Source organism: Furipterus horrens, unplaced genomic scaffold, assembly GCF_987537825.1.
Source record: "Furipterus horrens unplaced genomic scaffold, mFurHor1.1.pri manual_scaffold_3, whole genome shotgun sequence".
NCBI lineage: Eukaryota > Metazoa > Chordata > Mammalia > Chiroptera > Furipteridae > Furipterus > Furipterus horrens.
In genome coordinates, this window is record NW_028327173.1 from 121,901,355 (window position 1) to 121,973,443 (window position 72,089).

The 72,089-nt window shown below is 39.6% G+C and overlaps 2 pseudogenes; both read left to right on the forward strand.

Annotated features, from left to right (window-relative positions):
• Positions 1-25,864: 25,864 nt before the first annotated feature.
• LOC150015849 (signal recognition particle 9 kDa protein pseudogene) lies at positions 25,865-29,161 on the forward strand (annotated as a pseudogene).
• A 13,153-nt stretch (positions 29,162-42,314) lies between these two features.
• LOC150015850 (heat shock cognate 71 kDa protein pseudogene) lies at positions 42,315-44,262 on the forward strand (annotated as a pseudogene).
• Positions 44,263-72,089: the final 27,827 nt, after the last annotated feature.

The window sequence follows — 72,089 nt, forward strand, 5'->3', positions numbered from 1 at the left end:
CAAGGTGCCTACTTTGAAGGGGACTGAGGCATCGTTGTCCTATGTACAATGTTTCTTGTATCCTCTTCAATAAATGTCCCTATTTTTAAAAATATGCTTTATTGATTATGCTGTTACAGTTGTTCCAATTTCTTTTCCCTTTGTTCCCCTCCACCCAGTGACTCCCCTCCCTTCAGTTGTCCCCCCCTTAGTCCATGTCCATTGGTTATGCATATAGTTCTTCTCAACATCTTCCTATCTACTCCATTCCCTCATGCTATGCTTCTTAATTCTTGTACCATATCCCTCCCTTTCCCCCCTCCCCCTCCCTGCTGACCTCCCCCCATAATGTTACCCATATCTATAATTCTTTTCCCACTCTCGTTGCCTACTTAGTTTGCCTTTGTTTCAGTTCCCTAGCTTCTATTGTTGGTTGTTGTGATACAGTTTTCATTTTAATGTTCATAGTTTTGATCCTCCTTCTCCCAAACACATCTCTTTAACATTTCATATAATAGTAGTTTGGATCTGATAAACTCCTTCAATTTTACTTTGTCCTGGAAGCACTTTCTCTACCCCTCTATTCTTGTTGTTCACTCTCTGCTGAGAGACCGGGAGCCTCCTCCTTCATCCCCACCCACTCTGGGCCTCACAGTCCAAGGCAATGGGGGTCTGCCTTCCCCAGCATTGAAATCGCAAGCTAACAGGTCTGATCTACAGCCAGGGGTATTCCCCAGGCACCTCTTACCTCCCCTTAAATATGGGTGTCTGTGCTTACTGCCATCCTGCCACTGTCAGCACAGCTGCTGCCACCAGCAGAGCTTGATCTCTCAGCCCCGGCATCGCCCCTCCTAGCCATCCGGATGAGCACCACTTCTTTATAACTTCATACATTGGACTTCCATTTATTTTCTGGAACTTCTGGTTATTTCTGGTTTTGCAGTAGTTGTATTCCTTCTTAGTTGTGGAGGGAGATGGAGAGTGTCAGTCTAGGTCTCCCTCTTGGCCGGAAGTCTCCTGTGTATGTTTGCCTCTGCGTCTTAGGTAGAGCTGTCGCTTATGTTATGTTGTAAGGGGTGGAGCCTTAGGGATTCCTCAGTACAGGGTGACCTGTTTCACCATGTTGTGGTGCTGTATGTGGGGGAGGGGTCTGAAAAGGAACAATGCCACTTGCTCGGCACTCGTCCCCCTATCCAGGCAGTTCTCTCTCTTCCGTATGGGACTGGTGCCTCTCTAGCTGTTGTCCTGGCTGTTGTTCCCAGAGTGGATGGGTCTGTGGATATTCTAGAACTGTGGGGGTCCTTTAAACAGTGAACTTTGCTGAGAAACCAGCAGTTTCTGCCTCCACCCCAACCCCCACTGGTTTGCACAGTCAGAAGCAATGAGGCTTGATTTTTCCTGGTGCTGGGATTGTGAGCTGCATGGTCTGGTGAGGAGCTGACAACGCTCCCTAGGTGTCCCTCCTTACTTTTTAAAATGTGTAACTGTGCTTTCCACCGGCCTACCGCTGCCACTGCCACCACCACACTGTGTTCTCTCTGCCCTGCTCTGCCCTTCCTACCTGTCTGGGTGAGTATTTCTTCTTTATATCTTTGTTGGACTTCCATGCAGTTTGATTTTCTGGAACTTCTGATTGTTTCTAGTTTTGAGGTAGTTATATTCCTTCTTAGTTGTGGAGGGAGATGCAGTGTGTCTGTCTATGCCTCCATCTTGTCTGGAAGTCCAATGTCTCTATTTTTCATATTACCTTGCTGGGTACTTTCTCGATAGACCTCATATGTATATATCTCCAAAAAATATATGTATTTTATAAGGTTTTCAAATTTCAAATTGGATCTCAATAGCATCTGTATATACATGTATACATATACACATGCGCTCACATGTATGTATGGACTAGCAAAAATGTTATTTTTTTAAATAGCTAGTACCAGAATTATTCTTAAGAGGCTGATTAATTTCCTCAAAGAGAAATTTACTAATCTCCTTCTGGAGAGATATAAGCCTCTATTCTCAGAGCTGAGTGAGAGAAAAAGATTGGGGTTCTACCGTTCAGTACACAGAGCTTCACTCTGTTCCTCTGATTTATTTACACCTGGCTGCTACCCTTTGCCTGGAGCAGATAGCTCCTCTAGTTCATCCTCTACTAAAGAAAAACTGTCTCCTGCTTATCCTGTTTGTGCTGGAAGGTGGGGATCTGGGACTCTAGCAGAATTTCAATAAAGTCTTCTATTGTTAGCCTTGTGTCACACCTACCTATAAAGCAGTCTTTACTTCTCATTCCTGAATATTTCCAGCTGATCTTCTATCAGCTTTCAAAATTTGTGAGCATTATTTGCTGTAGTTTCCTTTACCAGGCTGCTTAATATTTTGGGTTTGTTAGGGTTAATGTTTTCACTTTTATTTTTTGGGCTTTTGGGAAAAAGTAGACATTGCCCCCAAATGTGTGCAATTTCCTATGTTTAACTTTGTGGGAGGTTAAATATTATCTGACATCTTCGTGGCACAGCTCTGAGACCACTGCATGTGTTAGTCAGAATGGATCTTCACATATCTCAGAAACTTACTATTGAATAGCACCTGCCATATTCCAAGTCTACAGTCCATTATGTCTCTCTATCGGGGATCTTTGTGGCATTATATAGCATAGCAATCTTGGTACGCATGCTGAATACTCCAACAGGCAAAGTAGTATCCTACGTGGAATATTAGATTTGAATAAGACATGCAATTGGTCTTTAAGGAGTCTAGACCCCAGGTACTCTATTGGATGGAGCTAAGAACATGCACAAAAGTGCCAAGTGCTCTATAGTAGGTCCTGAGAAGGTACTCTGAGAATTCAGGGTGGGAGTGGGATTGTGACAGAAAATAGATGACAATTAGAGATCAGATCAGAGAGAGACCTGACCTGGAATAGAAAGACGAATAAGAAGGGCATTCCACGTAAAGGAAAAAATGTCAACACCCCCCCCCCAAAAAAATAAAAAGGAAAAGGATTGGAAACATGAAAACTTGACTAATGTTGAAAAATTCTCAATGTTTAATGTATTATTAGAAAACAAAAACCCCACTCCTAATTAATCCATCATACAATATTTTTTTCTCAATGATTTTTATGTCATGTTTATTGAGAGAACTCTTTTTGATTTATGTAGACATGAATTCTATCATATTTTATTCTTGTGAATTTGTTAAAAGGAAAATATAAACAAAATAAGTTGAGTAAGATATTCCTAATAGTTTTGGAAATGTAGAACCTGAATCACTATTCTGTGTAGAAATGGTGTTGCCCATGTGCTCCTACACTGTGTTATTCTTGTACCTGCAGTGCATCAGTGACGCAACAACAGTTCTTAATGGAGTGCTCCGCTCTTGTCTTTGGAATTTTATTCCAAGCCACTGACTTCTAATCTGCCAGTTTTCACCCTGGTATCATCTTGATATTACTATGAGATATCAACAGGAAGTGCTTCTTGATCCTACCAAAAGGTGTTAACTGAATATTTTCTGGTAACAACCAGGACTCATATTCTTTCTTAAAATGGTCCTTATATAATTTGTTGGCTGAAATGTCAAGGGATCACATGTTGTCTGGTCATGCACTAGGAATGATGACTGAGTTCCTTTATGTGTAGGTGATGATAATTTGCCATGACTGGCCTGTTTGAAAGTGATTATTGATGCGATTGATGTAAAGCACATGAGTCGGTTTTAAAAATGTTAATATTTGAAAAAACTAAACATCTTAGAATTGATAAGATATAGTACTATGACTTGAAGTTAAGAACTTGCCTGTGTAATTGAGTAGTCATCTCTTTCAGCATTCATAAAGGCAGGAATGTGAGTTCACTATTATATGCCCACAGCCTAGCATAAAGCCTGGCTCAGAGAAGATGGGAAAAATATATTTATGGAGTAAGTGAGTAAAGGGTTGGAAAGGACAAGTAGGTCTGTTGTCTAGAGCTACTCTGTACCCTATGGTGGCCTCTAGCCACACATGGCTGTTTAAATTTAAATCAATTAAATAAAACTCAAAATTTAGATCCTCAGTTTAATCAGCAGTATTTCAAGTGCTCAGGAGGCACAAATGGCTAATGGCTATTGTATTGTGTGGTGCAGACACAATATAATTGCTTCATCACTGAAAATTCTTTGGACAGCATTTGTCATAGGAAACATGAATAAGAGTATTAGAAAAGGGTGAAAAGGAATTTTGGATATTGGTGGTTACCTTGGGGACTAGACAACATGATGCTCAAATCATCAATTGGGACATGAAAATACATGCCTGGGATATCCTTAAAATAATGTGACTTTTTTTTTCAACTAAATTAATCAAATTCTGAAGTACTACAATTTTACAATAGTTATCTTCCCAGGCTTTTCTTAGATTCTTCTATCTAGCGATAAACAAAACTCCAACAACAAAAACCTACTATAACTTCTATGTGGTCAGGTAGCATTGTTCGTAAATTGCAGTTGTTCACTTTTTCTTTCCCCTGTGACTTACTGAAAAGCTTTCAATCTGCTTGAGGTAGGGATGCATGTATGGTAAAGTATTTAGAACCTTATGGCTGAGTTAGAGCAAAGAAGGATAGAGTGGAAATTAGAGGATCTGGGAAATTCAGGAACCAAATATATACTTGTATTAGGAAAAGCACTAAATCTGTCCCTCCTGAGGAGGGAAGAACCCAGTTCTCTACTTTCTGTGTCTTTCTGGCCTTTACTCTCATACTACTACCACACTCACAACTCTTCTGACCCCACATCAAGCAATTCTGTGACAGCAGCTGGGTGTCCTACAATTTAACTCAATCCTGACATTATCTTCCCAGAGTGTCAAATTCCACAGGTTAAGGGCTCAGTTCCACAGGACTGCCCCCACTGCAGATACCAGTCACAAGTCCAGGTTGTCACCTGAGCTTCTGACCAATCAGCTATAAATCAGAGGTTCCCATTACACTTCCCTTGAGTTTAATTTGCTGGTGTGGCTCATGGAACTCAGGGAAACACGTTTACTAGTTTATTACAGATTATGATCAAGGATACAGGTGAACAGCCAGATGAAGACATACACAGAGTGAGATTTTAGAAGTGCTTCTGTGGAGTTGGGGTCCATCACTCTCCTAGTGTGGATGTGTTCATTAACCTTCAGGCACCCTAAAACACATGCTGTTGGGATTTTTATGGAAGCTTCTTCACATAGGCATGATCAGTATTTAACTCAATTTCTAGCTTCTTTCCGCTCTCTGGAGAAGTGGAGTGGGAAGTTAAAAATCCCAAGGTTCTAGTCATGGCTTCATCTTTCTGGTGACCAACCCCCATTCAGGAGCAACCCTGGAGCCCACCCAGAGTCATCCCATTCAAATAAAAGATGCTCTTAGTGCTCTTACCACCTAGGAATTCACAAGAGTTTTAGGAACCTGTATTGGGGGAAGGGTCAAAGACAAATATTAAAACAAGTGATGCTTCTAGTGTTCTTATTATTTAGGAAATTTTAAGGGTTTTAAAAGCTCTGTGCAAGAAACTGGGGCAGAAAGCTACATACTTCTCTGTGTGGAATTCAGATTTACTTTAAAATTGAATGTCTCTGTAAGTCATATTTTTGGTGAGTGCTTAGTGAATTTATTATTCAATGGTTTTTGTTTGTGGGTGAAAAACATATTTTTTTTCTAAATTATTTATAAAATTAGAACCCATGCACAGCCCAGCTAACTTCCTACACCATGTACTTTAAAAGACTGTATCTATTGCATTTCATGAAAATGCTCCTCATGACAATTTTCATATAGTTCAACGTACCAAATAAAATGGGACACTTTCTCTCTTTTTAATTCTGTAAGATATAATCAATTATGCTGTTGATAGTTCAGCACTAAATAGTAGGCTTCTTTAAGAGTCTTTACTTGGGTGGAGCATCAGAATGGCCTTGAGATTACCAGCATAGACTTCAGAGCCAAGTGACCTGTACCAGCTCCTGGCTGTAGGAGCTGTATGACTTTGGATAAGTTATATAACCTCTCTCTGTCTCAATTTAATTCTGTGTAAAGTGGGGGTAATAACAATAGTAGTTCTCTTGAATGATTGTTGCAAAAATTAAATAAACATATGTATGCTCATTAAATTCATTAATTCAATATACAATAAACAGATAACTAATGTTTAGAGCAGTACCAGAATCAGGGGAAGCACTATATAAGTATTTGGGATTATTTTATGGTATCCTTTCAAGTACCTTCCACCAGGTTGTGCTCTCAGCCCATTGAGCATAAGTTTCTAATTAATTCTTAAATATGTTTTAGGCATGTTCTTTTTTTATTCCCTTCACATGAACATATCTGGTATGACAGCATGATCTGTACATGGGGATGGCAACAAAGGAAAGTTTTATATTCTAACTACTATTTCGTATACACTTTGTGGAGAATTGAGCATAGAAGGTAGCATCTTTTATTTTGATAGTTTCTGTAAGAGAATATTATGGTTAACAATTTAGCTTCCAGTTGTTTTGGTGGATGGTTTGATGTTTTTAAAGTGAAGTACAGGAAAACTATTCAAGGGCCCACAAAGTGTCCTTGTCAGCGTCTGCCATTCAAAATTCGGGACTGCTGGCATCGCCATGGAAGGACAAAAACTCATCTTTGTATTTGTATGACATGGATAGCCTTTCTAACTTTCTCAGTGAGAATGAGTAGTTCCTTACATCCAGAATATATGGCACTCTGGCTTTATTTTGTGGGTAAAAATGCTAAAAGAAAAAAAAAGGTGGAGACATTCCATTAGAAATGCTGCATCTAATTGTACCATCTCCCTGATTTTGTCTCTCCATTTTATTTAGTGATTATATAATAAAGAGTTATAAAAATATTTAGAATGTCTGGGTAAACTTATCAAACACACATTTCATGAGTTATTTATTAAAACAGAAAGCAGATTGGTGGTTGCAAGGGCTGGGGGTGGAAGAATGTGGGAGTGTGCAGTGAAGAGTAACTGCTGAATAGATATAGGGTTTCATTTTGGATGTTGAAAATGTTTTGTTTTGTTTCTTTGTTTTTTATCCTCACATGAGGACACTTTTTTCATTGCTTTTCTTTTTTTGAGAGAAAGAGGGGGAGAGAGAAAGAGAGAGAGAGAGAGAGACATCGATGTAAGAGAAAAACATTGATTGGTTGCCTCCTGCATGTGCCCTAACTGGGGATCAAACCTACAATGTAGATATGTACCCTGACCAGGCATCGAAACTGCAACCTTTTGGTTTATGTGATGACGCTCTGACCAACTGAGTCACACTGGCCAGAGCTGATGAAGTTGTCTTGAAATTAGATACAGTTGAGGTTGCATACATTGTGAATGTACTAAATGTCACTGAATTGTTCACTGGAACATGACAAATTTTATGACATATGAATTTCATCTCAATAGATATAATCTGGCAAAAAGCCAAAACAAAATAAATACAAGAAAAAACCTTAAGTTCCAGTTTTTCCAAACTATGACCTCACAGAAAGATAGGCCATCTGCTCATAAACAAAATGAAATGAAACGAAACAAAAACAGAAGAATAATTTTGTTCTTTAACATTTAAAATTATTAGGCATGTTTATTACTTTTCAGAAAATAACATGACATTGCCACCTGTGAGACTTCCTGTCAAGTTTTTGCTAACTTAAGGGAGTATCAACAACTCTGTTCTCTTATGTTGCCTGTATGGTGTTCATGCACCAGTATGTTATCTGAATTTAATTAAGAATATTTTTATCTTTGTGAAGATAGATTTGAATGAATTACTGTGTTCTCTTAAACCTTGGTTTGTGGTGACATGGCTTTAATAACTTTCATTATGCATAGTCTTTGGTTTACTATTGCTTCTTCTATCTATCATGTGATGGGTAGGTATTTGTTTAAAATGGAAATGAAACTTGGTATCAATGGCATAGATACCTGTTGGTGTGGTGATCAAACAGGGATTTTTCTGATAGCAGCAGAGAAATTGTGCAGTGACTGCAATGTCTAAGCTAACTTGATGGTGGTGATTGATATTGGCTTATATTAACTCTATGGGGAGATATAATAGTTCACACAAAAGCTTTAGTGACTAATACTAAAAAAGAAAGTTTTAAAGCTCCATGGTGCAGGATCCTTGGGCCCATGAAAAGGTGTTATACAGACTAATGGTTTTTGTCATCTGAAGGTCAGTGCTGAATTTGCAATTTGTTGCCTGTTTCCTTCCAGTTGAGCTTAGAGTATTCTCAGCTTCTGAAAGAGAAACAGATGTTTTACTAAAGCCTTTGGCCTATGGCCACAGTCCGCCTGAGAAAGGCCCTGTGAATATTTGAGTCTTGACCTCTTATTCAAGTCACATAATCTAGGTGTAAATCCATCTCTGTCACCTTCCTGTTGTGTGATTTTTTATGCATTATTATTATTAAAATTTTTTGAATGTATTGGGGTGACATTGGTTAATAAGATTATATGTTTTAAGTGTACAGTTCTGTAATACATCATTTGTTTTTGCATTGTGTGTTTATCTCCAAAGTCTTTGACAAGTTACTCAAACCTAATTCTTAGGTGCTTCAAGTTTAAAATGGGGCTAACAGAAGTACCTGATTTATAGTGATATTGCTCAGATTTCACGCTACAAGTATGGAGTGCTTAACACAGGATCTTACATACAATCACTGCTCACATTATTGTAGTTGTTATTATTATTAGTCTACCTCGAAAGCAGGCCAGTTTTCCAGGCCCGCCCTGTTGGCCTTTTCCTAATTGGTAAGGGATGTGAGCATTTTACCCTTGGCTGTGAAACATTTGGCACTTACCTAGAGGTCTTTCCCCATTTCCAAATTAAGGAATCTTGAAAGGTAAGGCATTGATAACTGAACTCCTAAATTTCTTCTTTATAATGCCATTGCTAACCTAAAGAGAAAATTTATTCTAGGTTTACAACTGAAAATAATATAGGCAGTAATCATATGCCTCAGAAGTTAGTATTACTCTTGTCTGGGAAGAATGGGAGAGAAGCCTTTAAAATTTTTATTTATTTATTTACTTTTAGAGAAAGGGGAAAGGAGGAAGGCAGAGAGAGAGAGAAATACTGATGTGCAAGAGAAACTTTGCTCAGTTAGCTCTTGCAAACCCCCAACTAGGGACCTGGCCCTCAACCCAGGCATGTGCCTTACTTGGAATTGAACCAGAAACCTTTCACTTCAGAGGCCGGTATGCAATCCATTAAGCCACACCAGCCAGGGTGAGAGGGGTGTTTTAAAAGTTTGGTTTCTGGAGTTACAACACTATTTGTTGTTGTTTTTCAGTTTTTTAACAGATGATAGAACTTGCAGTGACCATCTTGTGAACTTGAGGAGGAAAGTCAAATGCCAAGGAAGACAAAGCAAAAATATAGAAGGACCTGTGTCTTCAGTGACACGTAAGCTCATGTCTTCAAGATTTGTGGCATGAAATAAGTAAATTCCTCTCAGGTGAGTTAGGCACATGTTATTTGCAGTTGAATGCAACCTTAACTAATAAATGCTTCAGTTGTCTCCCAGTTGCATTTAATAAGGACATTTGACAGGTATAATGACTTAATTTTATGGAGCAACTCTAATGGTGGACATATTAAAGAGAAATTGTGGGGGGGTGGTTGGTGTGCTTCAACCTTCACAGTATGGCTGACTGCCAAAGGATAGAACAGACCCACTGTCTGACCCCACCTTGTGACTGCCTCTTAATGTAGTTAGTTACATTTCTATGCTGAAGCTAGCTAATGGAACAGGTAATCAGTTGAATTATATGACAAAAAAATACAGTATACCTTTTCACACAAAAATAATCCTCTTGTGTATTTAAACAAACTTTTTAATCGAGATATTTAGCTTGGTCCCTAAAAACTTTAATCCTTTGTATAACATTATACTTGAGTGTTCTCTTCTGTGACATTTATTTTGTGCCAGTGGATCTGTTCCATCAGTTTTTTCTTTATATTTCCTAGTATCAGGTCACCATTTTACTTCAGAAGCACTGTTGTGTTCTATGTGACTTGTACCCCTGGACTGAACAATAACATAGCTTCTTTGGGGGGATATGATAGCTTTGCCTTGAAAATGTATATTACCAAAGCATTTCTCTTCTTTGTTTATAAGGCAACAGAATTTTGCTCAGTCCAACCTGTGTTGGTCCCACTGTTACAGAATGGGGGTCTCCAAAAATCCCCAGAGCCTGTAGGTTGGGGGATGGGGAAAAAAAAACAGCTTTTAAGATGACTTCATATGCCTGTGGCTAGTGGCTAGTGTCTTTGTTACACAAATGGCTTTGGTTCTCCCAAGGCCCCAGGAAGATGGGAGGGATTTTGGACCATGGAATGGTGCAGAAAGCATACAGGGCCTGCGAAGGGTTCTGTAAGTGGTCAGAACTGGTTACCGCGCCCACTGCGTCACAGGATGCAGTCAGGAATTTAAAAATAAGCGTCAGACATTTCTAGGAGAGAACACCATGCAGCTTTGAAAAGGGAAAAATACCATGCAGCTTTAAAAGGGCAAAGAGAGAATCATGCGTGATCCAGTGCAACATGGCACATGTTTGAAAGGGCAAAGAGAGAACCATGCATGATCCAGTGCAACATGGAACATGTTTTTCTGGACTGTTATACGGAGGCTGACGGCATCATACCCCAGGTCCTGAAGGAGACAGCTGACAGATAAGGGATGGGAAACTTCTGGGCATGTTTTTGGCTTCGAGCCTTTTGGGGAGCAAGGGAAGTGCTGGGTCCTGCGGGAGAACAGGGCTCTGAGCTGAAGTGCTCACTGCCCTCCCCAGGTTGGAATACTGTAAATAAAGGCCTGTTTTCCTCAACACTAGTTGTTGGGTTTTACACCAAGGCGCCATGTGAAAGAACCCCCTTTTGCTCTGTAACACCACTTACTCACTATTTTTGGAAATGACCTGTTTCCTGCCAATGGTGCACACTGATCTTAGGCAAGTGAAGCTTTTAGTGTCTGGGAGTATTTAACTCTTTAATCATTTATTCAAATGATTGGAGAGAGTATTGATTGCACCTGGTAGCCTGGAGAAAATTAGAAGTCCATTCTCTTAGAATTGTCTTCTACTCTGCATTTTCAGTGTTTTTATTGTTTGCTATTATATTTCTCATTTTTAAAGTAGACGGTTTTACTATATATTTTATTAGAATAAAATGAGACTCAAGTAACTGAATTTCTAATTATTATTGTGAAGTATTTTTTATTATTTCATAGGATTATCTCTTTTTTCTGGAGTAATTGCCTTAACTTGTTAAAACTATTGATTCTATATTAGTGTTCCTTGTTTGTTATTTAACCTTAAAGTGTGTTCTTTGTTATTCTCTGATAGCAAATTGTTCCCTTTTACAAGTTTTGTTCAGCTTGCCTTTAAATCTTCTTTTTCTTATTAGTGCCTTATGTTCATCAATTTAGTATAGAACTATTGGAAAAAACAAAATGAACTATACTGGGCTTCAATTAGAGTCTGTATTTTAATATGTTATGACTCCTTATTTTGATGAGTTTCTTACACGTGCAACATGGAATTATCATTACACAAATGTACAATATGTAATTTTCATATAATTGATTGAAAAGTTAATTTTATGTCATAAAAAAATCTCATGAAAGTTGCATTTAGTAAATATTAAGGTTCTTATTGAATAAATCTCTTTCACATGATAACAAAGCTATAATGTTGTATATTTGTCATTTTAAAACTGTCCCAGAAACAAACAAATTGTTGGTTTTCCTTGAGTGTTCTGTATTAAGGTCATTTCAGGGTTGCTGTTAAAGTCTTCATCATTTCACGTTGTGTTATTCTAGTTTTAATCTTCTTCCTCGGACATCACAGTGGATGAGCCTCTAAGTGCTAAGAGAGAATTAATAATTTATAGTTGTTCAACACATTTTAAACATTGATACTTTTCAGATAATAATACCCATCCCATAGAGTTATTCCAATAATTAAATGAGGTGACAGATATAAATACATTTAAAATAGTCTCTGGCACATAAAAAGCAGTAAATAAACATTAGCTGTTTATTTTTTATGTTGTTAAAATGATGTGATGAGACATTGGTCAGGTATTTTCATCTTACTAGTTTATATATTGTTGCCTCTTAATTCAATTATAGACAAAAAAAATTTTTTTTGAATCTTTATGGGCACTTTATTCAGATGGTCGATCTGAGAAGATGGCAGCTTTGTACCCTAATGGACCATCTTAAATTCTGTTATAAACGGACACTTTTTATAAGGAGAAGAAAAGTGTAGGCAAGGATTTGGAAAAGATAATGGGATAAAAGCTGCAGCATTCTTCCATCTGTGCCCTGGGCCATGGTCTTTGTGTCCTGCCTGGTGGTCACCTCACCCTGGAGGGTAAGGGCTCAGATACCATCCTGATTGCTTGCAGTCCTTCTGAGGCACAGAGGTGGAACTGCTTATGGTTACCTGGAGTCAAGGTGGGTCATACCTCCAGTTCCTGAAACAATAGCTTTTTATATACATTGATTGCTAAGTTTATTAGCTATTGCCTGAAACTAATTTTCCAACATTTGAGTCCCTCATCATTCCCCCACTGTTCATTTAAACTATCTTATTTCTATGAGATCAGTTTCATATGGAAGTACCCATTTTGTTGTTAAGCAAATATCTTAGCATTAGGAATATATTTAATTGCACATCCACACAAGGGGGCACATTGTATGCAACAACACGCTATGATAAAGTACAAAACATATTTTAGCACATTTGACAAAAGGTGCACACTCTAAAACTGGGGCTACATTAGTGACTTTTAAGGAAAACATTTCCCTCTCTTTTAGAGTTACCACAGATCCCTAATTATAAATATCAGTGTAGGTTATTTTCTTACTGATATGTTTATATAAAGTATAATTTTGAAGGGGGAGTGCAAACATCTATAATACATGTAGTGAAAATTTGTTCAACATAAGTTCCTCCTGCAAGACAAAAGTCAGAGATGTTTAGAAGATTTTGCTAAATATACCCAAATATTTTCATCTCATTTGAAAGGAACGAGTTTTCCATGACATGGGTTAAGCAAAAAGTAATGAAAAGAATATGTCATTGTTTTTGAAAGATGACTTTCAGGTCTTCTTGAGGCTCAGTGGTCCATTGTTCCTCCGGTTCATTCTTTAGTGTGATGAATCCAAGGTTTTATTTCTGCCAACTTCACCATGGTGGGGGTGGTGAGGAATAGTCCCAAGGTTTAGTTCACTATTCTTCTAGTTGGATTTCTGGAAGTCCTGTCTTCCAGGTCTTGAGTAGCACCTTATCTCCAGGTTTAAAGAAATGTAGTGAACCTGTAGGACAGAGGCCTCTAATACAAACAAGGTCATTAATTACAGCTGAGATCTGACTCAACTATTGCACATTTTCATCACCTTCACCTCTTTATCTATATACATATATCCCACCCCAATCATAGCCTGAAATGGTCACCTGTACACAATTCCATAAAAGCTCAATTGAGTCCCACTTTGGGGAACCACCCTTATCCTGAGCAGGATAATAAAGTTTGATCCCAATAGAGATGAGTTTCTTGGCACAGCTTGGCTCTATTTTTCTTCAATGTGTGACTCATCTTCTCTACCTTCCAAGAAGCCTGAGGTCTCCATGCCCTGTGGAGTCTCCACTCGATTCCTAAAAATTACTAACCTTCTCTGTAATTTCTGAAACACAAGCAGGTCCATTATCATTCTGTATGCTGCCAGAGAGGCCAAAGTGAAGGGTTATTTTCTTCAATAAGTCTTTCATTACCTCCAAAGATTTCTCAGTTCTAGTAGGATAGGCTTCTACCTATCCTGAAAAGTTGTCAACAAAGACTAGCAAATAGGTCCATCCTCAGACCCTTGACACGTGGGTAAAGTCTATTTGCCAGTCCTCAAGTGGACACTGCCCTTGGTATTGTTTTCCTCCTTTGTTTTGATGGGGGGCTCTGTTTTGGTGTTGTTCTTCTGGCACACAACACATCTAGCAGCTATTTTTAATATGGTCTAGAAATTCTAGGACTCGTGAGCCACAGACTAACATATGTGGTAAACAAGGCCTTTACATAGTGAGTGGCTTCATGCATGTGCTTCATGACTGGCTCTACTAAATGTTCAGGAAGCAGTATAACTCTTCTTATTTCTTCTTCATCCACTATTAGCTCCTTCTTCATCAAAAGCCCAGCTCTCAGCTTCTTCTAAATCTGCAGTCAAATATTTAGGGTTAAATTGTGACAAGCCTAGAACAGGTAGCAAAAACATTATAAACGTTCCTTTAGCAGTCTTTTTTCCCCCTACTTGATCAGCCAGATTCTTTCCCATAGACACTTCATGTCCTCTTTCTGATGCTCAGGGCAGGGCATAACTGCCACCTGGAAAGGTACCGGAACAGCCTCTAATAATTTTAAATTTCTGTTGCATGATTAATCTCCTTTTTATTTGAGTTTGACAGTTCTTTTTCCTTCCAGATGGAACCATATGATTGCAAAATTAGAAAAGCTTACCTAATATGCACATCTAGTTTCTTCCATGCGACAATTCCAATGCCCTTGTCAATGCAATCAGTTCAGCTTTCTGAGCAGAGATTCCTGGCAGCAAGGCCTTGGCCTCTACTACTCCTTCAAGAGTCACAACTGCATACCCAGCCTTTTTGTTTCCTTTATCCATATAACTGCTTCCATCTGCACATAGAGTCCAGTCTGCCTCTTCTAGAGGATGGTCCTGTAAATCAATTCTACTAGAATAAGCTTCATCAATTATCTCAGTACAGTTATGTATTAATGTAGCCAAGTCAGGCTCCAGGAGAACAGAGGCAGGATTTAACTTACAGTTTTGAGGGAGATGTTGGGATTGTCAAGAAGAATGGCTTGGTACCTGCCAATTCTTCCAGCAGTGAGCCACAAATTTCCTTTTTGCTCCAGCAGGCTTGACACTTGGTGGGGTACATAAATGGTAATAGGCTGTCCCAAGGAAGATTTTCAGCTTCCTGTAAGAGCTTGCAGTTTGCTGGCACAGCTATTAAGCTGGCTGACCATCCCTGGACAGTGTGATCTAGTTTCCTTGACAAGTAAGCAATGTGTTGTGAAATGTCACTATGCATTTGTGTGAGAACTGCTAAGACAATGTCCTGCGTTTCATGAAGGTATAGCTGAGAGGGCTTTAGTAGGTTTGGAAGCCCCAAGGCTGTTGTAGAAGCCAAGTGCACCTTCAGGGACTCCAAAGCCTGGGTGCACTCCTTTGTCCATTCTAAAGCGATATACCCTGGTCCTTTCAGAGTTTTCCCAGTTTATTAGATCTGATTTATAAAACAGAGTATGTGCCCAATAAGCCAATGGGCTGCCCTCTAGCCCTACTCCCACTGGAAGTTTTTTTTTAAAGTATATTTTATTGATTATATTGTTACAATAGTTCCAATTTTCTCCCCTTTGCTCACCTCTGCCCAATACCCTCATTCCCCAGCAATCCCACCCCCCACCCCCCAGTATATGCCCATGGGTCATGCATACAAGTTCTATGGCTTCACCCTTTCCTATATTCATCTTCTTCTTTTTAAAAATAATTAATTAATTAATTATAACAATAAAAAAATAACATTCCCCTCCTCTCAGACTTAAGACCCTTTATAATCTTATAAAGGACAATGGGCGAAGGTCTTGAGCTCCTCTAGCTGCTCAAGTTGGGCATTGTCATCATCCTACCTACCCTTTGGTCCAGAAATCCCTAATAAGAGTGGGGGTGTGGACGGGAGGGTGGCCTTCCCACATGGGGAAGGATCCTGCAGACTCCAGGTCAGTTGGCTGTCCCCGGACAATGGTGTGCTTGATTTAACAGGCTGGCATCCTTGTTGTATTCTGGGGGCAACAGATTTGGCAAGAGGGGTAAAAGACACCATTCAATCCATAACCAGTAGATGACAAAAGGCAGATATTAATTTTTCAATGTCCCACATTAGGGAAAAGAAGGGCTTCTTTGGAGGAAGGTGTGCCAGGCACGTCACACCTGTCCAAAACCCTTTTGCCCATTATACTTAGTTTGGGCTGAGGGAAGTAGTTTAGGTTTCCCCCCTCTCGGACCTCTGGGTCTTTTCTGCCCAACCCATTAGGATAGAAAAGAGAAACCAGTTTTAAAGTGAAGCCCACAGACCACCCCATTCTTCACCAAACAAGCCACTTAGTTCAGCCAAACCATTGAGTCTCAGGAGGCAGCGATGCAGACAGAATTAAGTGAGGACTATACATAGAGACAATCACTCAGGTAATGAGATCATAGGCTGATGCGCTTTGAAAACAGAAAACACATGTTAATTTATGTAACATAACCCACAAACCAGTCTCTAAATCTGTAAAACTGTCTTATTAGAAAGATATCCAGTTGCAAGGCATTTGACATTCTTCTTGCCTGTAAATTAAGCATCTTTGATGATGCCACAGACATGATTTAACTTTCAAGTGAAAACAAATGTTGAATGAAAAACTTTACAGACACTTAGCTGCACTACTTTATAGCCTACCACTGAGCATTGTGATTTTCCTTGAATCATAAATTTTCTCGTTAAGATTCCCCTCTTTGTCATTAAAGGGACCCCATTAAGTCCATTTTTAATTTATCCTGTTCATTTGCTTAAACACAACAAGAGCAGCAAATGATAACTTATGACCTTTAGTTCTGCTTTGCTGAAACTTACCCAAGGAACATTTAGGGTGACCTTCAGTCTGCCCTTCAGGGCACAGAAGCTGAGCCACATACCTGCCATTCAGGCTTGCCTGTAAACACCTGTCTTTTCTAAGTCCTTCAGGTTTTCCATTGTGCCTTAAGGTCCCTTCTAGGCATCTTTCAGGAAAGCAACCTTCATTCCTTCCCTGGAAATATTGCCATGGACCACACAACCAACCAAGGTACCAGGCCTTTTTTATTGTGGGCTTTTATTACCTTTGAAAGTCAGTCCTAGTTCCTCAGGGCTTTTTGGTAACAACCAGAGCCCAAGCATGTCTCCTTTAGGTATGACATTTCAGTGAAAGTCTTGGTCAACAAAACCTCTATTAACAACTGGTCTTATTAGTTTTATGCAAAGAACCTTATGTCATTACTTACTTCTTTAGAATGCCAAACTCCGGAGGGATCAGATAGGGAGAAAAATATACAGTGTGAAGATAAATCCTTGTCCTTCCCGATTTACTAAAATTGCATTTCCATTCTTTATATTTTCTTTTTTTCCTCACAAAAAATTTTTTTTTGTTTTTCTATTACATTTGTCCCACTTTTTTCCCTATTGCTTCCCCGCACCTTGCCCACCCCTTCTCCCACAGTCAGTCTCCACCCAGTTGTCCATGTTCGTGGGTCATTTATACATGTTCTTTGACTAGACCCTTCCCCTTCTTACCCTCTTCTCTTCCTCCCCCCTCATCCCTTGTCACTGTTAGTCTATTCCTTGTTTACATACCTCTGGTTCAATTTTGCTAATTTGTTTGTGTTGTTCATTAGTCTCCTGTAATAGGTGTTAGCATAAGGTATTTTTTTCATTGCCTGACTTATTTCACTAAGCATAATTCTGTCTAGTTCCATCCATGTTGTTGTAAATGGTAGAAGTTCCTTCTTTCTTTCTGCTACATAGTACTCCATTGTGTAAATGTACCACAGTTTTTTGATCCACTCATCTACAGATGGGCACTTGGACTGTTTCCAGCACTTAGCTATTATAAACAGTGCTTCTATGAACATAGGGGTGCATAAGTTCTGATGAATTGGAGTTTCAGGATATTTTGGATATAATCCTAGTAATGGAATTGCTGGTTCAAAAGGCAGTTCCATTTTTAGTTTTTTGAGGAAATTCCATATTGTTTTCCATAGTGGCTGCATCAGTCTGCATTCCCACCAGCAGTGCACCAGGGTTCCCTTTTCTCTGCATCCTCACCAGCAAAAGTTGTTTGTTGACTTGTTGATGATGGCCATTCTGACTGGCGTGAGGTGTTTACTCATTGTAGTTTTTATTTGCATCTCTCTGGTGGCTAGCGATGTTGAGTATTCTTTCATATGCCTATGGACCCTCCATATATCCTCTTTGGAGAAGTTTTTGTTCAGGTCCTTTGCCCATTTTTGAATTGGGTTGTCTGTCTTCTTGGTGTTGAGTCATATAAGTTCTTTATATATTTTGGAGATCAATCTCTTGTCTGAGGTATCATTGGCATATATATTTTTCCATATGGATGAATCCATTTTCATCTTGCTGATGTTTTCTTTTGCTGAGCAGAAACTCTTTAGTTTGATGTAGTCCCATTTGTCTATTCTTTTCTTTATTTCCCTTGCCTTAGGAGATATGTCAGTGAAAATGTTGCTGCATGGGATATCTGAAATTTTTCTGCCTATGTTTTCCTCTAGGATTTTTATGGTGCCATGACTTACGTTTCAGTCTTTGATCCATCTTGAGTTTATTCTGGTGTACGGTGTAAGTTGGTGGTCTAGTTTGATTTTTTTCCCAGTTCTCCCAACACCATTTGTTGAAGAGGCTCTTCTCACTCCTTTTTATGTTCCTTCCCCCTTTGTCAAATATTAGTTGACCATATAGACCTCGATTTATTTCTGGGCTCTCTATTCTGTTCCATTGATCTATATGTCTGTTCTTATGCCAGTACCAGACTATTTTGATTACCGTTGCCTTGTAGTATAGTTTGATATCAGGTATTGTGATTTCTCCTACTGTGTTCAACTTCCTCAAGATTGCTGTGGCTATTCGGGCTCTTTTTTGGTTTCATATAAATTTTTGAAGTGTTTTTTCTAGTTTTGTGAAATATGTTATTGGTATTTTAATAGGGTTTGCATTGAATCTATAAATTGCTTTGTGTAGTATAGACATTTTAATGATGTTGATTTTTCCCATCCGTGAATATGGTATATGCTTCCATTTATTTGTATCTTCCTTAATTTTTTTCTTCAGTGTTTTGTAGTTTTCTGAGTACAGGTCTCTATCTCTTTGATTAATTTTATTCCTAGGTACTTTATTTTTCTTGTTGCTATGGTAAATGGAATTTTTTAAAAATTTCTATCTCTGATATTTTATTATTGGTGTACAAAAATGCCTTTGATTTCTGAATATTGACTTTGTACCCTGCTATTTTGCCAAATTAACTAATTATGTTGAGTAGTTTTTTTGTGGAGTCTGTAGGGTTTTCTATGGACACTATCATGTCACCTGCAAATAATGACAGTTTCACTTTCTCTTTTCCAATTTTGATGCCTTTTATTTCTTTTTCTTGTCTGATTCCTATGGCTAGAACTTTCAAGACTATGTTGAATAGGAGTGTAGAGAGTGGACATCCTTGTCTTGTTCCTGACCTCAGGGGGAATGCTCTCAGTTTTTGCCCATTGAGTATGATGTTGGCTTCAAGTTTCTCATATATGGCCTTTATTATGTTGAGGTATGCTTTCTCTATTCCCATTTTGCTGAGAATTTTCATCATAAATGGATGTCGTACTTTATCAAATGCTTTTTTCTGCATCTATTGATATCATCATGTGGGTTTTGTCTTTCATTTTGTTTATGTGGTGTATCACATTTATTGATTTGTAAGTATTAAACCATCCTTGCATCCCTGGGATGAATCCCACTTGACCGTGGTGTATGATCTTTCCAATGTTGCTGGATCTGGTTTGCCAATATTTTGTTGAGGATTTTAGCATCTATGTCATCAGTGATATAGGCCTGTAGTTTTCTTTCTTTGTTGTGTCTTGACCTAGTTTTGGAATTAGAGTAATACTGGCTTCATAGAACGAGTTTGGAAGTCTTCTCTCTTCTTGGATTTTTTGGAATAGTCTGAGAAGGATAGGAGTTAGTTCTTTCCTAAATGTTTTGTAAAATACACCTGTGAAGCCATCCAGTCCAGGGCTTTTGTGTGCTGGGAGTTTTTTGATTACTGCTACAATTTCACTAGTTGTTATTGGTCTGTTTGGAAGCTTTTGCAAAAGGTATTGCCCTGCCCTGGTAGGGGCTTTTCCTCCACTGAATTTGGTTCCCTGAATGGTTCAAGACCAGTTCAGGCTCACTTTCCCCAGTTCCCTCAGCCACATAATGAGGAAGGTCACCCATGGCTGGAGGGGCTGTGGGAATCCTGACCATGCTCACAGTAGCCATAATGTTACTGAGTGAAATGAGTTCTTTCACGTGGCGCCTAGGTGTAAAACCCAACAATTAATGTTGAGGAAAACAGGTCTTTATTTACAATTTTCCAACCCGGAGAGGGCTGTGAGCATTGCTGTTCTAGAGCTCCATTCTCCCATGGGACCCAGCACTTCCCTTGCTCCCCAAAAGACTATACAGTAGTCCCTCTCTATGTCATGGTTCACTTATCATGGCCTCACTGTATCGTGGGATTTAAAAATATATATTTAATTATTTATCAGGGATCTGCTATTTTGCAGGATTTTGCGGTACTGTATATGTTGTTAAAGTTATGTAGGTTTAAGAGTGTAAAATATGTTTAAGAATTTAAGTTGTGTTTATAAAAGTGTGGAAAAGGTTAATAAAGGAGTGGGAAAGGTTAATAAAGGACTGGGAATGGTTTATAAGTGTGTGGGAAGGGTTTGTACATGCTTAAAATACACCTAAATACTAAAATAAATGTGAGGTTCCTACTTTGCGAATTTTCAACTATCGCAGTGCGGTCTAGAACATAATACCTGTGATAAGTGAGGGAATACTGTAAACCAAAACAAGCCTAATAGTTCCCCATCTCTTATCTGTCAGCTCTCTCCTTCAGGACCTGGAGTACAATGTCATCAGCCTCCATATAACAGTCCAGGAAAACATGTGCAGTTTTGCACTGGATCACAAGTGGTTCTGCACCCTTTCGAAACTGCATGATGCTCTCCTTTCCCTTCAAAGCCACATGGTTCTCCCTTGCCTTTCAAAGCTGCATGGTTCTCTCTAGATTTTTCTATTTGGTTCTTGTCATCTTTCCCAGAAAGATCATACTATGTATCTATTTTATTTTCTAAATCTTGTAACAGCCCCAAATAATAAAGTTCTGACCTAACAGAAGAGATGTAACAACACTGTAGAGACTAATCCTGCATACCTCAGAGAATGAATTCCTGAGATTAAACATCGTTAGCAAAGCTAATTAATTCAGGCAAAGATGAGCAGCTGAAGAGTGTTTCCTTTGTGAAAGTTTAAACAGCCACAATAATAATTTATTTGCAGAGCATAACTACGAACTCTATGATCTAACCCATCATTCTAAATAGACTGCAGTGCATCTTTGAACAACAGGAGGTAGTTAAAAACTGCTGAAAGGTAGACACTGGCAGACTGACTCACCAGGCACAAAACTTTGAGTGGGTAGGGTGACAATTTTCATAGCAAATGCAAAACTATGTCTCCAGTTGAAAATTTCAAAAAGCAGCAAAGAATAGTACCATTCTTGGATGTAATGCTGGCAGTATAATATCTGCTTTTAAGAAGCCAGTCCACTATGCATGAGTGCTCTGTTATCATAAGTATTGTTTGAGATGTGGACAAAATGGAATGCTTCATTGAAAAGCAGACAAGAGAACTGAAGTCCTATCAGTCAAAGAAGAGTAGGAGGAATCTGGGTTGTTCACCTCTGAGAACAGATTTATGGGAGTCACAATAATTGACTTAGAAGAGATGAAGAATGAGACTTGCCCTATCTCTTTGGGTCAAAGTCAGGCAAATGGACAGAAGTGACAAAGAGGCAGATTTTGGTTATTTAATTCCATGTAAAGAAAGCTAAATCAGCACTAATAATGTAAATGGCTTTAAATATTTTTTGAACAAAGCCACAGAAGTTGTGATATATGTGTGCATATTTAATATTTATTCTTTTAAAGTGGTAATATAATTAGGTTCTAAGGCATTTGTGGGTTTGTAAATTATGGCCCTTTTTTTTCTTAATTTGAAAATTAATCAATTTTTTTTCATTTGAATGTGACCTCTTATTTTCCCGAACATGTACATTAAATCAGATCCTTTCATTCCTTCCTTCCCTCCCTCCTTCCCTCCTGATCATAGCTTTGGAGGGATTGGGAGATTCTTTCCCTCCTTCCTTCCTTTCTTACCTCCCTTAATTAGTTTTTAAATCCTCACCTAAGGACATGCTTATTGATTTTAGAGAGAGGGGAAGGGAGGGAAAGAGACAGGGAGAGAAACATTGATGCAAGAGAGGAACACCAATCGACTGCCTCTTACACATGTCCTGACTGGGGACTGAACTTGCAACCCAAGCATGTGTCCTGACTGGGAATGAACCTGTGAACTTTTGGTTTCCAGGATGATGGTACAACCAACCAAGCCACACTGGCCAGGGCTTGGGAGTACTTAATTTAACAATGACTCCAGTGACCTTGAAACTAATGCAACTGACAGATATGTTGCCTGACTCCTGAAAATAATGCAGAAATATTACCCATCCTAATAGAACTTAGTGTGTCCACCCTGGAGTAGAATGGGGTAATCTGCTGTCAGCACTTCCTGAGCACGCAAGGCTTTAAAATAAAAAAGACTATTTACCAATGTTTCTCATTAGTAGTATGTCCTAGGAGGACTAAAGAAAGAGTTATGCCTCATACTGTACCTATGTGCTTAGGGAAGTCCATCATCTAGCACAATGTCCTATAGACAGTAAACACTCAAAAATATTTAGTGATGAAAGGGAGGGGGAAAAAGAAAATGGTGATTATGTTGGCCATGAAAACAGTGGGTGAAGGTGATGATTATATGATAGGGATGGTAATAATACCTTTATTTTTGAAAAGTTAATGAATCAATTTTTATGTCTCATGGTAGAATTAGGAAACTGCTGAAAAGCATAATTCTGGAACAGATTTTCAGTTTCCTTTCAAGCAATAAATTATTTATGATAAAGCTCAATTCTAGGTCTTATCTGGTAAAGTCAGTTTCACCCTCTTTTCTGTGAATCGTGTACCCTTGTCAAAAGGGCTTGGGCATCCAAACATGGGTAGGGCCCAGAAGTGCTGCAGATATCCTGACTTTGAAGTTCAAAATTGAAGGACTCCAAATTATGGATTCCAATTATACCAGTTGTGAAGATGATTTCTTTGTATACTTTGCTCTGAGAGATACAAGTTTCTCTGCTGGAGCTGAGACACTGCAAACTGTTTTCTCCATCCTGTAGTTGATCCATAAAGAACACGGTGGAGCTTGGGCATCTGTGAACCTTTGTGGTACTCCAACTTATTTCACAATAATATAAAATCTCATCATTTAATTCCATTATTTTTGAAAGTTATATGGTAAAGTAGTAATGTGAAATTAAAAAATATCATTTTAGATGAGTATATTAAAATTGCAGTATCTTTAATGCATTCTAAATGTAATACATCTAAATGTAATGATCTAAAATATTTAGATGTGCTTAGTAAGAAATATACACTGTTTACTTAAATGGATAAGTTAGAGTAAGGTTTTTCAAGAAATAAATTCAAAATGACATTATCCTGTGTTTGATTTTTAAAATAAAACAGATATTTAGATGTAGGTTAATTTTAAAAATGTTGAAAAGTTTTAAACTTCCCTAAGAGTTGTAAGAATGGGATAAGGAACTCTTCCTATCTTGACCATCCAAATAACAAGCCTATCATATTATTTGGAGGCATCTAAAATATCAGTAGATGAAAATGTGTGTGTGTGTGTGTGTGTGTGTTTTAAAAATCTGATGTTTGCAGTCCTTACATTTTGTGCTTTAAATGAAAAGCAATTGCTTTACTTGTACCTCTTTATGCATTTTTTCCCATGTGATTAGATAACATTTTTCTGCCTGCTATTTTGTGAGGTCTTCTCTTGTAATGCTTTACAGGTATAAATGACCTTTATTTCCAATTAATTAAAAAGCCAAAGTTAATGTAATTGTTAGTCTATTTCATCTTCTTAACTTTATTTTTAAAGTACTGGAGACATATTGAGGTGCTATACAAAACTTTTTATTAGATGAACACAATTTAGAATGTTGGAAAAGATCCTTTTTGAGGTGAGATTTGAGAATTATTAGTTTTATACTCCTCCTTAAATTGGGTGTTAATGTTGATGTTCCTTTAACTGCCTGAGTATAATCACCAGTCCATTACAGGTGTAAATTAAGTAGTTGACTATTAAAAGTCAAAGTAACTCTACAGCTGTTTAGTGACCACATGCATTCTGGCAGCTGGCCATAGTCAGCTGTGTAGGAAATTGGATTATGGGTGTGCTCTTTCTTCTCCATTACAGTTTACCGCGATTACTTGAATCATACCTGGAAGCTCTCAAAATGCTGTTTTAAAGGGGAAATATTAATTACTTTATTACTTTATATATTTATTTATAGACATTGAAGCAAGTCATTATTGCTTTCAATGAAATAAACACTATGAATCCCTTTTGGAGTCTGAGAAAAGTGTAAGTATGTAAAACACAGAGCTTTGCTCACAACTTTAGGAGGTTTATACACTTCAGGTTATGCTCTTTCCTTAACTGTTGGTTTTTATGGTTTGTAACTGAAGTTAGAAACTGGCAAAAAATGATGAATTACAAACCAGTAAAAAATCAGGGATTCACTTTCATTTTTAATTCTCTTTAGGCGATGAGATTTATGGGAACACATTTACTTGAAAACAGCTTACTTTTGATCACCTTCAAGATGTAAACATTTTGATTAAAATGTTGTTTCAACAAATACTATTTTTAAAAAATGATTTCAAATTGGGCTTCAGTTTTTCTGTTATACAGCAAGCTGTGTAAGTCTGAGAGAGGGCCAAAATTTTGGGCTTTAGGGGCAGCCAGGATCTGAATGAATGGAGAACGTGCCTCAGTCCTGGGATTTGTCATGGCGATCATCCTGGCTCTTAACAATAGGCTGATTTAATGATTATCCGATTTTATGAAAGTGACTTTCAAATTCTACCTGCTGAACTGATCACTTTGAGATGTACTCAGCAATAGGAGGAAAGTCAGATTTCAGATTTTGTCCAGAGTGGCTGGTAGGTTTCTGCTTGTGAGCAGAAACTGGTTCCATTTAGTAGTGCTAGCCCCATTGGAAACCTCAGGAAAGAGACTGATCTCAGCTTAAAAATCAACCAAGCCAATTACTGAGTTCAAAGAAAGTGAGACAAAAATTAATTATAAATTGTCTTACAGATTAATAATTAATTATAAAGAATAAAATAAACATAAAAAATAATTATTTATTTTTCATCACCATTTATCCCCCCATAACTTGTTCTACCTCCATCCACCTCCCTACCCCCACAATCCCCACAATTTTGTTCATGTCCATGAGTTTTTTCTGTTTTCTTTCCTTTTTTGCTCAGTTCCTCCCCTTTCCGCTCCCCTCCCCAGGGCTGTCAGCCTGCTCTCTATGAATCTGTCTGTATTTTGCTTGTTGGTTCAGTTTGTTCATTAGATTCCATATATGAGTAAAATCGTATAATATTTGGCTTTCTCTGACTGGCCTATTTCACTTAGCATAATGCTCTCCAAGTCCATCCATGGTGTTACAAAGGGTAAAATTTTCTTCTTTTTTATGGCTAAGTAAAACTTCATTGTATAAATGTACCATAGCTGTTTTATCCACCCATCCACTGATGGACACTTGGGCTGCTGAAAATAAACTTTAATTAAAAAGCCATATTATTTATTATTTTGTAGTTCAATAAATTTTTAAAATGTAAAATTAGCTTATTAAATAATTAAAGTCAGTAATAGATCTATAATAATATTATGTGCCAAATATTCTAGATTTTTTGCATATATCTTATTTAATTTTTACATCTTTTCAGGAAATCATTGGCTTTACCATTTTATAGATGAAGAAACTGGGGCTAATAAATTAAAACCATACAGCTATGAGGTGATGAAGCAGGAATTTGAACTCAAGACATGCTGGTATGCTGGTGTGAATCTAAATCCAAGTACTTTTTACTCTCTTTGCTGTCACCCTGTAGGGCCTGAATGGTAAATTCTTGGTACTTGTATTAGAATTAGTCATAATTAGTATTGTTTGCATTGTATTTGTTAGCTTACAAATCTTAGTGACATAACAACACAATAGAACTTTAGTTCTTGTTCATATAAATCTCAAAGGAGAAGGTGCCTTAGGCTGCAGTCGTCAGAACCGCATTGATGGTGGCTCTGCCACCTTCAACATGTGGCTGGTTCTAAGGTTATTGGAATTTCTGACAGTTGGGCTGCCAGATTTAGCAAATAAAAATACTGGACACTGTTAAAGGAGGTCATTGAGAGGATATGATCACTAGGTGACCCATGAGCTGGACCCAGGCATAGAGGGCTCCTCACCACCTCCCCTGTTCTGGGAATGTACTGTTCTGCCCACCGTTCTCACAGTGGGTGCTGTCTTCGCGGACGTTTCCTTGAGAGAGCAATGCGTTGTTGAGAATATCTGGACAGCATACATGACTGAACCCAGTTAAAGCCTCTTGATCACCTTTAAGATTCTGGTGGCCAGGTGCAGAGATCTATTTGTCTTGTATGCTAAAGGCAAACCAGATAAGTTGCCTTGATTATTAAACCTACCACTACCAATTTGGAGTGTCTGTCTCTTTCTTCAATTTCTCCTTGCTCTCCGTGTATAGGGGCCAGTTTGTGGACCAATACACAGCAGTTAATTTAGAATTTCAGACAAACTTCTAAATATAAGCATGGCCCATGCAATATGAATATTTGGGACATTCATATTTTTGATGTATTTTATTTTCTAAATCTGGCAACCTGAATGTCAATGCCCCTGATAAGTATTAAGTATGTCCCAAATATTGCAGGGGATTTACTTACACTAAAACATTATTTGTTGTTTTTCTGAAATTCAAGTTTAACTAGATGTCCTGCATTTTATCTGGCAACCTCAGTTGACATCAAATGGAAGCTGGGATGGCAGCTGAGCAGGGCAGATTTCTGGGGAGGTTTTCATGGCCAGATCTGACATCAGTTCTCACCATATTTCCTTGGCAATATCATGTCTGTATTATAGCCTCACTTAAAGGTAAGGAGGGTTAAAAATGTCCTTGAGTAGACAGCCATCATCATCAATGTTTTGCATGGAACAATGGCAGCTAACCATCTCTGCCTCAGCACATGAGCAGGCATAACATGCCAGTTTGCAGGTGGACCTGTGTCTGCACAGAAGCAACATAGTAATTGAGCATTTTGTCCTGATAAACCTAGACTTAAACTACAGGCCTGTTTCTAACTAGCTGTGTGTGCTGAGCAAGTTACTTTACCTCTCCGAGCCTCTGTTTTCTCATTGATCAAATGGAGATAATATAGAAATCCTTAGTTTCTATGAGGATTAATTCAGATCATCCATGTGCAGTACTTTGCTCAGTGTCTGAGAGCACATCATGTTAGCTACTTCTTCTATGAATCATAGAAGTATTTTTCAGTATATTTATTTTGTCTTTTTCTGCTCCTAATGTTTTCTCACAGCTAAAAGAAGCTAAAAATTACTTTTAAAACTGACACTCCAGAACTGGTAAGGCCTGGTTTTTAGGTGCTTGTTTTGTGAATTGTGGCTGGAAACTTATAATTAAAAATATGTAATAGTAGTAAAAATTACTATGCTTTGTATTGGTAATAAAGATATAAAGAAGCTGAATATTTGCTTGGGTAAAAATACCTTTTCAAGGCAGAAACCTATTGAAATACATAGTAAATAATGAGTATGCATTACTTATCAGATGTAAATATTTACCTAGACAGTCTGTTCACACACACAAATTATTACTCTGACTTCTCTTTGCACTGCCTTATAACTTTTTCTGAGCATGTTTAGTGCTTGGAACTAAAATTATGTCATTCTTCAGAATGATGGGTGTTATGAAAACTTATCTGTCAAGTAGCCAGCTGTGTTACGGCAGGTCATTCAGACTCTTTCTCCTCTCACTTTAATTTACTTTCAAAGAGAGATGGCTGGCAAGGTTTAAGGAAGCATGATAAAGACTAATTAAAGAGTTGTTCCTCAAATCTCCTTGAAATTAGAGGTTGATTCACTGAAATAATTCATATTTCATGACCCCAAATAAGCAAAACTTTGAATCTTAGCAAGAAAATTGAAGAACTATATGGATTACTCAATTATTTGCTGTGGAATTGTGCAACTGAATTTAGAATATAATGGAATTCATGTTTCCAATTAAACTGACTGAGGACAGCTTCACATCATAGAATTAAATTAGACTCCCTCTAATTAGTTTGGATAGTAATATTTTTTGTACTTAATCACAACTTTTAGTCAAGAATTCTGAAATTATACCATCCTAAATCTTTGGAGGTAGCTTTTGAGAGGAAGAAGTTTACAGGGGCAACGACACAAGAGATGATCTATAGAATATTTTTTGAAATTGTTGGGGAGGTATTGGAGCTACTTTGTAACTGCTATGTTTAGATTTTTACCAGATTTTATTGGCGCTACCTTGTCACATTTTTCCAGGGTCCAGAAACAAGAGGGAACACGGCCCAAAGGGGATCCAAAGAAGTATGAACCAGGCAGAGCTGAATGGTGCAACTGCAAGGATCCCCGGGACTGAATTCACGGTGCCTCTTACTGTCTAGGATATTTACGTGACACCTCTTTCCTTTCCATGAGATGGACCAGAAAATTGATGCTACAGAAAGCCAAAAGAAGTAGTCAAGAGATGAGAGGCCTACTCAAAATTGAAGCAAGGGTATTTTGCACAAATTACCCGGTTGATTGCATCAGACTTTCATTTAATTTTTCAGAATCTAATTTGTGACCTTTTTAAAATTGAAATCTTAGGGTGGTGGTGGGAAGTAGGTAGGTAGGTAGGTAGGTAGGTAGGTAGGTGAGCCAGGTTGGGCCACCTCCAGACCCGCCTGGCCTCTCCCTTCCACTCTGCTGAGGGGAGGGCCCACGATTCCACAGTACCAGAGCCGGGAGGAGTTCAGTCTCAAGTGGAGAAGCTCTATCTTGCCAACCCTATGAAGGCACGTATGGTCCTCAAATATAGACATTCTAATAGAAGTTTGTGTAGTAAAGTAACAGATGATTTAGTTTGTTTGGTGTATAGAACAGACAAGGCTCAAGATGTAATGATTTGAGAAATTCCGTGGTCAACTGATGCAACGTATGGTAGCCAAGTAACCCCGCAATGCTGCTATGGAAATGGACCACTAGTTTGCAGTGAAGATGTTTGACATATTCTTTTTTTAAAATTATTTTTATTTTTTAATTACAATTGACATACATTATTATATTAGTTTCAGGTATATACCTAGTTGATTAGACATTACATAACTTACTAAGTGATCATTCTGATAAATCTCACACTCATCTGACACCATACAAAGTTATTACAATATTATTGATTATATTCCCTATGATGCACTTTACATCCCCATGACTTTTTGGTAACTACCAATTTATACTTCTTAATCCCTTCACCTTTGTCATCCATCTCTTCAACCCCTCTCCCATCTGACAACTGCCAAAATGTTTTTTTTATCTATGAATCTGTTTCTACTCTGTGTGTTCATTTATTTTGATTTTTAGATCAGTTGTTGATAAAGACATGTATTTATTGCTATTTTCTTGTTCAAATTTTTGATTTTTTTCCCCTATTCTTCTTAAGAAGACTCTTTAACATTTCATATAATACTTGTTTGGTGGTGATGAACTCCTTTGCCTTTTATCTATCCTTTGAAAAGCTCTTTATCTATCCTTTGATTCTAAATGATAGCTTTGCTGGGTAGAGTAGTCATGGTTGTAGGTCCTTGCTTTTCATCACTTTGAATATTTCTTGACAATCCTTTCTGTCCTGCAAAGTTTCTGCTGAGAAATCAGCTGACAGTCTTATGGGAACTCCTTTTAGGTAACTAACTGCTTTTCCCTTGTTGCTTTTAAAATTCTCTCTTTGTCTTCAATCTTTGGCATTTTAATTATGATGTGTCTAGGTGTGGACCTCTGTGAGTTCACCTTGTTTGGGACTCTGTGCATCCTAGACTTGTATCTATTTTCTTCACCAGGTTAGTAAGTTTTCTGTCATTTTTTCAAATAGATTTCCAATTTCTTACTCTCTTTTTTTCTTTCTGGCACTCCTATTATGCAAATGTTGGTACACTTGAAGTTGTCCCCGAGGCTCCTTACACTATCCTCATTTTTTTTTTCCTGGTGCTGTTCTGATTGGGTGTTCTTTTGTTTCTTTATATTCCAAATTATTAATTTGATTCTCAGCTCCATCTATTCTACTGTTGATTCCCTATAAATTATTTTTCACTTCAGTTAGTGTAGTGGTTCTCAACCTGTGGGTCACGACCCCTTTGGGGGTTGAACGACCCTTTCACAGGGGTTGCCTAAGACCATCAGAAAACACATAAATAATTACATATTGTTTTTGTGATTAATCACTATGCTTTAATTATGTTCAATTTGTAACAATGAAAATACATCCTGCATATCAGATATTTACATTAAGATTCATAACAGTAACAAAATTAGTTATGAAGTAGCAACAAAAATAATTTTATGGTTGGGGGTCACCACAACATGAGGAACTCTATTAAAGGGTCACAGCATTAGGAAGGTTGAAAACCACTGAGTTAGTGTATCCTTTATTTCTGACTGATCTTTTTTTATGCTGTTGAGGTTCTCACTAATTTCATTGAGCATCCTTATAACTGGTGTTTTGAACTCTGAAATCCAGTAGATTGCTTGTCTCCATTTTGTTTAGTTCCTCTGCTGGAGTTTCATTATATTACTTCATTTGGAATATTTCTTTGTTTCCTCATTTAGCAGCCTCCTTGTGTTTGTTTATGTATTAAGTAGAACTGCTGCATCTCCCAGGGTTGCTGGAGTGGCCTTTATGTAGTAGGTGTTCTGTAACATCCAGTGAGTGGTACAACCTCCCTGATCACCCATGCTGGGTACTCAAAGTGAGCCTCCCCCACAATGTGGCTGCGTATACCCTCCTTTTGTAGTTGAGCCTTGATTTATGTTTGCACATGGATAGAGGGATTTACCTTCAGGCCAATGAAGGTCTGTAAGGTCTGGTTGTGACCACTGACCTTTGACCATCATGGATGACCAGCTGTGCAGGGGCACACCCTATAAAGAAGGATGTACTTCCACAGGGTTCTGGTACCCTCTGAGTCTGCTTCTTGACTGTGTCTCTTGTGGACATGATTGTGTGGTTCTTTGACATGGTCTGAAGCTGTCCACTGGATGTGCTGGCTCTGGGGCCTCCAGGAGCTACAGACCAAGGGCATCCACTACCTGTGTTCTTCTCAGGACCACCTGGAATAAACTACAAAATGATCTTCAGGTTGCTGCTACTTGTGCTTGCCTTGGATGTACCTAGGCAAGGTCAACTTGTGAACCAAGGCTGGCTATTGCTCGTTCTCAGCCTGGGGCCTCTTAATGAGACATATGGGGTATGCCGAGGCCAGATGATGTTTATTTGAGAGATTTTAGGAAAATCTGAAGCTTGAGTCTGGACAGGTTATTTGTGTGGAAAAGCCACTGGATACAGCTTGGGTGGACCTGAAAGTTGGGTGGGACAGAGCCTCAAGGAATCACCAGGGTGGGCCAAAAAGGGTGGGCTAGGTTGATGGAGTCTCAGATATGGTGCTTGCATACCAGCTTTGTGTGGGGGAAGGCTCACCAAAGGAACAATGGCCTCTGCTGATACTTATGTCTGAGATAACACTGCCCTCCCCAGCTCTTGCTCTGGTGCCAGACAAGTCAGTACTTCCCCCTAAGTCTCTGGTACCTTTTAAGCTTATACTCCAGCACTGGAACTCAGAGGGAGTGAGCTGAGTAAGTCTGTACATGAGCCCTTTAAAAGGAACTGCCTGGGACTCCAGTAGTCTTCTGTCTCCCTCAGCCTCAATCCTGTGGTTTTACAGCCAGAAGTTATGAAGACTCCTCTTTCTGGTACTGCAATCCTGAGCTGGGGGTCCTGTTGTGCGGTTGGGAACCCTTGCTCATCAATGGGGACATCTACTGCTAATATTTTTTTCCAACTTTTATCTGCCACCCATGGGTGTGGGACCATCCTGTTCTATGTATCCACCCCTCCTACCGGTCTTGCTTTGGCTTCTTCTTTAATTTACTAGTTGTAGGACTTCTGTTCAGCCAGATTTTTGGTGGTTCTGGATGATGGTTATTTTGTAGTTTAGTTGTAATTTTGATATAATTGTGGGAGGAGGTGAGTACCACATTTACATATGCTGCTATCTTGATTGGGAGTCTTTTGCTATGTTTTTAGGAAGTAAATATCTTTTGAATTTGAGAAGTGTTGGGGCAGAAAATACTTTATGTAACTAAGTGAGCTATTCATAAGCTGATAGATTATTTTTTGTACTTTGATTTTTAATGTTTACTTTAGAGCGCTAGGAATATAAATGCTTTTGGTTAGAAGCCTTTATTTATTTTTGGAAACTGAATAAGAAATGTGACTATCTCAGATACTTTCTGCAGATTATTTGATGCTGGAAAAAATACATAATTATTTCTTTTGGTAAGTTCGTATCAATAATTTTAAAAAATGAGATGTCAAGAAAAGCTTATGCTTCCTTAAGTTTAGTTTATTTATCTTTAAAAGAAATTAAATGTAACCATTTTTTTCTGGATTGATATGATTTCTTTTGGTGCATAAAACTTGTGCAGTGATGACCAATAAATATAAAATATGGTAGCTTGAATTAACTGTGCATAGCCCTATACCTGATTATGTACAACAGTGTAATCTCAATTTTATCTAAAAATACTTATGAAAACAAATATGCTTTATCTCAGACTTTCTAAATTTAAACTGTATTTTTGAATATAAGGAATTTGTAGTATTATTAGCTTATTGAACAGACTATGAATGTAACTTTCAGTGATGAAAACACATGAACTGAATGATCACTGATCGATTGAAGCCACTATATTACAGAACACTTGTCACATATTTCCCAAGTATAGTATCTTAGAAGGGCTAAGGGTTATGTGAACTTTGAACTTTTGCATACCTCTTTGACACCCCTGTCCATTTCTCTCTGTACTTAACCAACGTGTTAAGCATGACTGTCACAACTGTTATGTTTCCTATTAAACCAGTAGTATGATGTTGTTTAATATTAACTTATATTTGTCACTTGAATTTTACCACCTAAATGTAATGTTCATATGTCAATTCCTATATTAAAATAGTTTTTGGTTAAAAAAATAAAATTGAAAACAGACATGATATATGACTTCTCATGTATATTCTGAAGTATGTTTAATGGTAGAACATGATAATGATTAAGTATTTGATCTCCTGAAAATTTCATTATGGTTGTGAAGTTGCACAAATATCTTAGTGTAGTGATAGGTGTACGTGGGGGAAAAAACTCTTCTCAGATTATTTATTTTCTATATTCACTCTCCCCATCTCAGGAACCAGTCAACATTTATAGATCAATTTTTTATGGTGTGGAGAAGCCCTTATAATTTCCATTTTTATAAGCTTCAACTCTGTCTCCCCTTGATACCTGTTATCTTTTAGACTGAGAAGAGAAAGGTGTTATTAAAATATCATTGAGGTTTGCTTGTAGCACTTTAGAAAGTGGTGAGATGTGGAGATGATGAGGTGATTGGAGCATCCTCAGGGAGATATTTAGATGAAATATCTGAGAAAGGATCCAAATCAAGGAAAAATTGTGACAGAAATTATTCTTTGATTTCCATTTAGCTTAAATCTGAGGACAAACTTAGTGAGAGCAGGTCGCTTACTTTGCAGTTAAAGATCTGAGTAGAACTGGAACTTAAATATTCTCAGCAGTGACATTTTCATCGATGACTTTAAGAATTTATTGAAAACCTGCAGGGCACATAAGAATAAAACTATGAAAAAGGGCAAGGGAATGTACCTGTGGGACAGAGTGAAGTATATTTGGAGGATGGGAACAGCTTGGAGGTGTGGGATCAGGAGTTCTCAGAAGAGTGGCAATGATCCATATAGATCTATGTGGAATAAAAAAAGATTGTAAAAATTAATCAGGAAGCCTTCTTTGTTCCTATTGCCCTAAATGAGTTTTATATTTCATATATATTTGAACAATAAGTAACCATATTGATAAAGGAGGAGTCGTAACTAATAAATTTACTTAGTCTTTTCTATTTTGTTGCTATTGAAAAGTTGAATTAAAGCATAGATTCTGGGTACACCATTTTAGTATGATTAAAAACATTCATTACATTTCTCTTCTAAAAGTGGCTTCCCTAAAGCATAAAAAAAAGTTAAAAATGCATTTAATATTAAAGTCTGATTCTTTTTTTAAATTGGAAAACATGAAAGCACATTAAATTTTTTCCAATGGTCAGTTATTAGAGTAGTAATAAATGTGCTGATAATAAATGTCTAGAGGACACATGATCATATCTTATATTTTATTTCTTTTCTGATAAAAATAACATTTGCTGATAACCTGATCTTGATTGCAATAGAAAGTTTATAGAAAGTAAAATCCATGGACATTGACATTGACTTGACCTCAAAGTAATAACTCCACAGTTCTACATTTCATGAAAGGGAGAAAAAACTTTTAAATGTATGATTACTTAGACTTTGTCCCTGAGTTATTGGTTTCACCTGTATGTTTGCGTGTCTGTGTGTCTTTTTGTACCATTTTATTTCTTGGCATTACCTTTACCAGAAATCATTTAGGCAAAGAAAAACAACATTTAATTAGTCAAATTCCTCTTAGGTTTTAAAAGCTCTGGTTCAAGTTTTAAGATGGGTAAATGTTGAAACTATTAGCTAAAATAAATTTTTGACCTACTCTTAGTCTATTTGGCTATCATTAACATGATATCCTTATTATCATTGTCAGAACATGGCAGCAACTGGTCTGCCCGCCTGGACTTTTGACGTATGAAAATGAACCATATGCAAATTAAACTGGACCTAGCCTCTTTCATAGGAAATAAAAATGGACTTTGCTTGTTCCCAGAAGAAATGCTGAGGGATTTAGCACCACATATTGACTGACCTGGTGGGGGAAAAGCAGGGAGATGTAAATAGCCTGCTGAAAGTGTTGATGGGTAAACTCACCCTAACCGAAATGTACTTTTGGAAAGGTGCGGAGAAGGCACTTGCAAGCTCAAGCAAGGAGACTGCAGTGGGCTTTCAAGGTGGACTGGGAGTCTCCTTTTCCTCTTTCTTTGCTACTATGGGCCCTTGAATTGGTCTGGGAGTTTTCCTCTTACCTCTAACCCCTTTCCTTCTCTTCCTTCAATAAACCTGGTGTAAAATCTTGGATTGTTCTCTGGATGATATCTTGGAGCAAAGGCAGCCTGACAATCAGTAAACATTTTTAGAATATTATTACATGGTATTGTATAGGGCAATTTTTTAGTAACAAAACTGAGGAAGGTATGGCTACAGTCCTAACTACAATTTAGTTAGGTATAGATGTTCACTGTTGGATTTACAGAGACCTTTAGTTAGATATAAGCTCATAACAAACAAAACCCTGAAATTAGTTGGTTAACACAATACTAATTTTTCTCTCATTCACTTGAAGTCTAAAATACTTCCTGTGATAGACTAACATCCTCAAGCCCTTTGAAATGAAGGCAAAAAATAATGAATAAATGATAAAAAATACATTCATGTTTCTAATGATAAAATAACTTAACTGATATAAGCCAGAAAGCCTGTGGTGGAAGAGAACAAATTGAAATAATTAAGTTCATGATCTTTATGAAAAATAAGGTTGCCTTAATTTTTCAGCACTACTGATGAGCTATGTTGAGCCATGAGCATCAGCCTTGCATACTGCTGTATTCAGTGTGGAGGAAGTTAACACCAGAGGGAACATTTCAGTAGATGCTGTGAGCCATGAAGTATTACTTTGCCACGTTTCACCAGATGAGTTCTGAATACCAGATGGTGCTACCTCATTCGTATTTTTACAAATATACAATTCTTTTCTTTTTTTAAAAGAATAAATGGGGATCATTTGGTTCCAGAAAAATATAAAATTTATTTTATTTTGCTGCAGTCTTGCTTCAACATGCTATCTCATATAAGACTTATTAACAACATACATATATAAAGATTTTTAATAGTACTTTGTTAAAAATAGCCCTATTTTTCATGTTATAAAGTAATATATATTTATACTAAAACATTTAGAATATATAGAAAGATAAATAGATCATCATACTGATTTAGAAAATGTTAACTCTTTGATGCATATCTTCCTATAAATATATAGATGCATCCTTTGCAAGAGCTCAACTTTTAAAATATTTTTACTAGGTCTGAATAGAGGGAGGAAGCCTCAGTCCTTCTGGTTGGAATAGGACTCCGGGCACTCCTTTATAAAGGCCAGCTCGGATGGCAGAAACACACAGAGGCAGATGGTGCAGGGTTAGCTTTTCCCTGAGGTGCGGTTTGCATGAAATGGCCCTGTGTAGAAATGGCTGTGAGGCTTGTGTTTTTGTTTGTTTGTTTTTGTTGTTGTTTTTTTAACTTGAACCCAGACAACCACCAAGTAGCCCTTCTCTTTAGGCATCATCTTTCTCAGATTCCACAATGGTCAGCTCACACTGTCACTTAAAATCACAGCAAACGCAAGGAAGTTATCTGTTCCTGATGAACCTCATTTTCATATGTAAAATGGGAATGGCCTGACCTACTGATTTGGTACTGTTCATGCAAAATCCTACATGAAAGACTTTGAAATCTGTAGGGTCTACAAGAAATGCATTCATCAACAGAGGCAAAATGTAGCCAACATGACGACCTATTTGATTATAAGAGAGTAGGGTTTTCTCTCTCCACCTAATGTTTGTCTTCCTATCTCTACCCAATTATTAACAGATACTTATGAGAAGTGCCTAATGTGTGCCAGATGCAGTATTAGGTGCTGAGAATTCAGTGAAAACCAGTGAGATGATATACATGGTGGGGCAGGGAGGGGGGAGACACTCGATGAATGTTTAAATAAATAAATGAGCAATTTCAGAGGATGAGAAGGACTAAGACCATAATGATGATTACAAAAGAACTTTCCGAGGAGGTAGCATGAGGGTTGCAATCTGAATGATCACACACAGTTTCCAGTACAGAAGAAACACAGTGGGAAGTGTATACCAGAAAGAGACAACAGAAACAACAGCAAGTTTCTAAGACCAAAATGATCTTGGCATGTTCAAGACATAGAAATAAGGCCCCTACAGAAGTGGTATAATGACTGACGAGGAGGGTTTTACAAGGTAGCTGGGCAGGCAGAAAAGGGTCTTGGAGATTGTGGTGAGGAATTTAGATTTTATTTTGAATTCAGTGGAAAGCCATTGGATAATTTTAAGTAGGAGTGTGACTTAATCTGACCTGTGTGTCGGAATCTTTCTTTGGTTATACCAAGTAAAGAGGAAGAGTCTTTGTGAACATTTTAACACTGATTTACTTTTTGTGATTGTTGTTAAGAGAGACAGGCAATATTTAGCTTTAGAAAGGTTTTCCACAGTGGAGACACACAACCCTCTCAAAGTCAACATGTTTAAAATTGAGATTTCTCTCAGGCAGTCTTCCTTTTTTCAAAAATGGTCACTACATGCTCCTATTTTCAGAATAGAAACCATGAAGTCATCCTTGACTCATCAAGGATGAGTCAAGCAAAGCCTGAGCCCATTTCTCACCTTCTTCACTGCCACTACCATGGCCCAAGTCCTACTCAGCTCCTGGCCGGACCATTGCTGGGCCTCCTAACCATCTCCCCAGTCCAGGCCAAAAGTCTACCAAGTTCTACCCATATCCTCCTACAGGGATTGTGATAACTTCTATCTTTTAAGTCCCACAGCAAACGTCACTTTCTTGAGGATGTTTTCCCTGACCTTGCTCAACAGGTAAAATACTCCATCCCTTTCTTATATACTCTTATAATAACACACTCCTTTACCTGAGTGATTGTCTGTATGCATAAGCCTCACTTAATCCTCTCTGCAGCGCTGCCTCCTGAGACTCAACGGTTTGGCTGAACTAAGTGGCTGGGTTGGTGAAGAATGGGGTGGTCTGTGGGCTTCACTTTAAAACTGGTTTTCTCTTTTCTATTCTAATGGCTTGAACAGAAAAGGCCCAGAGGTCTGAGAGGGGGAAAACCTAAATTATTTCTCTCAGCCCAAACTAAGTATAATCGGCAAAAGGGTTTTAGACAGGTGAGATGTGCCTAGCACACCTTCCTCCAAAGAAGCCCTTTTTTTCTTTTTCTTTTTTTTTTTCTTTCTCCTAATATGGAACATTGAAAAATTAATCCCTGCCTTTTGTCATCTAGTAGTTATGGATTGAATGATGTCTTTTAACCCTTTTCGCCAAATCTGTTGCCCCCAGAACACAACAAGGATGCCAGCCTGTTAAACCAAGCACGCCGTTGACCGGAGACAGCCAACTGACCTGGAGTCTGCACGATCCTTCCCCATGTGGGAAGGCCACCCTCCCTTCCATACCCCCACTCTTATTAGGGTTTTCTGGACCCAAGGATAGGTAGGACAACGACCATGTCCAGCTTGAAGCAGCTAGAGGAGCACGAGACCTTCGCCCATTGTCCTTTACAAGATTACAAAGGGTCTTAATATCTGAGAGGGGGGGATAGTTATTTTTTACGAACCAGGGGTATGGACTTGGGGGGGGATTGCTGGGGGAGGGAGATGCTGGGTGGAGGGGAGTAAAGGGGAGAAAATTGGAACTGTTGTAACAATATAATCAATAAAATACATTTAAAAAAAAGAGGTAAGCAGAAAAAAAAATAACACACTCTTTTCCTTAAAAGTGTCTATAGTAGCTGTGACTTTACATGTATTAGTTTGATTCTTTATTTTTTAACTCACTCACTAAACTGGACAAGGACCAGTATCTCCAGACCCCAGTATCCAGCACAGTGCCACATCCCTTTAAGATGCTCAGTAAGTTAAATAAGTAAATGGAGGAATAAGTATTAACATAAATAAATAAACCAAAATCACAATTAGGGTTTCCAAGGGTCTCAATCACCTTTTAAAAGAATATCATCATCTTCCCATATCCAGAGCTTTTTAATCTTATTATTTCTTGGTTCCCAATCTGATGACACGTCCCCCAAATACTGATGGTGCATAATTCACATGTGATTTTCAGCTTCCAATGAGTTTTCACTTTCATTTCTACATTTCATTCAATTTAATGATGAAGAATCTGGAGCTCAAAATGCCACATAGTTAACAAGACACAAAGTTAAGGCTGAAATTCTAACCACACCAAAGCTCCCACAAAATATAAAAAGGGAAAGGTGAGGAACTGGAAATTGGGTCCAATTCCAAAGGCCCAGGGGAAAATGTATCTAAAAATAGAGGTATTTCTCCAACTTCAAACATAAACAAACATTTAATTTATTAAATGAGTTATTTTATTAAAAGTGAGTGAGATTTGGGCCACATTCAATCTTACCAGGGAATATAGCTGATATGAAAGTATAAAAACTCAGTCATTCCAATTCATCACTTAGACAGCAATCTTTGCCAATTTCTTCTTTATATATCAGTTTTGTGCTTATTTGTTATAATGTGTAAGCAGCAACTTAACAGAGATTCTCCTATTCTCTATTTGTCTACAATGCAATTTAGCACACCATTTGGTGGATATCAGTGTTTCCTATGTATGCATTTAGCCTCAAGGCTAAAATAGAAATAGATAGGAACTATATCTGAGAACACCTCCATGCCCTGTCCTAAGGATCACCCGAGCCAACCACTTCTTTTTACCGAATTCATGGGCACCAGTCAATCTCAGAAGAGATGACTGAGAAGCTGAGCAGAGATTTTGAGAGTGTTGAGACAGAAAGACAAAAAATTGGGTTCCTGAGGACACCAAGGAAGGGCAACCTGGGAAATTCCCCATGGTTTGGCTTGGGTACCCGAAAAAGAGTAATACACCATGAATAAATAAATCTTTACAATAGCAGAAGTCCTGCTTCAGATCATCCATTCTCAAATTTAGGTTAAGGTTAAGCACTCTTCCTCCAGTGCTTTACAAGTCTGACTGTACTAAGGGAAAGCCCTCCCTGAGAATGACACCAGCCCAGAGGGAATCAAACAAAGCCAGCAGGTCAGGAGAAGTGGTTCCTGCTGATGTCATAGAGCACCCAGGCTGTCAGCTGCCTGACAGCTGAGACTTCTGCTTGCTTCACCCTTTGCTGTCCAGCATGCCCAGTTCCTCCCTGTGGTCCATGTTGACCCATGGGCCTTTTCCCTGTAAAACCACATTCCTAACCTTTGGGAGTTCTCGTAGTAAAGCCCAAGTATGTACTACATCAGTACACGCTTCTCAAACACAGTATGCTCAACCCCAATACTGTGCAGAGAGGATGAGAAACTAAGTATCCAAAACATTTTTCTCAATCAAATCATCAAGTTTATTACAAAATTTGGAAAAACCAAGTACTTTATTAAGAACCCCACAAATATGGGAGCAAAGGAGAGCAGAAGAGGGAGAAGGGCCCCAGCAGAAAACAGTCCACGGAGATGCGGGATCCGTTCCGGTGTGAAACCCATGCGGAGAACGCTGCGACAGCTTGCACACACTCCATCGTCCACCTGACAGGGTCCTGTCACCTGCACACACGGTGTGTACTTCTGGCACCGTTGGCACCCACAGCTGTCTGTGTCAACCTCTGGTGCTACAGGCTGTCCACAACTTTAAAAATTACGTTGGCGTGACTCTTGTACTTTTGTGACGTTTCCTGTGAGTGGACAGCCCACGGCACGCGTATTTTAAGAAGAACCTGAAGGTTCTGCGAGCCACACCCTGCCAGCCCTGGCTGGGGCCAGAGGGAGAGCCTGGGGTCCCACCTTCAGGCTGTGCAGCCTGGATGCAGTTGTCATTGGTGGATCCTTCTGGGGCTCTTCCAGCATTTCTGGTGCTGCGGTGGCTGGGAGTGGTAGGGGAGCCACCAGGGTCGCACTGGAGGGCTGAGCTGGGTGTGGCCATCCCGGCCTGGGGGCTGGGTAGGAAAGTGCTGGTCCAGTACGCCAGGCTGGATTCTTGTGGCCTAGTGGTCGTCCACGACCCTTGACTGCTTGAGGGAAGGGCAGGCTCTTCCGGACTCTCTCCGATGTTGGAGACAGGGATGGGGCAGGGTCTCACCCGGATGGTGCAGCCTTTCATCTTGGTGGTCACTGTTTTGAGGATCAGGTATGTTCCCATGACCCGGTCGTATTTCTTCTGGGTCAACGACTCCTGAATCTGGTGCTTTGTAAACCCCATGTCATTCATGATGTCTGCCACCTGGGGGTCAAGGTCGCCCCAGGGCAGCTCGCTGTATGGCCTCAGTTCCTCCCCCTGGCCCATGGTGACCCATGGGTCTTATAGTATGTCTTCCAGGGTTGGCCTTTCCCTGGGGCTGAGGGTCAGTAATTTTTGTAAAAGATTTTGACCTTCTTCGGATAGGGAGCATGGTACTCGGAACTTCCCAGTCAGGATCTTTTTCTTCACCTCCCCAAGTGTGTCCCCCTCAAATGGCAAATTCCCCACCAGCATCCTATACAAAACTACCCCCAGGCTCCAGACATCGACCTTCAGGCCATCATAGGCATGACCCTGCATGATCTCTGGGGCCATATAGCCTGGGGTGCCACAAATCGTTGTCAGCTTATAGTTCGTAAAGTTCCTGGCAAAGCCAAAGTCTGCTATTTTGAGGTTTTTCTCACCATCTAGCAGTATGTTTTCTGGCTTCAGGTCCCGGTGGACAACTTTCTTCTGGTGGCAGTTAACTGAACTGCCGATAGTAGCTGCTGGAACATGAGTTGCGCTGCTGCCTCGGTCCTGGGGCCACAATTTTCTAGGTAGTCTTGTAAGCTCCCTCTGCTCACATGCTCCATGAACATATAACATTTCTCCTCAGTGCCAATCACCTCAAATAACTGTGAGATATTTGGGTGATGTAGACAATGAACTTCTTGAAAATATTCAGTTACCTTGCTCTTGCTAATGGCTTTGACAGCCACCTCTGTCCCTGTTGGCAAGTGCAGGGCCAACCACCCCGTGGAATAGGAGCCCTTGCCAATGGTGTGCAGGAGCCTGTAATTGTCAATCAAGGGCTCCCGAAGGCCAGCAGTGGCCGCAAGGTTATTAGCCACGGTAACTTCAAAATAAGAACAAAAACAAAACAAAAACTAAAAAGAAAAAAATGAAAAAGATAAAATAAGTAAATAAAAACTAAAACAAAAAGAAAAACAAATGAGAGAAATTAAAAAAAGGAAAAATATCATTGAACACGGGGGATTTTTACTGGTCTGTGTCTTTGCGAGTGGCGCGCACCCGCAAGCAACCATGTCTAAGGGACCTGCAGTTGGCATTGATCTTGGCACCACCTACTCTTGTGTGGGTGTTTTCCAGCATGGAAAAGTGGAAATAATTGCCAACGATCAGGGAAACCGGACCACCCCAAATTATGTCGCCTTTACTGATACCGAACAATTGATTGGCGATGAGGCAAAGAATCAGGTTGCAATGAATCCTACCAACACGGTTTTTTATGCCAAACGTTTAATTGGATGTAGATTTGATGATGCTGTTGTTCAATCTGATATGAAGCATTGGCCTTTCATGGTGGTGAATGATACTGGCAGGCCCAAGGTCCAAATAGAATATAACGGAGAGACAAAAATTTATATCCAGAGGTGGTGTCATCTATGGTTTTGACAAAGATGAAGGAAATCGCAGAAGCCTACCTTGGAAAGACTGTAACCAATGTTGTAGTCACAGTACCTGCTTACTTCAATGATTCTCAGCATCAGGCTACCAAAGATGCTGGAACTATTGCTGGTCTCAATGTACTTAGAATCATCAGTGAGCCAACTGCCGCTGCTATTGCTTATGGCTTAGACAAAAAGGTTGGAGCTGAAAGAAACGTGCTGATCTTTAACCTGGGAGGTGGCACTTTCAATGTGTCAATTCTCACAATTGAAGATGGAATCTTCGAGGTCAAATCTACAGCTGGTGACACGCACTTAGGCGGAGAAGACTTTGACAACCGAATGGTCAACCATTTCATTGCAGAGTTCAAGCGCAAGCACAAGAAAGACATCAGTGAGAATAAGAGGGCTGTCCGTCGCCTTCGTACTGCTTATGAACGTGCTAAGCATACGCTCTCCTCCAGCACCCAGGCCAGTATTGAGACTGATTGACTCTATGAAGGAATCGACTTCTATACCTCCATCACCCGCGCCTGATTTGAAGAGTTGAATGCTGACCTCTTCCATGGCACCCTGGACCCTGTAGAGAAAGCTCTTCAGGATGCCAAGCTTGACAAGTCCCAGATACATGATATTGTCCTGGTGGGGGGTTCTATCCATATCCCCAAGATTCAGAAACTCCTGCAGGATTTCTTCAATGGAAAAGAGCTGAATAAGAGCATCAACCCTGATGAGGCTGTTGCTTACGGTGCAGCGGTCCAAGCAGCCATCCTCTCTGGAGACAAATCTGAGAATGTCCAAGACTTGCTGCTGTTGGATGTCACTCCTCTTTCCCTTGGCATTGAGATTGCTGGTGGAGTCATGACTTCCTCATCAAGTGCAATACTACCATTCCTACCAAGCAGACACAGACCTTCACCACCTACTCTGACAACCAGCCCGGTGTGCTCATCTAGGTTTATGAAGGTGAGCATGCCATGACAAAGGATAACAACTTGCTTGGGAAGTTTGAACTCACAGGCGTACCTCCTGCACCTCGTGGTGTTCCTCAGATTGAAGTCACTTTTGATATCGATGCCAATGGTATCCTTAATGTCTCTGCTGTGGATAAGAGTACAGGAAAAGAAAACAAGATCACCATCACTAACGACAAGGGTCATCTGAGCAAGGAAGACATTGAGCGCATGGTCCAGGAAGCTGAGAAGTACAAAGCTGAAGATGAGAAGCAGCAAGACAAGGTGTCTTCCAAGAACTCGCTCGAATCTTATGCATTCAACATGAAAGCAACGGTTGAAGATGAAAAACTGCAAGGCAAGATCAATGATGAGGACAAACAGAAGATTCTTGACAAGTGCAATGAAATCATCAACTGGCTTGATAAGAATCAGACTAAAGAAAAGGAAGAAGTTGAACATCAGCAGAAAGAGCTGGAAAAAGTCTGCAACCCTATCATCACTAAGCTGTACCAGAGCACAGGAGGCATGCCGGGAGGAATGCCCGGGGGCTTCCCTGGTGGTGGAGCCCCTCCATCTGGGGGTGCCTCCTCTGGGCCCACCATTGAAGAGGTGGATTAAGCCAACTTCTTGCATAGATAAATTTAGCATTGTTCCACACAAAATATTGAAGGACTCAAATTTGTAGCAAATTCCATGGCAGTTTTAAAAGTTGAGCTGCTGTATAATAAAACAGAGCATTCTCAATACTTGAATATGGACTATGTACACAGGGAAAGGAAATAACGCACTTTATAAGTACTTTATCTTAAAGTGGAAAATGCGATGTCTTAAATAAAAACTTATTTAAAATTGGTACCATAAAAAAAAGGGAAAATAAAGGAAAAGAAACAAAATGCAAAAAGTGGCAAAAAAAAAAAAATACAGTAAGAAAAAGCAAACACTCACAAAGTAATGGCAAGAACAAAGTTTGCAAGTCCAAGTCCAACAGGTCACCACAATCAGCTTCCTGGGCTCTAACGAACAAAATCTCAGCCCCGCCAGGGCTGTATATATAGGATGGACTTTGCTGTTGCATCACACTGGCACTTATGAGGTCAGAGCAAGGCGTGGACCAGGCGTGGCTGGGGATAAACTACAGTGGTTTTCTCACTTTCTGGTCTCACAATCCTCTGGCTGTGGAACTTAAAAAAGGGACACTCTCCCACCCAATGAGCTTCTCGTTTATATGGGATATTTAAGATTGATATTTACTTTATTAGAAATAAAAATCTGTAGTTGCCAAAAGAAAAGAAAGAAAAAAAAAAAAGAGAAGTCTTAGTTTCATGCTCCAGGTCATAGTTCAAATATCAACTGCTGAGAGAAAAACTTCCCTGACCCACCCATTCCTACCTGCTTCACCCAGCCCACCACATTTGTCATCCTCACAGCACTGACCACAGGCAGCTGGTTCTTGTTCACTGTCCACCCTCGCCATGAAGGCAGGAGCATGCCTGTAGTCTTCCCTGTGTCTAGCATGGTGAGTGGCAACAATAAGTGTTTAATAAATAGAAGAGTTTGGGGTAACAGAAGACTATATGGCCACCAACTACTTATTTAATCAAAGTGATTCATTAAAAAAAATCTTTAAAAATAAATTCTTACTTGTACCCAAGATGCTATATTAAACAAAAGTTTTTAGACTTTATAATCTTCTTATCAAACACTTATATCCATCTTACAATAGGATACTCCTGGGCATGCAATTGCTCATGCTAGAGATCTGGTAGTCATTTCTGGTACCTCCCTGTCCCTCACCTCCCACATTCAATCTGTTACTGGTCCCATTAATTCTACCCATCCTTATCCACTTTTCTTCATATCCACTGCCACCACCTGATTACTGGCTCAAGCACAACATTTCTTTCTGCCTACAATGCTTTTCTTTCTCCATATCCCTACAGCTTACATTCCCAAGACTACTTTCTTGCTCATAATGACTTAATAACTACTTGCTCTTCAGATTTCATTTTTTGGTATCATTTTTTCTCTAGGAAAACTTTTCTGGTAAATCCATTTAGACTGGACTTGGTATTCCTTTTGTGTGCTTTCTTAGCACCATATACGTATCTCTGTCATACCAGTTATCACCATGATGCTGCATCCTGTTTACTCGTCTGTATTCCTCATTGTGTTCCCAGTGCTTAGCAAGTGCCTGCTCTCGCAGGTGACTGATACACATTGTTGAATGGATGAATGGACATAGTAGGAAATAAGGTTAAATGAGTAAATGAAATCTGTTTCGGCCTCTGAGAGCCATATTGATTTTTGAGAGAAGGAGTAATGCAGAAATCCTTGACTTTAGACCTTGTAGTGTTAGTGAACACAGATTGAAAATAAATGAGATAAACTAAAGAGTACTGCCAGGAGACTGTTGCTTGAGCTAATGTTGAAGTAATGAGAATATGACTCTTGTTACTGGGACTAGGAAGGTATAAATATGAGGACCTCAAGTAAATAAGCAAATCTGGGTCATGCTGGGGTTAAGTAATACAAATATTATTTAATATAATATAATATAATATAATATAATATAATATAAAGTCAGGGGTCCCTCCCAAATAGTTTAGAGAGGCAATTTCAAGAGAAGAAATGATGGTCACAGGCTGTAAAGACACTTTGAGCAAAAAAGATGAAAGATCACTAAAGCTAGCTCCTTTCTGTCCCACCATTAGCAATGGATGCACTTAGCTGAACTCTTTCTGACGTGGTTACACAAACTTCTCCCCAGGGGGAGGGGATCTCATGGCCCCTCTGGCCAGTGTTTCTATTTTCCCAAGAGCTGCTCCCTGGTTTTCTTAGTTTGCATTTTAGCACACACTAGTTGCAGCAGTAATATAAGAAATTGCACATAACACAATCTGTCATCCAAAATGTTGAAAAACAGAGCCAGGAGGTTAATTTCTGGTGTTTGCAAATACTGAGGAAACACTTCAAAAACAACATATGTATTTGTATGTAGGTCATGCAATAGATCATAATTATAAACAATAACATTTTCAAATAGAAAGAAAATGGCAACATGGAATCATAATTAATTAGCAAGTATTTAAAGTCTGCTTATAGTTAATATATTACTATATTTAAGTAATACATTACAAATTCATGTAATATATTGAGTGTAAAATTATATATTCAATATGTTGGTATATTATGTGTGCGGTATGTACATTCAAGAAGTATAAAAAATAGTTTGTGCTCCCAGGGCACTTATGCTTTGGGTGAGGAGATAAGCTCTAGATAAATATAACTACAAGAGTAACTAATTTAATGTAAAGGTAAATTGTTACTTGAGGATCTGGGTTTTACGTAACAAGTCAACACAAGGAGAATTAAACAACTAAGGGGAATTTATTAAAGGGAGACGGGAGCATATCACAAGAGCAGGAATGCAGCAGCAACTAAAAAGGAGCTACAAAGACTGGAAGACTGGAAAGCCAGCACTTCCCTTCTCTGCCCCCCCCCCCACCTGACTCATTTTCTGAGGTCCTCCAGCGCACCCAGATGGGCAGGTTGCTGACTGGCTACTTGATCCTACTTCCAAATTTTTCAGTTGAAGAAATCTGATTATGTTAATTGGGTTGAGCATCCATTCTTCATCCAATCACTTTTGATTTGCACAATTGTGTGACAGAAATAGAGTTGTCAGGGCTCAGAGAAGCCATTTTCAGAGAAGGTCTGAATTATAGTGTAAATATTTTGTGTAGGAGTATACCTATCCAGTAGGTGTGGCTGAACCATTAGATTCAAATTGGATTACAGTTTTTGGTGTAAAAATAGTGAAGACTTGTGATAAAAATCTATGATTTGGTCAGAATTTCTATTTGATGCTCTAGATGTTTTTCTATTGAATAGATGTTTTCACATACATTCATCATGGCTATGCTTCTTTGGAATGGTACATAAGCTACAATGATTCTTTAGTATTAGATTTAAAAATGGAAAGGATAAACTAAAATCAAAGAATTTTTTGAAACTTCCAACAGAGAATTAAAAAAATAGAAATTACTTTTATGCCTACATGTTTAGAAATAAAGTCAAGCTACTTTTTCTCCCCTTTAAATGAAATTTCAAATTAGTGGAAAGCTGTTTTCTACAGGACTTGAATAAAACTGGAGAATGTAATAAAATATAATATTTTATATTACTGAAGTACAAGGATGTATGTTTTATACAAAATGCTTGTTTCTGGGTAGAATGCTCATTTACACATTTATTTTTGGCCTGGCCATTGATGCTCCAGAGGCTATGACTTCATACTAGGATGAAGAGAGAAGTGGAATTACAGTGAGATTTCTAGAGTAAGGGAGCATTTATTTCCTACAATGGCTGTCAGGTGACTGAAGCTGGTGGGTCCTGAGCTGGGATTTTGCTATAAAACTAAGAGCTCAGTTTACTATGGCCTCAATGGCTCACTTTTTGTGGGCTGATATGGATATAAGTTGTGTGGCATGTAACTTGCTCACTTTTCAGATCATGGGAAGACTCAAGGGAGCCGGAAGAGCAATTGATATTCAGGCTCCATGTGAAAATCAATGCCTAGAGAGGGGGTTGGGATGGACAGAGGAGGGCAAAAGAAGAAAAGATGGGACAGCTGTTATAGAATAAAATTAAAAATAAAGAAAATCAATGCCTGGAGCCTGAGCCATGCTGCTGGGCGCCTCTCTGGTGTCACTGGGCTACTCGCTGATAGCATCATTTATTCATCCACACGTTATATTTTACTAAGAATCTAGCCACGGCTCAATATGTATGTGTCAGGTAAGGTGGATGGTGCATTGATTTAGGATTCTGAGTGTAAGTTCAGTCACAAAAAAAGCTACTTAAAACAGGTAAAAAGTAAATCATAAGCTCATGAAAAGGCTTCTAAATCTCAAAAATTTGTTATTATGTTGTCTAAATTTTAGAGTTTAGATCCAAAACTAACTTGTCTTGGTCATCTCGCACAAAGGCTTTGCCTCAGTTGACTGCTCTGAAAAACAAGTTAAACTTATTTTATTCTTAAAACATTTGTGCTTGAATTATAATTCACCCCATGTACTGAACATGTACTATGTGTAAAACATTTTTGTTATATTCTCTAAGGAAAAAACAATTCACTTAATATAAGGTAATTGTCTTCTCTCAGAGTTTGTGACCTAATTGGGAAATTGAGATGTATAAAAATACAATACCTGGAAGAATGAGATAAATGCACATACAGTTGACCCTTGAACAACATGATTTTGAACTGCAGTAGGTCCATTTATACATGGATTTTTTTCAATAAATACTATAAGTGTGTTTCTCTTCCTTTTGGTTTTCTTAATAATACTTTCTCTTCTCTAGCTTACTTTATTGTAAGAATACAGTGTATACTACATATGACATATAAAATGTGTGTTAATTAATTGTTTATGTTAGCAGTAAGGCTTCTGGTCAACAGTAGGCTCTTAGTTACATATTGGGAGAATCAAAGGCAATATATGAATTTTTGATTGCATTAGAGGTCAGCACCTCTAAGCCCTGAGTTGTTCAAGAGTCAGCTGTATAACAAAATTAAATCTAGCTATGTGAGTTTATAGTTTCATATAATAAAGCTGTTCCAAATGCCATTTCTGGAATGGTTTAAAAATTTCCTGGTTATTTTAGATGTAAGCTCCAAGGAGAGCCTGTGTGTGTACACATGAGCATGTGTTTACACTGGTGTGCAGCTGCAAGCTCACTGCTGTGTCCACTTGCCTGGCTGGATGTGATAAAGTCAGAAGATCTAAATTTCCTTCTCTCTCTTTACCTTTCTGTGTGATATTGGGCTGATTATAAAATATCTCTGGGCATTGTCAATTGCGGATACAGCTACCTCTCCTGGGTAAAGTATTGTTCTCTAGCTTAAATGAGTGGTCAGAAAAAGTATTTTGGAAACAAGCTACACACACTAAGTCTAAAAAATTACTCTCCTTTGGATTAAGGTACCTTTTTAATTTGTATGTGAACATTTAAATGTTATAATGACTAGTTGCTTTATGAAGATAAAAATGTTATAGTTTGCTTTGTACAGATTAAAAAGCCATAAGTGTGTTTAATTGCTTTTAATGCTCTATGGCATGTTCATTTTTATTCTTAATAGCTCCAAATGGCTTAAAATTAATTTGCATACTTACCCAATGTCATACTGTAGCTCTTTGATAACTTGCAAAAACTCTTTTACAAAGCTTATTATGCACAAAGATTTTCTTCATGTGCATATAACTAATTACCAGTTTGATCCGACTTTTATAATCATTATACTCCACTTCATCCCCAAAGGATAATCATATATAGCTCGCCCATAATAGCTAAAACATTAGACTGAATTGAAATAAAATTAATTTTTATAAATGAAAAGATTTATAAAATCTTGGTCAAGGACGACTACTCCTTAGTAAATCCTCATTTAATGCCTGGATTTAACTTAACACCAAGTTCTCCTGCGAAATGAAGACGCACTACCTGATGCATGGTTCCCTTTGTGCTGCAACCTGACTCTGGGATTTTGGGGAGATGAGCTGACTGATCAGGGTTTTAGTAGACTTCATTGTAGGGCTTCATTTTAAAGTTGCTACGTAGGTATTGTTTGTTAGACTGTCTAGGGAAACAAAATTATTTCTCTTCTTTAAGAAGCCACAGAGACTTTAAAGGAAGCTTGGTTACAAAATGCAGAAATCAAGGGTCAACTGGGAGAGGTAATCAGTAGGTGATTTGGAGCTGGCTGGGAGAGAAGTTTCCTTCTGGGTCTCAGTCTTGACTAGGGAGATAGAATGCAGACAGCCAAAAGAGAACTATTGAATCTGTCAACCTCTGGGATAAATTAAAAGCATTTTTTCTTAGTAAGAGCTATTAATTTAGTAAAGGAGCAATTAGATGGTACCAGCAAGATATGAAGAATGCAACTCCTGTCTTTAATCTGTAAATCAAACTAGAATAGGAGAAAAGAGATGGCAGCCTAAGCAGTTAGGAATTGTTCAGGAGCGACTCTCTAGGGTAAAAAATATATATATACTTATCTGCTTTTGAGGAAGAGGTTTTCAAGTTTTTTTTAGCGCCAAACTGTTTTTCCAAGTGAAATCTTACATAACTTGTCATGTTTCCTCTGCTTCCCCTTCATTTATGAAATAGGTAAAAGTGGAGTGGCTGCAGATTGAAGGAGAGACGGGAGCCAAGCCTCACTTGATCGTCCTCCCCACTGTGACCCCTCAGGTGACCTGTTGAAGCTTGAGTGTCCACAGACCACAGTTTGAAAATTGCTACTTCAAGTTATAAAAGAAAATGAATATTCAGACTAGCAGAATTACTCAATATATAGCGTTGGTCAGTTCACTTAATGTTCGTGGATTTCAATTTATTTATCTGTAAACTGAGAATAATAATATTTCAAATGGTTATTGTAAGGATTAAGTTAAATGAGCTAATGGATGTAAAATGCTTAATAACATGTTTGACACATTGTAATTATTCAATAAATGGTAGCATCTATGATTCAGTTCAACTTCATCTATCCAAATGCTCCTTTTCCTCCCAGTTGGAATAAACCATTATGTGTCAGTTATTAAACTATTGTCACACCATCAGCTTTCTCATTATTCTAGACCCTACTCTGAGGTGCCGAGGCCCGGACTCTAATAAACCACATTTTTACTTGGTCAGCAGTCTCCATAATGAGCTCTACCAACAGGGGGCGCCAGGGAACCTGCACAGCTAGCGGAGGGAGAAAGGACTTGGTTCCTTTCAGTCAGGTTCGTGTAGGCACCCTAATTTTGTGGGGGTCACCCTTGTTTCACTTTACCCTGGCAGAAGCAGTTGAGTCTATAGAAACAGTCAAATCCAGTTTGCCGTTCATTAACACTGGCAGGATCGCTTTGTCCAACCGTTGGACACACCAGCATGAAGCAAGAAGCACCCATTCCTCTGCGGTCTGGCTTCCAGGCACACCAGGGCTCTCCTCCAAGCTTCTAAATTTTTATAATACCAACCCCTTCCTTTTGTTTCCCAACTCTGGGGCATGAGTGGCTTTCTACAGTTGTTCCTTCTGTGGTACCTTGGAATTCTCCATCTTTTCATCTATTCAATATATAGTTAACAATGATCTATATTAAATTCTCTCTATTAAGAATAACTAATGGAGTTTCTATGCCCTAACTGGACCCTGACAGATTCTGATACCTATTTCTTACTCAAATTTGCTTTTTTGTCCCAAATGCCTTCCTTCAAAGTTAACTGATGCATGATAAGAATCTGTAAAGGTTAATAATCAGAAGAGATGCATTTGGGAACTGGGAAAGCAGGTCCTATTTCTTTTAGCTTATACTAATTTTTATAATTAGCTTTTCACTTTTTCCATCAATGGAATTGGGTCACAATCCATGCCTCTCTAAATGTCAAATAGATACTTAATATATACATGAACATATACATTAGATAATATGTCTGTAAGTTATTGAGTTAAAAAAATTAGTACCAAATATTATACTAAATTTAACATGTTTTAAAGACTCCCCTACTCAATCTAATTATAACAGATGGGCTCAAAGCAGCATCTATAAAAGAAGCTTAAGCTATGTTGAAAATTTTAATTACTTAACATAAAAAATTGTGTTTCACCAAATAATATTAATTTAAAAGTCAGAAGAGTTTAAATTATAGTTATTAAATAATTATTTAACATAATTATATTTTTTGAGAAGGCATTCCAGTTTTTCATAACTGTGTTTGAAAAAAAAGAGTCTTGGTATAAAAAAATGATAAAGGAACTCAATTTTACTGCCATAGAATTTGGGGTGCATGAAGAGTTATTTTATTTATAATATTGAATGGGTGAGGAAACAGGTCAAGCAATGAATTTTAAATTATTTCAGTTTTTGTGCCGGATCAATGTTTGCTATCACTGAAGTTTTTCTTGAGTAATTTTAGTTTTGAGAAAATTAGAATTTATTTATTGTAATATAGAATTGAAAATAGAAACAACTAGAAGACATGCTGAGTAATAAACTAAACTATGGATTTCTCATTCCAATGTTTAAAAGACAACACTTTTGAAGAAAAAAGTGAACTATGGTTAACCCAATTTCTTATCTGGGTGGATATGAATGATATCTATAGTGTAGCAAGAAAAAGTTGATACCCATAATATGCATAGACAGAATCAAAGAACTCAATAAAACTCCAATGAAATGTTAGGTAATTCTACCTTTTAGATATACTTAGGAATTAAAATACCATCAAATAAATTCAATTCTGCGTGCAGTGAACCAGTTATTCCTATTGGAGAAACAAATAAACAACTATATAAGTATCTTCTTCAAGCAAATGGACGTTGTATTTTGATGATTTAATCAGCTGTCTCTTCAATTAGAGATGTCATGGAGTATAATTATAAGGAAATTCTATAAAAATAATAAAAATACATTTGCAACAAACTCAAGCAGTTACTTTCAGATAATAAGATGTTTACTGGAATTTTTTAGTGTAGACTCCATCTGAATTCTCATTCCTTGGCCTCTTGAGGTTTTCAAAAGTATGAGGATTTCATGCTGGCTGGGTAGCTCTGTTGGTTAGAGCATTGTTTCCATATGCCAAGATTGTGGGTTCAATCCCTGATCAGGTCACATACAAGAAGCAACCAATGAATGCATCAATAAGTGGAACAAAAATCAGTTTCTCTCTCTCTCTCTCTCTCAAATTAATTTAAAAAGTATAAGGATTTCTAATTATATATATATTATATATATTATATTATATTATAATATATATATTCCCCACCACATATTTAGCTCTAAAGAAATGCCAGACATCTGACAAACTTTTATGAGATTTACTGTGTCCTGGAAACTGTCTTAGGTCCTGGGATGGGATTGGGGTGAGAAGATAGAGGAGGAGATACAGAGATGAATGACACCCTGATCAGATTGCATTTGCACTGAAATGTGGGAATCCTGAAATTTCACAGCTTGCCATTGTTCTTAGGGGAAAAGTGAAAAATTGAGACAACTTTAGTAGGGGTTTATTATTTTCTATGTTGGCCACATTCTGGCTATAGTCCTACTGATTTTGTATCAGTCAATCAGGGTACTCCCAGAAGACATACTTAGAACAGTGTGTATGAACTTATCTATATGCTATAACACAACAGTAGCAAAGAGAAGATCACCAATTCTCCTCTCCTTTTGGACTAAACCTTATGGAAACTGTTGATGCCATCCATGAGATCTGCAACCTGGTAGATGTGGAGCAGGTCTTATTGAAGTAGGCAGTTAGATAGGCATGATAAGAATGGAAACAATGGGTCAGGTGCAGAGTGTACCCATGGTGGTGCAGAGAGTTACCAGACTGGAGAGCCCCAGCTACCTAGGAACAGGCAAAACTACATGTCCTTGCATGACCATTCCCTTAAGCATAATCCCCAGAGATGACATTTGTCTCATGTGTGTTTCAGCTCTAGGCCCAGAAAAGCAGCTAAATCATATGGAGTAGTGCCATGGCCAACATCAGAGTCAGCTGCAATGACTAATGACCCCCTCCTCTAGTGCTGACCAAACTCCTATTTAGGGGATATTATAGAAGAGAGGTTTAGAAATAGTTTGAATAGGAGAGGTTTACTATATCTCTAATCAAGACTTGGACTTCATTGAGTTTCCCATTCTCCTCTTCCAAGCACACACTCATGTTAACTCCTAACTAGTTCTTCTAACCTCAAGGCCATTGCATCTCATCTGTGGGGTAGAATGGGGTGGGATTAGCTTTTATCCATTTGCTTCTCTTTAAGGCACAGAGGAAGGAGTCTAATTGCTCAAGGAGAAAGTTTAGTTATCAAAACTTTACTTTTTGTCAGGTTTTGGTCACCATTTCAATATTATCAGATTCACAGAACATCAACATCTTTTATTTCTTCCTCAAAACAAGTGATATTAATAGTACATGGTGAGAAGGTTTCCAAAACATAAACTGACACTTTGTTTTTCCTTCCTCACCTCCAAGAGGAGATCATCATTTAGTAGCACTTTTAAGAAAAATTTAAGAGACTGAAGCACACCTGCTATGGTCTGAATGTGTTCTTCCCTCAATTCATATGTTGAAACTCTAACTGCCAAAGGTGATATTATTAGTAGGTAGTGCCTTTAAGAGGTGATTAGGTCATGAGAGTGGAGCCCTTATGAATGAGATTAGTGCTTTTATACAAGAGACTCAGAGAGCACCCTTGACCCTTTCGCCATGTGAGCGCACCACTAGAAGTCTGCATCCCCTAAAGATAGCCCTGACCTGACCATGCTGGCACCTTGATGTCAGATTTCTAACCTCCAGAACTGTGAGCAATAAATTTTCCTTGTTTATAAGCTGGGGTAGTTTGTTACAGAAGCCTGAATGGACTAAAATAACATCTTTATTATAAGAGTAATTAGAGAATATTCTAGAATATATACCTTTATTAAAGTCTTTATTTCTCAGTATTGTAGAATCTATTGCTTACCTTTTTCTCTATAGACTTTAAGAATCATGATGGCAGAGACTATGTCCTGTTTATCTACATATTCCCAGTTCCTGGAACATATAACACATGGTGGGGCTCAATAAATATTTGGTGGGCCAATATTTGTTGAATGAAGGAGTGGATATTTAAAAAAAATTATGTTGCTATAATGGAATTCCATCACATAATTTTTGTATGATATCCAATTTAAAACAAGTCACTTTTTGTCTGAAAGATCTGATAACATTTTGTAATCTTTTTATTAAATCAGATATGCTAGCATTTCCTTTCAAATATATCATCTTATCATTCATGTAGTGCGGTTGTCTCTCTCTAGGTAATGAGCTCCGAACTCTAAGGGACAAAAGTGCCACATAATTAAAATGTATTATACTCAAGGCAAAGTTTCCTTTCAGGTGAAGATTATACTGCATTTTTAAAAATTAAGTGAAAGTTAACATTGCATTCACAGGGGACATTTTTGTTCCCATTACAAGTCTTTGACTTTTATTTATTAGCGATCTATTTTTTCTGTAACATAAAGATGATGCCCCTTCTAAGTGACTAATTGGGGAAAAGTATATAATGAGGCACACATAAAACCAGTTTATACAGATGGAGTAAGTGATGTAGTTATTATAGTAACATTCTCATCAAAATCCCTTTCAACATAAAGACCTGAAGTGATTTATTAGTATTGATGATACTTACTCATAACCTGCTAATAAACAGAGTGGGGAGTCATCACTGCAAATGTGTGAACTTTGTAAGAGAATTATATTTAAATGGCCACCGATGTTTACTATATTTAGAGAAGTTTGCTCATAAGATTGGGACGAATTTTCTGTAAATTGTAAAATAATAAACTTTTTCTGGTGATTGCAATAGGTAAATCAAGTTAATTGAATCAGATACTTGGTACTTAATGTCATCAATTAATTTTCTGTGTAAACAATTATTAGGTTTAAAAGTTAGTCCCCAAGTTATAAAATGATACTCATTAAAAAATATTTCTTTAAGTGAGGAGAGCTTAAGAAACATTTTGACAATATGGAGCATAACAACATCTGCATCATGGGAATATCAGAAGGAGAAGAGAGTGAGTAAGAGATGAAGAACCTATTTAAAAAAATAATGACTGAAAAATTTCCTAATCTGGTGAAGGAAAAAGAACACACAAGTCTAGAAAGCTCAGAGACTCTCAAACAAGTTGGACCCAAAGAGGCGTACACTGAGATACATCATAATTAAAATGACAAGGCTTAAAGACAATAAAGAATACTTAAAGTCACAAGAGAAAAGCAGGTAGCTACATAAAAGGGAGCACCAATTAGACTGTCATCTCATTTCTCAATAGAAACATTTCAGGCCAGAAGGGAGTGGCATGAAATATCCAAGGTGATGAAAAGTAAGGACCTACAACCAAGGCTACTTTATTCAGCAAGGCTATCATTTAAAATGGAACAAGTAATAAGGATTTATCCAGGCAAGAAAAAGCTAAAGGAATTTGTGAACACAAAGTCATTACTGCAACAAATGTTAAAAGGTTTGCTTTAAGAAGAAGAAGAAGAAGAAAAGAGAAGGAAAAATAAAAAAAACAGAGGAAAATAGTCTAACAACAAACTGGCCCTAAATACATATCTCTTAATAGTCACCTTAAATGTAAATGGCTTAAATGCTCCAAATGAAAGACATAGAGTAGCTGAGTGGATAAGAAAACAAGACTCATATATGTTGTCTCCAAGATACCCACCTCAGATCAAAATATATACACAGACTAAAAGTAAAAGGATAGAAAAAAGATATTTCATGCAGATTGAAAAGGAAACGAAGCTGGCATAGCAATACTTATATCTGAGAAAAATAGACTTTAAAACTAAGGCAAAAAAGGACACTAAGTAATGATAAAAGAAACAATTCAAAAAGAGGATATAACCCTAGTAAACATTTATGCACCCAAGATAGTAACACCTAAATATGCAAAGTAAATCTTGATGGACATAAAAGGAGACATAGACAGAAATACAGTCATAGTCTATCCTTTGGCTTCAATGGATAGCTCTTTCAGACAGAAAATCAACAAGGAGGCAGCAGCCTTAAGCTACACAATAGGTCAAATGGATTTAAATGATATCTTCAGAGCATTTTACCCCAGATCAACAGAATATACATACTTTTCAAGTGCACATGGAATTTTTTCTAGAATAAGACCACGTGTTAGAACACAAAACAAATCTCAATAAACTTAAGAAGTTTGAAATCATATCAAGTATCTTCTCTGACCACAATTCTGTGAAATAAGAAATCAATCACAAGAACACTGAAATACATGCAAAGACATGGAAGCTAAATAACATGATATTAAACAATGAATGGGTCAACAATGAGGTCAAGGAAGAAATCAAAAGATACCTTGAAACAAATGAAAATGAGGACACAAAAATCCAAAATCCGTGGGACACTGGGAAAGCAATACTAAAGGGAAATTCAAGAAAAAGCTGAAAAAAACAGTCTAACGTCACACTTAAAGGAACTAGAAAAAGAACAGCAAACAAAGTCCAAAGTGAGCAGAAGGAAGAAAATAATAAAGATCAGAGCAGAAATAAGTGGCATAGAGTCTAAAAAGTGATACAAAATGTGAATAAACCCAAGAGCTGGCTCTTTGAAAGTATAAAAAAGATTGAAAAACTTTTAACCAGACTTATTAAAAAAGAAGAGTACGTAAATAAATAAAATAAGAAATGAAAGAGGAGACATAACAACTGACACCAAAGATATACAAAGAATTGTAAGAAAATATTACAAACAACTACATGCCAACAATTGGACAACCTGGACAAAACAGGTAAAGTTCTAGAAATGTACATTTATTCTTCCAAAACTAAATCAGGAAGAATAAGATAATCTGAATACACAGATTACACCTACTGAAATTGAAGCACTAATAAAAAAACTCCCAACAAACAAAAACCCTGGACTGGATAGTTTCACAGGTGAGTATTACAAAACATTCCAAGAAGAACTAATACCTCTCCTCAAACGATTTCAAAAAATTCAAGAGGAAGGAAGACTCTCAAGCTTATTTAGGCCAGCATCATCTTAATTCCCAAACCAGATAAAGACACTACAGAGAAAGAAAATTATAGGCCAATATTCCTGATAAACATAGTTGCTAAAATCCTCAACAAAATATTAGCAAGCCAAATAAAACAATGCATCAAAAAGGTCATACACCATGATCAAGTGAGATTTATTCTGGTAATGCAAGGTTGATACAACATTCACAAATCAATAAATGTGATTAGGATAAAAACCGCATGATCACAAATATTTCAAAAATCTATATGGAACCACAAAAGACCTCACAAAGCAACAGTGATCCTGAGAAAGCAGAGTAAAGTTGGAGGAATCATGTTGCATAATATAATACTATAAGGCCATAGTAATCAATAAGCATGGTACAGGAATAAAAACAGACACATTGATCAATGTAATAGAATAGGGAGCCCAGAAATAAACCCACACCTTTATAGTCAATTATTATTTGACAGAGGAAGTAGGCTCACACAATGGTCTAAAGATACTTTATTCAATAAATGGTATTGGGAAAATTGAACAGATATGTGCAGAAAAATGAAACTAGAGCACCTTCTCACACAACACAGAAGAATGAATTCAAAATGGATTAAAGTCTTAAATGTTAGACCTGAAACCATAAAAATCCCAGAAGAAAACAGGCAGTGAAATTGCTGACATAGCTCATAGCAATATTTTATCACATATTACTACTACTCAGGCAAGGGAAACAAAAGGAAAAATAAACAAATGGACTACATTAAACTAAAAAGCTTTTGCACAGCAAAGGAAATCATCAACAAAATTAAAAGGTAACCCTCAGAATGGGAGAACATATTCACCAATACATCTGATAAGAAGTTAATATTAAAAATTTACGAAGTACTTTACTTACAAAACTCAACGCCAAAAAACCCAAAAAACCCACTTAAAAAATGGGCAAAGGATCTAAATAGACAGTTCTCCAAAGAGGACATATAGATGGCTAATAAATACATGAAAAGATGCTCAACGTCACTAGTCATCAGAGAAATGCAAATTAAAACCACATTGAGACACTATCTGACACCTGTCAGCATGGCCATCATCATAAATCAACTAACAACAAGCTGGTGAGGATGTGGAGAAAGGGGAACCCTTGTGCACTGTTGGTGGGACTGCAGACTGGTGCAGCTGCTGTGAAAGCAGTATGGAGATACCTCAAGAAATTAAAAATGTATCTGCCTTTTGACCCAGCAATCCCACTTCTAGGAATATATCTGAAGCAACCCAAAACACTAATTTTGAAGAACATAAGCACCCCTATGTTCTTTGCAGTATTATTTACAATCACCAAGATATGGAAGCAGCTCAAGTGTCCATCAGTAGGTGAGTGGATAAAATAAGTATGGGATATTTACACAATGGAATACTACTTGGCTGTAAAAAACAAGAAAGTTTTACCCTTTGCGACAGTATGGGTGGGCATGGAGAACATTATACTAAGTGAAATAAGCCCATCAGAGCATGACAAATATTAAATGATTTCACTCGTATTTGGAATCTAATGAACAAACTGAATTAACAAGCAAAATAGAGACAGATTAATAGAGAGCAGGGTGACAGCTAAGTAGGGGAGAGTGTAGTGGGTGGAGGGATGGAGCAAAAAGGAAAAGGACCCGTGGACATGGACAACACTGTGGTGATTGTGGGGGGTGGCGTATAAGGGGAATAAATGGTAATGAAAGTAATATAATAATAATTATTAAAATAAAAATTTTCTTGATTTAAAAATGTACTTTTTTAGTCATCAAAGCATATATTTCATAAACCTAAACATTTTTCTAAAGTGAGTGGCCATTTTTTTCTAAGTCTCAGTAGAAAATTAGAAAATTCATAACTCATTCAAATGACTAAGGATAAAAACTGCCATCGACTTTAGACTTATTCTTTGGTTATTATATTTGTATGTCTAATCTAATGACTAGACATCCCAGAAATGAGTTGCCTCTACTCTGGCTTGGAGGATTATACCTGTGTGGAAGAGAGAAGGAGGGAAGGGGGGAACCCTGCATCTGTAAGTATTGAGCTAAAATAAAATCTTGTTTCCCATTTCTGTTTAGAGAATGATAGGCAATACTGGAATAAAAATAATTCTCTAGGAAAGTAAGCATTTTAATAAAAATGTAAATAACTTCAGTGTTAGTATGAAATTTCAGATTAGTAAGTATGGCAGTGATTGATGAAAATTTTGAGTACTAGAAAAATGTTAGTAATAGAAGAATTTTTTCAACCTGTCTTTGAGACAGCAATACATTACCTAAACATCATTTCATGAAAGGTAAACATTTATTTTACTCTCTAGATTCATACTTTGTGTAAAGTCAAAGTTGAAAATATGATAATTAGTCTCAGTGGAATTTGTGGTAATTAGTCTCTGCTCTAAGTGGGCCACAAAACACCCGCACCAGTTAATTCCAAGCAAACAACAAGAAAGAAGCCTCCGGCTCTTCGCCTCGCTAGCTGGAACATCAGGACCATGTGCCCCGGACTTACTGCAGACCTTCCGTGGATCAAGGGTGCCAGGAAAACCACTGTCATCAATAGGGAACTGGCACGACTAAACATCGACATTGCGGCTCTACAGGAGACCCGGTTGGCCGACAACGGAACTATCAGAGAAACCAACTACACCTTCTACTGGCAAGGGAAGTCTCCGGACCAACCAAGACAGCACGGTGTTGGGTTCGCTGTGAAGAACACGCTTGTTAACTCCATAGAGCCACCCACAGGAGGCACAGAGAGATTACTTACCCTCCGATTGTCAACAACTTTCGGCCCAGTCAGCATTCTTAGCGCGTATGCCCCAACCCTCTGCGCCACCACCGAAGAGAAAGAACAGTTCTACCATGCACTGGACGAAGCGCTATCCAAGATTCCCAGAAGTAACGCTCTCTATCTCCTTGGAGACTTCAATGCAAGAGTAGGAGCCGACCACATGGCCTGGCCCACCTGCCTCGGAAACTTTGGGAGAGGAAAGATCAATGAGAATGGTCAGCGACTGCTTGAGCTTTTGTGTCACCACAGCCTGTGCGTGACAAACACATTCTTCAAGTGCAAAGAGATCCACCAGGTGTCATGGAGGCACCCCCGCTCCCGTCATTGGCACCAGCTTGACCTCGTCATCACCAGAAGAACGGATATTGGCAGCACCCTCCTCACCCGCAGCTACCACAGTGCAGACTGCGACACGGACCATGCCCTCGTGGTAAGCAAGGTGCGCATAATGCCGAAGAGGTTGCACCACTCCAAGATGAAGGGTCGCCCACGCATCAACACCAGTTGTGCCAGCAACCCAGTTAAGACCCAGCAATTCATCAACAAGATGGAAGATGCACTCGGCGAGGGAGTGGCGGCAGATGACATTATCAAATCCAATTGGCCACGTCTCCGCGACGTCATATACAACTCCGCCATTATTGCTTACAGGAAGAAAGAGCGGAAGAACGCTGACTGGTACGAGGCTCACTGGGAAGAAATGGAACCCGTGATCGAGGCTAAGAGGAAGGCCCTACTGGCTTACAAGGCCACGCCCACTCCCAGTACACTTCAAGCTCTACGGGCTGCCAGGAACAAAGTCCAGAAGACCGCCCGCCACTGTGCCAACACCTATTGGCTAAACCTGTGCAGAAGCATTCAGGAAGCCGCCGATATAGGCAACGCACAAGGAATGTATGAGGGTATCAAGAAGGCAACAGGCCCAATCCCCTCCAAGATCGCCCCCCTTAAGTCCAAGACAGGTGAGGTCATCACTGACCAGGAACAGCAAATGCGGCGGTGGACCGAGCACTACCTCGAGCTGTACGCAACGAAGAACACCGTAATAGACACTGCTCTTAAAGCCATCCCAGACCTACCAGTCATGGAGGAGCTAGACACCCCACCTACTGCGGCAGAGCTCGGCAAAGCCATCGACCGCCTTGCTTGCGGGAAAGCACCAGGAAGCGACGGAATCCCTCCAGAAATCCTAAAGAGCGGGAAACCAGTCCTGCTACAGCCGCTCCACCATCTACTCTGTCTCTGCTGGAAGGAGGGTTACATCCCCCATGATATGAGAGACGCCAACATTATCACCATGTACAAGAACAAAGGAGACCGCAGCGACTGCAACAACTACCGGGGCATCTCTCTCCTCAGCGTCGTCGGCAAAGTATTCGCCCGGGTCGCTCTTGCCCGCCTGCAGACCCTTGCTTCCCGCGTCTACCCAGAGTCCCAGTGTGGCTTCAGAGCTGGCCGATCAACAGTGGACATGATCTTCTCCCTACGCCAGCTGCAGGAGAAGTGTCACGAGCAGCATAAACCACTCTACCTCGCCTTTATTGACCTCACGAAGGCGTTTGATCTGGTCAGTCGAAGCGGACTCTTCAGCTTGCTACGGAAGATTGGCTGTCCACCACATCTGCTTGCTGTGGTCATGTCCTTTCACGACAACATGCACAGCACGGTGTCCTACAACGGCGCAACCTCTGAGGCCTTCCCAGTCAGCAGCGGAGTAAAGCAGGGCTGCGTCCTCGCGCCTACGCTGTTCGGAATCTTCTTCTCCATGCTCCTCCAATACGCCTTTAAGGACTGCAGCGAGGGTGTCTTCATTCACACCAGATCCGATGGCAAGCTCTACAACCTGGCCCGTCTACGAGCCAAGACCAAAGTCAAAGAGGTGCTCATCCGTGAGATGCTCTTCGCCGACAACGCAGCTTTGACATCACACTCCGAAGAGGGACTCCAGCAGCTAGTCACTTGCCTTTCCCACGCATGCAAGGAGTTCGGACTAGCCATCAGCCTGACGAAGACGAATGTTATGGCTCAAGGCACGGGGACTCTCCCATGCATCACCATCGACGGATACACCCTGGAGGTTGTCAACGACTTCACTTACCTCGGGTCCACCATCTCGAGCTCTCTGTCAGTCGACTTGGAGGTCAACCGGAGAATCGCCAGGGCAGCCACAGTTATGGCCAGACTGAACCGGCGAGCGTGGAACAATTCCAGCCTCACTGAGAAAACCAGACTGCGCATCTACCAAGCCTGCGTACTCAGCACTCTCCTCTATGGCAGCGAGACGTGGACCACCTACGCAAGGCACGAAAGGAAACTCAACAGCTTCCACATGAGGTGCCTGCGACGCGTCCTGCATGTCGCCTGGCAGGATAAGGTCCCCAACACCGAGGTGCTGAAGCGAGCCAATATGAGCAGTTTGCATGCAGTTCTTAGCGAGAGACGCCTCAGGTGGCTCGGCCATGTCAAAAGAATGGATGCAGGCCGTATCCCCAAAGACCTCCTCTACGGCGAGCTAGCAGAAGGCAAGAGGATGACAGGGCGCCCAAAACTGCGGTTCAAAGACATCTGCAAAAAGGACATGACACAATGCTCCATCAATCTCAACACATGGGAAGTTCAAGCAGACGACCGCCTAGCCTGGAGGCTCGCGGTCAGGCAAGGTACGTCACGCGCGGAGGCTGCGCGCAACGAGGAGGCGGTCCAGAAAAGATCGAGGTGGAAGCAGCGTCAGCAGCAGCAACAACAGCCATCTGCCTTCACCTGTACCAAGTGCGGCAGGGATTGTCACTCCCGAATCGGACTGCACAGCCATTCTCGGCGGTGCAGATAGACTCTCAGGAAGCTACGCCATCGTCTCTCGAGACGGACGGCTGCCGACGACGACGAGTCTCTGCTCTGATAAAGGTTGTCTAAATTTTTCCAAATGTTATGATTAAGTTTTATTATTACTTTTAGCTTATCTTTCTTTCTCGTTCCCCATTTTATTTTTTTTATTTTTCCCTATTCTATTAGAACAAATTCTATTTCTCATGTAAGGACCAAGGAAGGATTATAAGAATTACTTAAAACTGAAAAGTTTGATTTGCACCTCATTTTCTCTCCTTTTTTTGTCTGTGTGCCTCCATTTCCTGCACATTCAGAGCCAGCTCAGGTTACTTCCACTATTGTCTTTTACATGGAGCTGTTTGGAAACATGAAGTCCCAGCCCTGACTTTCAAGTGTTATTCCTGTGGCTCCCAAACATTCTGAACGTTAGTCTTTGAGGCCTTTATTTTCAAGCTTAAATTGCAGATGCTTTCTTTTTGTACATTATTAAAGATGTTAATGGTATTTTTGAAGTTATTTCACATGAAATTAGGGTTTTGTATAGACTATTATGTTGAGAGATTAGAGCACCCTGATCTTCCTAATTTATAAGACTATTTAAAGTGATATTTTGTAAAGGATGTGCTTTATAAAACTAGTTTAATACAAGATGAAAGTTCTAGAAGAGCATATAGCCAATAGCCAGCCCCAGAGTACTCCCCACCGCCTCAATCCCCTGCAAAAAAGCTAAGCCTGTGTAATAATGCTGAAACTATAGAACTTTTGTGGGAGGGCAACTTAATGTCATTTCAAAAGACTAGAGAATATATCCAAAATATTGAGAGATTTCAGAAGTAAAAACTGATTCAACATTATGATTGATCTAAACCCTTCTGAATTCATTTAGATTTTTAACTAATCCCATTCATTGATTATGATCTTCAAGAAAGCTACTTCATTTTATTCATTAATTTTTCCATTTATTTCCAAGATCACATTCCTGCACAGCCTTTACATTTATAACATATTTAAAAAAATTTTTTAGTGGAAATAATTTAGACATACAAAACAATTTTAAGTATAACTTATAAGTCAGGGTCCTGAAAAAATGAGATCATTTAAGGAGAATTTAACAAGGGACTATTTACCAGGGTTTAGGGAAAACAGGATAATTGTTGCAGTAACCCTAGGGCTAGTAACAGCTGGTTATTGCTTCTAGGCCTGGAGGGGTGTGATTGTGATGAACAGTTTCTAAGGTGGCCCCCACTAATCCCACACCCAATAAATGTGATGATATTCATGTACTGTGTATTTCTTTCTTCTTGAGTGTGGGCTGACCCTTGTCACTTGCTTCTGATGAACAGAACATACTGAAAATAATGGGATGTCACTTCTGATATTCGATTACGAACAGACTGTGGCTCAATCTTGCTTGTCTCACTAGCTTCCCTTGAGGGGAGTCAGCTGCCCTGGTTTGAGCTGTTGTGAAGAGGCTCTCATGACAGGAAACTGAGATGCCTCAGGCCAGCAGCCTGCGACACTGTTGAGGCAGAGGCACTCAGACACTGAGCTAGTAAATGTTTGTTTTGTGAAGCTGCTGAGTTCTGGGGTTAGGGTTTAGGGGAGGGAGCAGTTACAGGAGACAGAGCACACTATGTGGAGATCTCCTGCTAGGAGCTACAGCTTTCAGCCAAGGGTCGCATTCAGTTTGCAGGAAGCTGGGAGAATAAATACCCTGTCTTCACTTCCTGTCTGAGTCCTGCTGGTTGGAGCTCCCTATTTGCCAGAACGAGTTAGAAGGCAGGAGGCAGAGCCCTTTGATGCAGTCCACAGAGGTCCGTCTCTCTTGGCATGGCGAAGGAGGACAGGAAGAGGGGAGTGGGTATGTAAGATAAATATCCCACGCAAAAAAAAAAAAAAAAGAACCTTATTGTACTTATCATTCAATGTAAGAAACCACTGTTATAAATATAGTTGAAATCTCTCTCCCCTTCTCTGAGCACATTCTTCTCCCTTCACCCAGAGATAGTAATGATCCTGATTTTGGGGTTTATCATTCCCATACATGTTTCATTCTGTCTATTTACGTTTCATGCCCTGGCTGGTTTAGCTCAGTGGATTGAGCGTCGGCCTGCGAGCTAAGTGTCGCTGGTTCGATCTTCCAGTCAGGGTACATCAGAGAAGGAAAACTCTGACTCCAAAAAACCTCCGCTGCCTTGCGGCATACCTCTTCAGGGGAAAGGCTAAGGGAGTAAACCCCGACAGAAAATCCGGAGTCGGAGTCCCTAAGGCGGTTTGACGTTGTAGTCAACACCGGCAACTCCTGCGGCGCACCTGAAGCCAAGCTGTATTGACTCCGTCTTTCCCTTGGACCCTTCAGCTGCGAAGAGAGGGGGGGTCTGCTGCATGGGCAACAGCAGACCCTCCATATTACCCTGCCCAGGCTCTGTAGCTTCAGCGTCATCGCAAGATGTCGATTCAACACGGAAGGAGACAGATACTACCATGTCACTCCCGAGTTGGACTGCACAGCCATTCTCGGCGGTGCAGATGGACTCTTAAGAAGCTACACCATCGTCTCTCGAGACGGACGGCTGCCGACGACGAATTTACGTTTCATGATCTGAGTGGTCTGCAGTGTCCCAAGCATGTGCTAGGATTGTGCCTTTTTCTTTTATCTTTTTATTTTGGTAGACAGGATTGCTGATCTGCATCCACAAGGGGGGCCCCACTCTAAATTATGCTGGCTCAACTAAAGAATAACACTATTTTGTTCTCTCATCTATAGCAGGGGTTAACCAATTTTAATGGCAAATGTCCACAAATAAATATTTTGGGCTTTGTGGGCTATCAGGTCTCTGTGTATCAAATTATTTGACTCTGGCATTGTAGTGAAAAGCAACCATAGACAATATGAAAATGTATTTGTGAGACTGTATTTCCATAAAACTTTATATATACAATCAGGTGGCAGGCTGGATTTGGCCCATGGGCTGTGTCTCTGATCTACAGCATCCCTGGAGAAATGACAGTGGGATTAATCATTCTGGGGGCTCATGTGCTCTCTGGAGGAGAAGAGCGCTTTGAGCATGAAATCCCAAAAGGGTCATAGTAGCACAGGAAAAGCTTAGGGACTCCTCTAAAAGCAGGCATATCAAGAAAAGGGGGGCAAGCCAGAACTTTAGGGGACGCCGAGCCCTGGGAGGGACCAGGCAACGCAAGAAACAGAAGATATAGTGCTGGCTCACACTAAGCGGGTGGTTCGGAGAGTGTAACAGCACAGCCGAGGACAACGCCAACACCGGTGTGGGACGATCATGTGGGCGGTGGCTTGACTGAGAGCCCAGCAACGTATTATATTTCAGAGCACAGTGATATTGAGCAGGGTGCACTGTGGAAAGCACAGGGCTGAGTGGTTTTGAGACGACAAACAATCTGCTCTCACACAGGAGTTTAAGGCACTATTGAACATGCTCCCAGAGAGCCCTGTTTAGAAAACTTTGATTAGGGGAACCCTTTGCTTTATTTCAGAGTGTATTGCAGTACTTGTGTTTGTAGAACTCTTTCTGAATCATAGATTTGGAAAAGAAAAAGAAAAGACTAAAGCAAACTGGCATTTTAGGGCAGGTGAATGTTGGGAAGTACACATAAGGGAATGTAAGCCAATAACTTACACAATTTTTATGTGCCCGAAGACCTCAAAGAGTGCCCTTACCCATCACTTGTGGAGTTTGATAGCTCAAAATCCCCTACAGAATCTCATCCTGCCCCCATCCCACACCCTGTCTTCTGAAGCACACACACACCTTCCTAGGTTTGTTCTCCACCATTGTACTCTCTATTTCTATGAGTGTGGCTTTTTTAGATTTCACATGTAAGTTAGACATACAGTATTTGTATCTCTTTGATTTATTTCACTGAGCATAATGCATTCAAGGTCCACCTGTGTTGTTGCAAACAGCAAGATTTTCTTCTTTCTCATGGTTGGTTGAATAATATTCCACCATGTGTGTTTGTATAACTTTGTCTTTATCCATTCATTTTTATCCATTTATCCTTCAATGCACACTTACGTTATTTCTACCTAAATCTTTGCTATTGTGGAAAATGCTACAGTGAACACGGGGTGCAGATATCTCTTCATGTTAGTGATTTTGGTTACTTTGGACATATACCCAGAAGTGAGATTGCTATGGTAGTTCTAGTTTTAATATTTTTGAACAGCTTCCAGCAGTGCACAAGGATTTCCTTTTCTCCACAGCCTCATCAACTCTTGTTGTTTGTTGTCTTTTTGATGATAGCCATTTTAATAAGTGTGAGGTGATATCTCATGGTTTTGATTTGCATTTTCCTGATGACTTGTGATGTTGAGCATTTTTCAGGTATCTGTTGGTCATTTGTATGCTTTCTTTGGAAAAATATCTATTCAAATCCTCTGCCTGTTTTTAAATAAAATTGTTTTATATTTTTGCTATTTAGTTGTATGAGTTCTTTACATATTTTGGACATTAATCCTTTATTAGGTAGATGTTTGCAAATATTTTCTCTCATTTTGTAGGGTTATTTTTTGATTGTTTCTTTTGTATGCAGAAGTTTTTTAGTTTGATTTAGTTCTGCTTACTTATTTTTACTTTCATTGGTTATGCTTTTGGTGTCTAATTTCTCTCTAGTTCATCCAAACCTGTATTTTTGGATTCCAACTTCATGCTTAAACTTCTTAGATGGAAACCTGGACTTCGATCTTTCTTGTCTATGGGTAATTATCTAAGACAGCCTTCTCCACGGGCTCATGGACCACAGCCAAGAGGGCCTAGAGCCAGCTCACAGGCCACTGCAGGGTCCACAGAGAGGATTGAAGTCTGCAGGCCTATTACCCAGTGCAGGGGTAGGCAACACTTTTCCTGGGTCCTTTTCTGTATGGTGCTGAATCCCACAGCTCCCACAAAAGCAGTTTTGTTTGTGAGTTGATGTGAAATCATTGCTGTCAAGGGACGTCTTATGTTGCTGCTACTGATGTCACTGTAGGAAAGCTTGATATTTCTATGGACTCTTGTTTGGTGCTCTTGTGGGAAATAAAGAACAATTAAGGATGTGTGGCAAACCTCACATTCACCCCTCTGCTCACGCCATGAAGAAGAGGAATGTTATATGAAGGGAAACAGGAGTCCAGGAGTTCCCAGTGATGATCAGCTGTGTGGAAACCGATGGCTACCCAAATAAGGAGGGAAGTATGGCCCTGAGCCCTATGTACCAAATAAACCCGAGGGAGGTGAATATATAAGACCCCATTCATGTTCCTCTTATGAATTTACAGAGACTGTTTAAAAATTCAGAGAAGTCCCAGAGTAAACACAATGACAACAATAGTGAAAACATGGTTAATTTTGTTTAATGTAGAAATTTCCATATTCATCTGGTCATGTATCTCTTTTCTAATCGTCATCGTCATCGTCGTCGTCGGCAGCCGTCAGTCTCGAGAGACGATGGTGTAGCTTCTTAAGAGTCTATCTGCACCGCCGAGAATGGCTGTGCAGTCCAATTCGGGAGCGACACGGCATCTGTCTCCTCCCGTGTTGAATCGACATCTTGCGATGACGCCGGAGTGTCCTCTCCAGTGAAGCTGAAGCCACAGAGCCCGGGCAGGGTGATATGGAGGGTCTGCTGTTGCCCATGCAGCAGACCCCCCCTCTCTTCGCAGCTGAAGGGTCCAAGGGAAAGACGGAGTCAATACAGCTTGGCTTCAGGTGCGCCGCAGGAGTTGCTGGTGTTGACTACAACGTCGAACCGCCTTAGGGACTCCGGCTCCAGATTTTCTGTCGGGGTTTACTCCCTTAGCCTTTCCCCTGAAGAGGTATGGCGCAAGGCAGTGGAGGTTTTTTGGAGTCAGAGTTTTCCTTCTCTGATGTGCCCTGACTGGAAGATCGAACCAGCGACACTTAGCTCGCAGGCCGACGTTCAATCCACTGAGCCAAACCAGCCAGGGTACACGTGTCACGCAAGAGAGTTAATCCTCTTGGCCACTCACTCCGTCCTCGACCCCCAGGTCGGTCCTCTCTCCTCCAACTCCTGCAATATCATGGGGGATTGAAGGAAAGTCCAGGACCTGTTTTTACACGCCCCATCCCCTGTCGATCTGAATGCCAAATTTTTAAGCATACTTTCCCAAGTATTCCACAATGTCCCATACCGTTGCTAGAACGAGACCTCTTGGCCAGATCAGCAGCCATCCCGAGGTTTCAGGGAGCTCCTTATTACAAGGAAGTCCCCCGTGAAGCACAGACAGGAAATCTTAAATCTGTTAAAAGCAGTTAGACTTTCTAAACAGGCAGCAGTGATCCACTACAGAGGTCGCCAGAAGAATAGGTCTCCTGCTACCAAAGGGAACGGCAGGTCAGACCAAAAGGCAGCTCGGAGGCCAGTTGCAGAGTCAGCGACACTCCCATCCATGGACGACACCAACCTGAAGCCCGACGACACATCCGAGAAGAAATCCTGGGCAAGGGGATACATAGGAAGGGCCATGGATCTACACTGGCCAGAAGCCTCCCCCACAGGTCTCCCAATGGAAAGGCTTCCTTTCTTTTTTTTTTTTTTTTTTCCTCCCAGTCTATTTCATTGACCATGTTGTTACGCTAGCCCCAATTTTATTCCATCCCTTCCCTCTGCTCCCCTTCATCCAGGACCCCTCCCTCCGCCCAGCAATCCCACTCCCCCCAGCTCACGTCCACGGGTCTTGCCCACAAGTTCCTGGGCTTCATCCTTCCCCAGGCTACCCTTCACCTCCCCCTGCCTACCCTGCACCAACCAATTATGCCTCCTGGTCCCTGCACCGTTTCCCCACTTCTCCCCCTTCCCCCTCCCAGCTGACCACCCCGAAAACGACCCCCACAGCTGTGACTCTGGTCCTGCTCTGGCCGTTTGCCTCGTTGGACTCTGTTCCTGTCTCTTAGACTCTGCCGTTGATAGTTGTGAGTTCGCCGTCATCCCAATGTTCATAGTTCTGACCCTCTCCTTCTTCGACACTTCCCAGAGTAATGGCTTGGGGATGATGAACCTCCCCGACTCCACCTTGTCTGGGAAGCACTTCATCTGCCCTTCCATTCCAAATGGTAGCTTTGCTGGATAGAGTAATCTCGGTCGTAGCTCCCCGCCTCCTCATCGCATTGAATACTTCCTGCCAGTCCCTTCCTGCCTCCAGAGTTTCCTCTGAGAAGTCAGCCGAGAGTCCTCCAGGAGCCCCCGTGTAGGTCAACTCTCCTCTCTCGCCGCTTTCAAGATTCTCTCTTTAGGCCGAACCCCTGGCATTCCAACGAGGCTGTGTCTCGGTGTGGTTCCCCCCTGGGTCCAGCTTGTTTGGGACTCTCTGTGTTTCCTGGACTTGCATGTCCATTTCCTTCACCAAATTTGAGAAGTTTTCCTTCATTATCTTTTTTCATTTAAGTTTTCAGTTCCTCTCTCTTCCTCCTTTCCTTCCCGCACCCCCATGATTCCTGATGTTGGCACGTTCAAAGTTGTCCAAGAGGTTCCCAAGTCTCTCCTCGTTCTGTTCTGTCATTGTTTTTGTCTGTTTGTTTTGCCCTGTTTTGTTTTTCAATGCTTGTTTCCTCGCTCTGCACTGGTTGACTGTTTTTTTCCTTTTTTTTTCCCCAATATGTTTTATTGATTGTGTTGTTACAGTTGTCACAATTTCCTTTCCCTCTGCTCCCCTCCACCCAGCAGTCACACCCCCCCCTTTCAGTCCATGCCCATTGGTTGTGCACATAGTTCTTCTCGACCTCTCCCCGTCCACTCCATTCCCTCCCACCAGGCCTCCTAATTCCTGCATCATCTCCCCCACCCCCCCTCCGCCGACCTCCCCCCAACACGTTCCCCATACCCATCACTCTTCCTGCACTCTCGCTGCCTGCCTAGTTTGCCTTTGCCTCAATTCCCCGGCCTCTGCCGTGGGCTGTTGCGGCACGGTTCCCATCTGAACGTTCGCAGTTCCGATCCTCCCTCTCCTCAACCAGACTCTGCAACATCTCACGGAACGGCGGCCTGGACCCCATGACCTCATCCTTCGGTCCTCCCCCGTCCTGGAAGCGCTCTCTCTGCCCCTCCACTCCGCACGGACGGCCTCGCTGGACAGAGCATCCGCGGCTGTCGGTTCCCCATCCTCATGACTTTGAACATTCCCTGCCAGTCCCCTCCTGCCTGCAGGGCTTCCCCCCGATAAATCAGCTGAGAGTCCAACTGGGAC